This window comes from Engystomops pustulosus, chromosome 2 (genome assembly GCF_040894005.1).
Source record: "Engystomops pustulosus chromosome 2, aEngPut4.maternal, whole genome shotgun sequence".
Classification (NCBI taxonomy): Eukaryota; Metazoa; Chordata; class Amphibia; order Anura; family Leptodactylidae; genus Engystomops; species Engystomops pustulosus.
In genome coordinates, this window is record NC_092412.1 from 152,735,454 (window position 1) to 152,807,542 (window position 72,089).

The window sequence follows — 72,089 nt, forward strand, 5'->3', positions numbered from 1 at the left end:
TGGAAAGGGAAGGGGTGAGGAGTGCGTATACCCCCTCTATCCTCCACCAGGCTGTGTACTCTCCCAGGTGAGAAAATTAAGCAGTAGGACACCAGTTATCAGACACTTATTACATAATCGGTAGTAAGCATACTATAGACTGGTCTCCTTAGTTATCAGCTTCCCATCTTCGTCTTTATTGCTGCATTTATCTGTATAGAACTTCCAATTCATCTCAGTTATTCTTTCTATAGCTTTAGATAAGACTATAAAGCCTTGCGGTATTTGGACCTTCAGACATAGGAAATAAGGGTAGTGGCTTAGTGTCTGAGAACACACTTTATCCATTGGCTGCAGCTTAAGCCCACAACATTTTACCTTTGCACTACAAAGGTTTAAATCCAAGTAGTAGCAATAGCACCATCACTGCTCTTGGCAAACTACAATATAAACTTGGAGTAAGACTATTTACGAGATGTTTTTTGACCAAGGTGCATCTATCAGAATTGCATTCCAGAATAAATGGATGATAGGATCAAAAAGGTAGCACTCACAGGTTGTGAAATCTAAAAGCCTAAAAGATCTGCCCAGTTGCTGCTGACCACATGGGGGAAGTACACAGCAGGAATTAGAGACGAGAGATTCCTAATTCTGTTATTCTGCTCTCCCCTCCCTCTTGCCATTTCTTATTTGATCTGACGATTCATGCTGTGTACTGTGTACTGGAAGATGTGCACAGTTATTTAGATATGTTGTACAATGTGCAGTATAATATGTATATAATGGTGCACATGCTCCATTCTGTAGTGTATCAGGTCGGATGCTCAGGCTCCCCAACACTGCAGGTCCCATAACAGCTGCTATGGCTGCTACCGCTGTAGTTACGCCCCTGCTCACTTTGCAATACATGGCCGAGTCTCATTGTTTGGTTACATATATACAGGTGAGAAAAATACAACAGTGTGATTAAATAGATAAGCAAACTCTTATTTAACGAATCTGCAAGTAGATGTAACCAGACCAATGGAACTACGGAAAGACACTAAGGTCGTTTCTATTATTTACATCTAGTGTGTCTGCAGAATCCACCTTGCATCCCCTCTATGCAGCTATTTATCATGATCACCACACGTTGGGTTTATATTAACCCTTTCTATGCCTGCAAAAAACAAAACATTAGGATCGCCAGCATGAAACTACAAAGGTTTAAAGCTACTTGAGTGTATGCTCAATGTTGAACATATTGGGGCACATTTACTGACAGGGTCACTTGAGTTCACTAATTGTCCGTCTATAATGCTGTGTGTGGCAATTCACGAAGATTGTGCACCAGAAATCATGAATGTGTTGCTTCTCTGCACTGTTCCGACAGAGTTCACCATCTTTTTTTGTTGTGCACCTTAACATAGAGCGTACAACACAATTTGAAAGTTAAATACGGCGCTTGGTCTGAATCAGTCGGACCGCCGATGGCACGCCCCCTAATTTGTGTCGCATGAAAGCAAATCTAGTGTAGCATGCATGCACATCCTCCTGCTCACTATCCCAGTAGTCACACAGCTACATACAGCCGCTTCTCCCCAGTAACACAGCTTCAAACAGCCGCCTCATGCCCAGTAACACAGCTACATACAGCAGCCTCGCCCCCAGTAACACAGCTACATACTGCTGCCTCGCCCCCAGTAACACAGCTACATACATACATGCCCAGTAACACAGCTTCATACAGCTGCCTCGCCTCCAGTAACACAGCCACATACAGCAGCCTCATCCCCAGTAACACAACTACACACTGCTGCCTCATCCCCAGTAACACAGCTACACATAGCCGCCTCATCCCCAGTAACACAGCTACACACAGCGGCCTCATCCCCAGTAACACAGTTACATACTGCTGCCTCGCCCCCAGTAACACAGCTACATACAGTCGCCTCATGTCCAGTAACACAGCTACATATAGCTGCCTTATCCCCAGTAACACAGCTACATACAGCCACCTTACACCCAGTAACAAAGCTACATACAGCCACCTCATCCCCAGTAACACAGTTACATACAGCCGCCTCATGCCCAGTAAAACAGCTACATACAGCCACCTTGACTCCAGTAACACAGTTAAATACAGTTACATACAGCCACCTCGCCCCCAGTAACACAGCTACATTCAGCTACCTCATCCCCAGTAACACATCTACATTTAGCTCCGTCGCCCCCAGTAACACAGCTACATACAGCCGACTAGTTCCCAGTAACACAGCTACATACAGCCGCCTCGCCCCCAGTAACACATCTACATACAGCCGCCTCTTCCCCAGTAACACATCTACATATAGCCACCTCATCCCCAGTAACACATTTACATATAGCCACCTCATCCCCAGTAACACAGCTACATACAGCCGCCTCGCCCCCAGTAACACAGCTACATTCAGCCACCTCGCCTTCAGTAACACAGCTACATACAGCCGCCTCATCCCCAGTAACACATCTACATACAGCCACCTCATCTCCAGTAACAAAGCTACATACAGCCGCCTCGCTCCCAGTAACACAGCTACATACAGCCGTCTCGCCCCGGTAACACAGCTACATACAGCCGCTTCATCTCCAGTAAAACAGCTACATACAGCCACCTCATCCCCAGTAACACAGCTACATACAGCCGCCTCGCCCCCAGTAACACATCTACATACAGCCACCTCATCCCCAGTAACACAGCTACATACAGCCACCTCGCCCCAGTAACACAGCTACATACAGCCACCTCGCCCCCAGTATCACAGCTACATACAGCCGCCTCATCCCCAGTAACACAGAGCCCAATGCAGACACTTCTTAAATACCTGTAAAATAGCCGTTTTAGCCCGAAAAGGTGGACACACTAAAGTGCAGCATGCGACCATTAGTAAATGTGCTCCATTCTGTGTCATAGCTTTTTATGGTCCTGCAATATAATATATAACCCCTATATAATTGTCAATGGACTGATTATATTGAAATGGGCTGTTTGGCTGTTTATCTTACATATTGGGAGGTTCCAATTATTTAATGTATCAGCTATTATTATGGAGCAGAACAATAGAAACCACTAAGAAGCTGTGGATAAAGGCTAAAACACGCAACCCTTTACAGTTTATAGATAAAAAATCATCACCTATAGAAAGAAGGAGGTGAAGGGATGGGAATGTAGTGGAAATGAAAAACAGTTGAGTATAATCAAATTTTGTAGATTCTGCCATATAGAGCCGTACATGTTTAAAGAAACACTGCAAACTTTATAACATTTGTTAAACTGTAACCTGCATTATATAGTAGATAAGCCCTTAAAAATAGTTGTTCCTTAAAGGGACCCTGTCACCAGGAGACCCAGACCCCCCCCCCCCCAGTCCCCACAGAGCATACACTGCCAAAGACTTTTTGTAAAAAAAAATAGGTGTTACAGAAAAAAGATATGCCATGTGATCTGTGACTAGACACTTGTCCCCTGGGAGTGGCTATAGAGGAACAGTTTCCCCACACCCTTGGAAAACCGTTCTTCTGTGTGTCCTTTTCTAATATGAAAACACTCTTCACCAGTCCCCGCTCCTCTATAGCCACTCCCAGGTGACAAGTGCTTACTCACAGAGCACATGCCATTGAAAGTAGTATATAACATATCTTTTTTTCTGTATAATCTATTTTTCATACAAAAACTTTGGCATTGTATTTAATATGCTCTGTGGGATCTGGGGGTATTGTGGTGCTAAAAATGGGTCTCCTGGTGACAGGTTCCCTTTAAAGACAACCCCTCTGCATATATCCTATTACAGGATATAAATGTTATAAATAAAAAGGGGTATCTGATTGTGACTCCTCTTAATAATACATAATCATTCAGGAGGTATTTCTGGCTGTGTTTCCTATGATAAAATTCATGTCTCTCTATCGCTGCAACAATATGGCATTAAACAGTATGCATTTATAGTAAATGTATTAAACATGAAAAATATATAATGTTAAAATATACTATTTTATATTTTGTGAATTTTTTGTACAAATAATTCTAATTTTCCATTAAAGTAAATACACTCACCGGCCACTTTATTAGGTACACCTGTCCAACTGCTCGTTAACACTTAAGTTCTAATCAGCCAATCACATGGCCGCAACTCAGTGCATTTAGGCATGTAGACATGGTCAAGACAATCTCCTGCAGTTCAAACCGAGCATCAGTATGGGGAAGAAAGGTGATTTGAGTGCCTTTGAACGTGGCATGGTTGTTGGTGCCAGAAGGGCTGGTCTGAGTATTTCAGAAACTGCTGATCTACTGGGATTTTCACGCACAACCATCTCTAGGGTTTACAGAGAATGGTCCGAAAAAGAAAAAACATCCAGTGAGCGGCAGTTCTGTGGGCGGAAATGCCTTGTTGATGCCAGAGGTCAGAGGAGAATGGGCAGACTGGTTCGAGATGATAGAAAGGCAACAGTGACTCAAATCGCCACCCGTTACAACAAAGGTAGGCAGAAGAGCATCTTTGAACGCACAGTACGTCGAACTTTGAGGCAGATGGGCTACAGCAGCAGAAGACCACACCGGGTGCAACTCCTTTCAGCTAAGAACAGGAAACTGAGGCTACAATTTGCACAAGCTCATCGAAATTGGACAGTAGAAGATTGGAAAAACTTTGCCTGGTCTGATGAGTCTCGATTTCTGCTGCAACATTCGGATGGTCGGGTCAGAATTTGGCGTCAACAACATGAAAGCATGGATCCATCCTGCCTTGTATCAACGGTTCAGGCTGGTGGTGGTGGTGTCATGGTGTAGGGAATATTTTCTTGGCACTCTTTGGGCCCCTTGGTACCAATTGAGCATCGTTGCAACGCCACAGCCTACCTGAGTATTGTTGCTGACCATGTCCATCCCTTTATGACCACAATGTACCCAACATCTAATGGCTACTTTCAGCAGGATAATGCGCCATGTCATAAAGCTGGAATCATCTCAGACTGGTTTCTTGAACATGACAATGAGTTCACTGTACTCAAATGGCCTCCACAGTCACCAGATCTCAATCCAATAGAGCATCTTTGGGATGTGGTGGAACGGGAGATTCGCATCATGGATGTGCAGCCGACAAATCTGCGGCAACTGTGTGATGCCATCATGTCAATATGGACCAAAATCTCTGAGGAATGCTTCCAGCATCTTGTTGAATCTATGCCACAAAGAATTGAGGCAGTTCTGAAGGCAAAAGGGGGTCCAACCTGTTACTAGCATGGTGTACCTAATAAAGTGGCCGGTGAGTGTATAAATTAATTCTATTGGAATTTTTTAACACTTTCTCACAATTGACCAATTGAGGGAGCTCAACTGAAAAAAACAATGCAGGTTTTCATCTGTAACAGAATTGCTCTAAAGCACCATGGCCTGCCCTACCATGACTTGGGGGCAGCTGGATTTCCCTGGTACATGAGGGACTGGCTTTACGGCTGCCAAGCACTATAATTGTCATGGTTGCTTGGCCCAGGTGGAACAGGCTTCGTCCACAATGGGCAGGTCCAGCGAGTGGATGCAAGTAGATGGGGAGGCTGCAATAAGATAGAAGGTTTCCCGGTGTATGTGTAAGGCACTCCCTGTGTATGTGTGATCCCAGTGTATATGGTAGAGGGGAGGCCTGTTCTGTTATCAGCAACCAGGCATCACATATGGAGACAAGATGTAGAAGCTCAAACTTACAGTCTTTTTATTCTAAAAACAAAACAACGGGCTAAGGAAGTGTCCTATCTGCCAATGTCCGAGTTAGCAGGTTACAGGCTGGTATAAAAGCTCACAGCCCAGATTCAGGAACTTGGGGCTGGAGAATGTAGAAATTGCTTTCGCAGCAATCTTATGGCAGATCCTGTAAAGGTGCAGGGCTGCAGCAGGCCTGATGGAGGGAGGTTGTCCTCAGGTAGGAGATAGCAGCGGAAGGCTGCTGTCTGCAGACCTTGGGGCAGATTTATCAAGCAGTCTGAAAGTCAGAATATTTCCAATTGCCCATGGCAACCAATCACAGCTCCCCTTTAAAATATTCATGAGCACTGGTGAAATTAAAGCTGAGCTGTGATTGGTTGCCATGGGCAACTGGAAATATTCTGACTTTCAGACTGCTTGATAAATCTGCCCCCTTGTGTCCTCTCACATGGAGCAGAATATGGAGCTTACAGACAGAGGGAGTTTAAATAAACTTTTCTTTAGGTGGCGCTCCATGCATTCAACCAATAGGGATCCTCAAGGCAGAACAGGATTGACATTAATAAAACTTAACGTATTATTGCTTAACAATGAAACCTTACATTCCCAGGCAGATAATATCATAGCTACATTATCAGTTAGAGGCAGTAGATGGTGCCAAATACAAAAGGGACTTTATCTGAAAACACCTAGGTTTGTACAATGAAATTGGCCAGATTGCATGAATTGACAGGCAGGGAGAGCAGTGGAGGATCTCCTTGTAGCAAGACATCATTCATTATAATAAAAGCAATCCTCCTTATCCCTACAGAATATAGCAGTGGAACATGTCTAGCAGCGTTACTGGTGACATAGGTGACAATCTGCAGAACTTTATGATCTCCCTATGGTTGGTGTTCTTATGTATGTAATCCATATTTGGTAATTTTATATGGAATCAGGGATACATCATTTAGTACCAGTAAAATTTACTGTGGAACTGATTGTTGTATTATACTCATCGGTTGAGAGGGCCTAACTCTTCTTCACAAGCCATTACGTTCTCATGCCAGAATCACAGCCTCTGCCCCCAGTAGCCCATGGTCACAACCTCTGCCCCCAGTAGCCCATGGTCACAACCTCTGCCCCCAGTAGCCCATGGTCACAACCTCTGCCCCCAGTAGCCCATGGTCACAGCCTCTGCCCCCAGTAGCCCATGGTCACAGCCTCTGCCTCCAGTTGTCCATGGTGACAGCTCCTGCTCCAGTAGCATCCTCCATCATCACTATATGCACTCATGCAGGTGTCTCATTTTTGTTATTTTCTGGTGCCTTATGGTTCCCACTTAGATGGCACCAGCCTCCCCTTAGCGACAAGCAGCACTCCAACTCACATGCGCAGTTCATAGTGTAAGAGATATCAGTGCAGGAGATAGGGTCCTGTCCCTAGGCTCCTATGCACTCTGGGGCCGTACAGGTACGGTGTCTGTGTCATAAAAAGTCAAAGTACGAACATGGCAGCCCCCATGTATATATATATTTATTAATATTAAAATAAACAGTAGGATAAATTTATAATAAATAATTTTAATGATATGTATTATTGAAGTAATTTATTATAATAAAAAGAAAAACATTGGTGACAGTGTCCCTTTAACTTCTTTTTCCCCCATATTAGCTGTGAATTTAGTGTTGCCAACCAGATGTATACTTGCTTTTGTTCCGTTACCAAGTTACAACTTCCTTTGTTAGACTTCCTTATCTAAATAAAGGTTTTATAAGACAATACATAAATACTTACATAAATGCACGCAGAAGTAAATAAATATTGTAGATGTGTTTACATCTGCAATAAATTCAGCTGTAATAAAAATTCCCTACATGCTATTATACTACACATTGCCATTGCATGCTTAGACTGCTAAGCCACATGCCATAGACCACTAATACAAATGTATATTGAATGTCAAGCCATAAAGAGTTAAATATATACAGGGATCATAAAGCATGTAATACTTAAATACAAGGTCTCTTGTCTCATGGCCATAATAGTATTCCTGAGTATAAGAAAGCAACTTGTCCCATTACTTTATGATACACCCGCAATAATAGAATAACAGTTATATATGCATCAAAGGTGGTATGAAAAGAGCCAATAAACCTAATTTTCATAATTAGCAGAGGAATATCATACCGTTGTGTCATTATGTATTCCTACACAGTACAGCATAGAAAAATTCATGCCCAAGTAATATATAAGCCTCCTGTTGGGCATCCAGCCTTCACCCCCTCCCCTGTTCACCACTTCTGTAAGTAAATGCATATACTACAATAAAGGAAGAAGAGAACTTTATTGAAGACCGGTGAGTGCCGTCCATTTTTCTTGTTTGTGGTGTGACAAGTAATATATAAGGTTTAAATAAACCCCCCTATTTTTATAAGGCTTTATGCACACGACTTATGCACGAGGTGTGCATTATATGTGTCCTACACCCCGCTCAGGCCGGGCATACATTCGGCTGGAGAAGGGGAGGGTGGAGTGCTGCTCACTTTTCCACTCTATAGGGAGGAGTGCAACCTGGCTGTATGTATGGAAAAAGAGAGAGCAAGCTCTAGTTTTTTCCTGTCTACAATATGGTGGGCAATACATCCATGCATATGGATGAATGTATGGACCATTAAAATGCATTTGGCTTTATGCTACCCATACCATACCACTTCAGTCTGAAATTTTCTTTTCGTGCGCAAGGTGTCTAAGAATAAATAAAGTCATAAACACATTAGGGATCCTTATGTCCAAAATGACACATTTATTAAAATATAAAAATATTAAACCAGTGGTGATGACATTGTAATGGGATGAAAACATCTAGGGGCACATTTACTTACCTGTTCCGTCGCGATCCTTGAGGGGCTTTGTCCGACGAGGATTCGGAGCTGCTGCGATTCACTAAGATCGTGCGTCCAATTTCCTGCATGTGTCGCTTCCCTGCTCAAGTCCACTGGAGTTCACCTTCTTCCTGGTACATGTAATTGTATGTCTTGCAACACAATTTTGAATGTTAAATCCCACGCTTAGTCCGAATCAGTCAGGTTGTCTGACTACTACGCCCCCCGATTTGTGTCGCATGATTGGCCGAAATCCGATCGCGTGCACCAAAAACCCCGGTTAAATGCTGAGGTGGCAAGAGTGGGGGGCAGTGTAACAGTTTCAGATGGGCTAGGGTAGCCCTCAGGCTCATTCGCATACTTTTAAAAGTTGATTCAAGAGTTAGGAGGCCATGGATAACACATAGAAGAAGATTACAATAGTCACTTTGCCTCCATCTATGAGTGCCCCTGGTTTATCATGTTTGACCCTGATGGTAGATTTCCTTTAAGGGGTTACTAGGAACCAATATATATCTTTGTGGCCACAAAGTGATGAAGCAATCCAGAGATAATGACCAGAAGTACCCTGTTTGCCCTCTCCCTGTGATTGGCAGTTTCAATCTATTTGGATGGGTAAATCTAGAATATCAGACCACACCTCCAGAGCACTTGCAGGATAAGGCGAATCTATATGAAAGGATGACACAACACATTTATGACCTGATGCGGCACATACTGCCACCTGCTTTACTGCATATTCTACTTCGGGACTGATCTTGGCAATTACTATAACATTATATTAAGATCCAGTTTGCTTCATAATGGGACTTTTGCAGTATCTTCATTGTATTTTCCATTTCCCTATAGTGTAGCAATCTTCTTGCTGTTCGGCCACTAAAGGGTTACACCTAGGCACAGACATCTCCAGCAGAGGCAGGCACTGGCGGTGACTTGTCCCTCACCTGGTGCCCAGGGAGCTGGGGGCGGGGACAGCCCGGATTATTAAAGCGCAGGGCAGACACCTGGGTGACAGCAGAGATGCTGGGAGCCGGCTGTGCAGCTGTGTGCCTCCTACTGGCAGGTGAGTCTCCCGGGCACAATGTAGTGTGAAAGCTGGACACCCACAGGTAGGTGCCTGGGTGCAGCATGACAGGGGAGGTGACTTTCCTTCTCACACATACTGTATAGCTGACTATAGATCATGTGTGAGCTCACAGGGTGACAGGTAAGGGATTGAGCTGCTGTTACTGAAATCATTTTTGGCAATTCTGTTATTTGGGCACCACCAAAATACCTATTTAAAGTAAAAATATACAGCACCTATTTGTACTATCCATCTATGATGGAAGTATACTATTTTCAGTATCCATCTATTTGTAATACATGTATGTTTATGGGAAAAGTATACAGTATAGTACAAGTATATTATCCACAGTATAGACAGGTGTATCTTATCAGCTGTATCTACTGTCATCTACTTGTAGAAAATAAATACAGTTTATCTATTTGTAGCAGATAGTTATAGTATTTACTATACTTTCTTATGGCTACCTACACCATAAGTAATCCTAGGCAGCAGAATCATGGGGGTGAAATCCACCTCTGAACTAAGAAGTTTGCTATCGTTCCTCTCCCTTGTATGGAAATCTTGGATGTGTCATCTTTCTGGAATGCACACTGTACCCTAGTCTGGCAACTCAGCATCCCTGGCAGGGTCTAGTCTGTGTAAATACACCTGAGCAGAGTGGATGAAATACTTTAGAACAATGACCGGCTGCTGATGTAAAGTCTAATGTAATAGAGTACAATACATCACCGGGGTTTCCCTTAAACCAAACATATAGAGCTCTGCCAACTTTGATGTAGTTGGGGTTTTTATAACTTCATAAAATAGCCATAGATTATGGCCAGATGAAATATAACTGTACATATAATATCCCATGTGTCCGATTCTGAGATATCTTGTTGTTGAAGTCAGTCATGATATGCATTATATGTATGTATATTATAGAGGTGTCTGTAAGTAACTGTAACTGTGACTTATTTTGACTTCAATAGTAAGAATTCCTTCATGGGTTTATTATGCAATTAGAAATTGTCTATTGCAAAGACCAATGCTTTAATTTATCCATGCTAAACACATGCCCTTTCTGATGTAGCGGGTGACAGACTGTAATATGGCAAGACTGGCAAATGAGAACAATGTTAATTGTAGTTACATAAATTTTATGTAGGGTGTAATACATTTACTGAGCAAGATTTCTTCTGATGTATATAATTGCTGAAATATTTAAACCTGATGCCTATGACCCCCCCTATTGCCCTGTACTTGCCACACAGATAGAAGTTTCCTACCTTATTTTTTTTAAGATTTCCATCCAGTGTAGTAAACTATTCTATATTTTTCTAGTCATTGCCACCCTTTGGATACCAGAGCCCTCTTCAGCTGTCCCGCTGAAGAGTCATGTGCGGGCCAAAAGATGTTCCTGCAACAACTGGATGGACAAGGAGTGCATATATTTTTGTCATTTAGATATTATTTGGGTGAACACAGGAAGGTGAGTATAAGACAATCTTGTGAACTGCTTCACTTATGAGCTGTACAGCATAGACTTTGAGCTGGATAAGATGTGTTTTATACACTGCAGTCTCTTAAACACTCTTTCAAATGCATTCTATGTCCTTATCCTATACACTGGAGATCAATATTAGACAATATTAACAATGTATAATGTATGATCACTTTTTAGAACTAAAGTAATCCCCATTGATCAAAATTTGATGTTTTTTTTGGAAGAGGTACAACATGCTACTGTTGTTTTACTAAATTACCAAAGTATATCAACACAAACCCTCTCACACTGCCCTGGTTTTATTTTGGTCCACTCTTCTTCCAGTCTCTTTGACAGTCATGTGAAAGTTGTGAGTTTCTTGGTCATAACTTTTTATATTGGGTTTAGATCGTGCTTTACCCATTTTGCTGTGTGACAGTGGGCATTGTCCGCTTTCACTGACTTCTTTGCACACTTTGGGTTCAGTCTTTCCCCAGTTTGTTGATAAACAATGGCCCACATTCATCAAACTGGCAGTGCCAGTTTTCTAGGGCACTTTGAGCATAAATACATATGCAAACTGCTTGTATATGTATGTAGTGTTTGTGCCAGTTTTGTGTAGCTGCTGCACTGTGTCCACCGTGAGACAAAACTCTGCACCTAAAGGTGCGTTCCCGTGAGTGCAGCGGGCCCATTAAACTGAGTGCATTAGAAAAAAAACTGGTGTGCTCAGTTTAACCGCATGTGCAGGGTGCGCCAGGTTATTGAGGACCGTGCGTCAGATTATTGGCGACCTGGCTTCACATTAGTGAGGCAAACTGTGCGTAGGGCAGTTTGCATCATTAATGATAAATCTGGGCCATACTGTTTTCCATCAGATCCCAACAAATGAAACCTGCTATTCATCACTAAAATGAACCCTGGATCACTTCTCCTCTGTCCACACAACATTTTCCTCAGCAAAGGAGAGTTTAGCCTTTTCATTCTTTCTGCTAATGAGCGGTTTGGTCACTGTAGAGTGGACTTTCAGTCTAAATGCTCTTAAATGTATGATAAGACCAATCCTTACCCTGTTCAATTCCAGTTGTATCGTTGAAACGATGGAAATTCTCTGCATTATGCTGTCCTCTAGTGTGTTAGTCTTTAGAAGGTGAACAGCAATCTTGGAGGACTTGAATGAGTTTATGATGTTGTAGAGATGCAATATTCTAGAAATAAGACTTCTCTTGCTATGGTTGATAGCGTCACCTTTTTTTTTTCATCTGGACAACCTGCTGCCGGAGAGTGTCAGTTACTTTGGAACGTCACACCATTTTTGCAGTGTCAGTGAAAACGGAAAAGTTATGTATGAGCTAAATAGGGTTTGTCAGATAATTAAGGAGATTAGCACCAGGTGTCAGATTACCACTCTAATTTTGATCAGTGTTCTTTTACAATGATCTCATTTGTATTTTTATTCTGTGCTTTAGAATTAATACAATTTATAAAAAAGTTAAAATATTGCTACTATATTCATGTTGGGATTTATTCACATATGACTACACAATGACCTTGATATTTAGGAAATTGTGTGTTCTCTTTAAATTTGATCTCCAGTGTATATGCCCTGTTCAGTGTCCTGATTTCTAACCTACAATTACGTACATCATCTACTGTAAATCCTAAATCATTTGTTATTTGCTTTACCTATTCTCATAGCCAAATGCTTCCTTATGGCCTAGGGAGCCCAGAAAGGCGCAAGAAGAGAGCATCTGCACGATGCCAGTGTGTGGAGGTAAAGGACAAGTCCTGCAACCGATTTTGCCAGAAAACATCATGGTAAGTAACTTGATGTTTGTGTGATGTGTGATATGTGATACCAAACATCTTTACTGAATAGCTCCACAGATGTAGTTTTTCACTAGCTGTAGTGCAAATGTTAGTGCAAAGAATAGAATTATACCAAAATGTAAATGTAAGAAATGTGCCTTTAATATTTGTCTCTTTGTTAGTGTTAAATGTGTTTTCCTTTCTGGATAATACTCAGCAAATACAGCATATTCATTTAAACTTCAGAATTATCTTTAGTTGTAAGCACAGGTCAACCATTCATATATTTCCTACAGTTTTAGTCATTTAAACTAAGTGTAGAGGATTGAATAAAAGCACCATAGTAAAAAATAAATAGTAACTGAGATTCTGGATCAAAAATTCCTTTACTTGTGTAACTACACAATTATGTAACAGTTTATTTCATACAGCAAAAATAAGGTTTATTTAGTTTTTCATACCAGGCATCATTACAGTATTTCTATACTAAGACAAAACAGTAGAACATGTAGCACAATATAGGCCCTTGACGTTTTCAAAGGAGATTGCTGAACTGTAGATTGCTACTGGTGATATTCAGCTAAAAAGCACTAACTGAATGCTATCCACCAGACTAAGGCTAAATTCACACTGCCGTGAGCCCGCCGCACCGTAGCACGGCGGGCACACGGCAGCGCGGGGAGAGGAGGAGGAGGTGAGCGCTGCTCACCCCCGCCCCTCTCCATAGCGATCTATGGCCGTGGCGCCGTAATACGGGAAAAGATAGGACATGTCCTATCTTTTCCCGGGCTACGGAGCGGTACGGTGCCGCACGTGTGCTGCACCGTACCGCTCCCGTAGGGCGCCGCGAGCCCATAGAAGTGTATGGGGGACGTATATCGGCCGCATATACGTCGGCCGTATATACGTCCCCCATACTGTAGTGTGAATGTAGCCTAAGAGCGCTTTCACATTGGCATTGATGTTCAGCTTCAGTTGCACATCCGTTGGGTTTTTTTCTCCATTGTGTCTTCATTTTTCTTCTGCTTTGTCTCTGTGTTGCTTCAGTTTTGTCTCCAGGTCTGCAAAAAAATCTGAAGGTTTAAGGCGACATTCACACATATGTATGGGGGACATATATACGTATATATGTCCCCCATACACTTCTATGGGCTCACGGCACTGTACGGGAGCAGTACGATGCAGCACACGTGCGACACTGTACCGCTCCATAGCCCATAGAAAGATAGGACATGTCCTACTTCTCTACGTGATATGGCGCTGTGCGCTGTATATGCCTATGGAGAGGGGTGGGGGTGAGCGGCGCTCATCCCCTGCTCCTCTCCGCAGTGCCGGTGTATGCCTGCCGTACTACGGTACAGTGGGCATACATTGTCTGAATGTAGCCTAACACTGCTTTGAAAACATCACAACATCAGCCAGAAAAAACAGATGTTTCATGTTTTTTTTGCGGACCCATAGACTATTGCCTTATATGCACGCATCCATGGAAAAAATAGGAAATGTTCCATAATTTTTTCCGCGGACAACGGATCAGTGAAAATTTGAGCCAATATGAAAATACCCATAGAAATCAATGGCTTTGAGGCACGCACGGATGTGAAAAAAAGCGCCTATTTGAAAGAGCCCTTTGGGTGGTTTCATATTAGCATTTGGACCTAAGGACACCTACAGATTGGTTTTCTCTTGCTGGCTTCAGTGATTTTTGACTGATAGCTTACTTAACCATTCTTATCAATGGGCTTTTTTACACTTCAGTCTTGTGACTCTATTTCCATGTACAACAATCTATGGTTCATTTACTGATGTGGTATTTATTAACAAAAAGCAACATTTTTTAATTTAACCCCTACACACACCAGGACGTACTATTATGTCCTGGTACTGTTGAGACTTTGTACTATGCTTTGGCCGCCACCGCGGAGCGGTGAAGCAATCTGGTGGTAGCACACCGCAGCAAGTCCATCGCTTTGTGTTGGACTCTGATCAAAACCAAGTGGTACTTAGACTCCGCTAAGGTGTCAACTTACGTCATTGTCCGCGGTGGTCTAGTGGGTCCACTACCCCTGGTGCCGGACATATAATACGGCTGACACCCGCCTGTTACTGCCATCTTGGATGGCCGGCAGATGGCAGGCTATGAGATATCATCATCAAAATTGCTGTATACTGCAATACAGAAATATTCCAGTATAATGAATAAGCAATCAGATCCTGTAGGTTCAAAGTACCCTAGAGGGTCTGAGATAATAAAATATAAAAAAATTTAAAAAACTAAATAAAAAAGTAACAGTTTAAATCTGCCCCTTTTCCTAGATTGCATGTAAAAATCATACATGTTAGGTATCGTCACCTCCCAAAATGCCCTTTCTATCAAAACATAAAAAAGATAATTTCTGACCATGAACACTGTAACAGAAAATAGCACCCAAATACCCGAATTGACACTTTTTCTATCCACGAACATTTGAATAAAAAAATGATCAAACAGTCATATAGGTCCCATATTAATAAAAATTTAAATGCCAGTATATACCTCAACAATGGACACCTTACATAGGTCTGTACACCAAAGTGTGAAAAAGTTATTGGCCTCAGAATTTATTTTGCTCAAGTAGCATGAAATATGAATCTAAAAAGTGCCTAATGCAATAATCTCTAGCATATGAATTCTAACTGCCAATGAGTATTTGATCTAAAACCAATTTGTTGGCTATTAAATTACAGATTGTGGCTCAGCGCACAGTCTTCAATAATCTGGTGTACCCTGGATGCACCAAAAATGCTTAAACTGAGTGCACCAGTTTAAAGGGGTTGTCTGAGACTTACAGTGGCTTGCAAAAGTATTTGGTTCCCTCAAACTTTTCTACCATTTGCCACATTTCAGTTTTCATGCATAAAGATAAAACATTTTAATTTTTTGGTGCAGAATCAACAACAAGTGTGACACAATTGTGAAGTGGAACTAAATTTATTGGATATTTTAAACTTTTGTAAAAATTAATAAGCTGAAAAGTGGGGCGTGCAATATTATTCGGGCCCTTTATTTTCAGTGCAGCTCTAGAAGTTTAGTGAGGATCTCTGAATGATCGAATTTTGTCCTAAATGACTGATGATAAATATAATCCACCTGTATGTAATCAAGTCTCTGTATAAAACCACCTGCTCTGTGATAGGCCCAGGGTTCTGTTTTAAGCACAGAGAGCATCACGAAGAACAGGGAACACACCAGGCAGGTCCCGGATACTGTTGTGGAAAAGCCGGATTTGGATACAAAAAGATTTCACAAACTTTAAACATCCTAAGTGGTACTGTGCAAACGGGCATATTGTAATGGAAGGAAGATCAGACCACTGCAAATCTACCAAGACCCGACTGTCCCTCTATACTTTCATTTCAAACAAGAAGTAGACTGATCAGAGATGTGGCCAAGAGGACCATGATCACTCTGGATGAACTGCAGAGATATACAGCTGAGGTGGTAGAGCCTGTTGATAGGACAACAACCAGTCGTACACTGCACAAATCTGGCCTTTATGGAAGAGTTGCAAGAAGAAAGCCATTTCTCAAAGATGTCCATAATAAGTCTTGTTTAAGCCCCCTGGGAGACACACCAAACACGTGGTCATCATCAACACAGCTCATCACCCTGAACACACCATCCCCACTGTTAAACATGTTGCTGGCAGCATCATGGTTTGGGCCTGCTTTTCTTCAGCAGGGACAGGTTTTGATGGGAAGATAGATGCCAAAATAGCCAAATACAGGACCATTCTGGAAGAAAACCTGTTGGAGTCTGCAAAAGACTTGAGACTAGGACGGTGATTTATCTTCCAACAAGAAAAAGAACCCAAACATAAAGCAAAATCTACAATGGAATGGTTCACAAATAAACATATCCAGGTGTTAGAATGGCCAAATCAAAGTCCAGACCTGAATCCAATCAAGAATTTGTGGAAAGAGCTGAAAACTGCTGTTTTTTTTTACAAACGCTCTCCATCCAATGTCACTGAGCTCGAGCTGTTGGGCGAAAATTTCATTCTCTTGATGTCCAAAACTGATAGAGACATACCCCCACTGACTTGCAGCTGTAATTACACAAGGTATTAACTGAAGGGGGCTGAATAATATTGCATGCCCCACTTTTCATTTTATTATTATTTACAAAATGTTTAACATATCCAATAAATTCCGTTCCACTTTACAGTTGTGTCCCACTTGTTGTTGATACTTCACCAAAAAATTACAATTTTATATCTTTATGTTTGAAGCCTGAAATGTGGCAAAAGGTAGAAAAGTTCAGGAGGGCTGATTACTTTTCCGAGGTACAGTATAAAAAATTGCTATGTCGCTGGGGGGGGGGGGGGGGGGGAGTGGATTTGCTGCTTAAAAAATAAACTTTTACTTAATTCAGTGGTCCCTACTGGTATCCCGTGCCATACTCTCTCCAGGCTGTGCCACTATCTGTTTACAGTGGCAAAGAAGCTGCATTCAGACTAGCTTCTGTCTGTCCCCATATTCCAGAGCCTGATACAGCTCTGGGAATGGTGTCGGATGGAAGCTGGTATGAGCAAACAGGAGCATAGCCCGGAGAGACCATGGTGCAAGACAATGTGATAGATGTAAATACAAGTTTATTTTTTTAAGCAACTCCCATGGCCTTATAGCAATTTCTTATAAGTCTTGCTCAACCCCTTTAACAGGTGCATTTATTCCACAATTATGTCAGAACTTCTGACCTAAATGTGGTGGCCATTATGAATCCGCACTGAAACTTTATTTATAGATAAAGTTCCCCAGAAAACTGGTGCAGCCAGTTTAATGAATTTGGGATGGTGTGCCTAAATATAAAAACTGCATGTTCTTAGATTTTTTTTAAAAATAAAAAACCGCATCACAAATAGAAAATGGGTTTTGAAACCCAGCCTGGAACACTCAAAAATAATTTGGCTTGTAAAAAAAAGAATGTAGTGCTTTATAAGTTTTCATGTGCCACACGACCTTGCAGCAGGTGTTTCTTGGCGGTGCCATCCATGCAGCATGTGGTTCTAACCTAATGAATTGGTTTTTGTTATCTCAATTTTTTTTCTTAGAAAGCTCTCATTCATGATATGCCTTTTTATACTGTGCAATTGTTACAACTGACAACCACTGCTGATAGTACGATTAGAATGCCTATGGCAAATGGGAAGTACATCTTCAAATGAGCTACAGTGTACTTTTGTTGAACAGGAAACCAATTTTATAATTTACATAATTAAAATGCCAAAAAGCTAAGTTTTCTGCATTTTTAATCCAGTTTAATAATCATAATCCCTAAATGTATGCCATTGAATTGCATTGGATGCAATAGGAAACTTTCGACTATGGCTAGCAATAATTTTCCCATTAGTTTCTTATCTAATCTTTACAGGGAACTGGAAATATAACTATCCAGACTCACAGAACATGAAGTGGAATTGATATGTCTCAGAAAAGCGGATTACAAATGGCTGACCATCAAATAATTCAGTTTCATTAAGACTAAAGAAAAAAAGAGCAGAATCTAATGGGAAATGTCAAATACTGTATTTCCCTAATGTAAAAACTCCTCCCCCAAAATCATATTTTGTCTTTGCTGAGTATTGTAACCTGAGGAATAGTTAGGCATCTTATGAAAAAACATGTTACTGTACAGAGTGTTCCAGAAACTACATTTCTTTTTCTATTTCTGTTATATTAAAAAATGTACATTTAAAAAAAAAATGTCTACTGTAGATTTATTACATTGTAAAATGTTCTAGGAATATAACACAAAAGATGAAATCCCTAGGTCTTATATCACTAATAAAATTATGTAGTTTCAGAATTAAACATTTTACAACCTTAATTCAACTATATTTTTGGGGTAGTAAGCTGGCAGCAAAAACAATGGCTAAATCAAGGCCCCATTGACTTCTATTGTGCACGGTCACAATGCGGTAAGGCAAGATACATGCACCATGTCTCACTGCACAGTGAAGGTGCTGAACTACAAGTTATATCCGGGCAGGGCATTTTTAATGGACATCGGAGCCCCAAACTAGCACATGGTCCTATGTATGAAGCCTAAGACTTGTGCAGGATATTGTGCAGTAATTATATCTTGAGAAAAGGAACTAAAAGAAAAATGTCACCAAGACAAAGTCCTGATATTAGGCCATCTTACAGAAAATATGGTATTGTGGAAGGCTCCTCATAATAGTTAATTAGGAAAAAAATCAAGAGAAAGCTCTTTAGTTATTTACTTAACTATAGTTAAAAAGAAAAAAAAACTGCAAAAACCTTGACATATTTTTGCTCATTGGTAAGCATCCATGTTTTGAGTCTGAGTGGCGTCAGTGAAAAGGGACCAGAATGCCAGCCGTCTTATATTGCTCCAATAAAAAAATATGCAATAAAGCAATAAAAGAAACTCGCATTTAACCATGTAATTGCAATAGTACAGGCAGGTCAATGTTGAGCTTGCCTGAAAACTACCATGTCCCAGACAAAAGTTATCATGGCAGATGCTTTGTTTTGTAATGTATCCAGTGATAACCATGACTTAATTACTTGTATCTGTTCAGGACCATTGCGGATAGTAAACCAATATCGAGTAAGGAAATAAGTGTAGTAAAGAATTTCCTAAAAATGAAGAAGTCTCAAGTCCCTCCATGGCATGCTCTCCGGTAAGATGATGTAGAAGCATTTTATTACTACCATTTGCTGCTTAAGAATTAAGATTTGCGTATAAAAATATCTGCTTATCTGTGTAAAGGTAATAAATATGTAACCATGCACTACTATCAGACCTCATTGGTAAAGTTCTCAAGTATATAAGGATTAAAGTGTAACTAAACTTTCAATGAATTGTGCATGAATCAAGAGTACAGATGAAATAGATAAAATTAATACACGATTCTCTGTCCATCGTAATTGCGTGTTTTAAGTAACATTCAATAAAGAAGAGCGATTTCAACTTTCTACTTTCTACTTTCTTAATTGGTACTGTTTTGGGTTACACAGATCTTTTTGATCACTCTTTATTAAATTTTTTAGGGAAGCACTAAAATTGTAATCCTGTAATAGAAATGATAATTTATTTTATACCCTTCACAGTGCGGTTATAATAACATATTATCTGTTTAGCCAAGGTCGCTACAAATGTGACAGTACCCAATTTGGTGGGGATTTTTAATATTTTTTTAATGTTTTTTGCTGTCACACAAGGGAAATATCACTTGGAATACCATGATCCATGTTACAATACACTACTGTAGAGAAGTACTACAATGTATTGTAACTGTAAGTATCTCACTGACAATTTGCATCTTAGATTTAGTGTTGGGCTGGGCTTGATCATGGCAGTCGAGAGATTAAACTGCCCTGCATGGGGATCTGTCTGTGCAGGGCAGATACAGCAGGGTCCAAGCTTTGTGTAACAGCTGGTCTACAGCTGCAAATTCTGCTTGCACACTGGCAGTGATAGTGTGATCTTCTGGATGAGTACAGTTGTTCTAATGTGGAAAACCATGCTAATTAAGACGAGCATTGTCCTTGTCCTTGTGCTACAACCGCTTTGGTTTAGAGCTGCAGAACAGTGGGACAAACAAGTGCAATAAGTGCATTGTTACGTACATATCTAGCCTGCATATATTGCCCAATACATTTCTTTTTTGCAAAATGAATAACCTTAAAACCATGATCATCTGTCTATATACTGTAATCTATCCATTTCCTGCATTACCTTGGTCACCCTTATCATTATTTTCTTCAATTATGTTAAATAAAGGAACTGGTGCAAAACTAAGTTTCATTGACACAGCAAATTTTTCTAACATATCTTGTTAATCTGATTTATTTTTAGCTGACCTTGAAAAGCCAGGTAACAATGTGCAAGAACCCATAGTAAAAATCCTCACCTTATTGTCTGTACATTTCTTAAAGGAAACTCAGCATTAACCACCATGGACCTGTTATCTAGGATTGCGTTAGGATCACAATGATATCATGTGGGTTTCAGAATTATGCAGAAATAGATCTTTGAATGCTGTATCCAAATGATCTGTAAGGAGTCACAATTGTGGCTGGCAGCTGTTAGCCCATGAAATACTTGCTCCATTTTACTCAAGCCAGGAGGGGTCAGGCTTCCATGACTGCTCTCCTCCTCATGACTCCTCAGTTCATTTGAAAGCAGCGTTCAAAGTTCCTTTGCTGTGTAATGCTGAATCTCCCTGAATAGAGAGGCACAGCATTGTGATCATGTCACTGTCCTGCCTAACAGGTTGGTGGCGGTTTGTTAATCTAAATTCTGACGAAAATTCCCCATTATTGCAGATTTTTTTTTTGTGTGGTTTGTTCGCATAAAGTTCTGCATTGTGTGCAGGTCCCCTTAACTGTTCTATGTGAACGAAAATCCTGCAAAGGAAAGTTACATAAGAGGCTGCTTGCTTCTGTTTATTCATCTGGCCTCACCTAAATCTTAACTTTTACCTTCTGTTCCTCCCTAGTTTATAGGCACGGGAAGGACACAAATTGCTCCATAAAAATTACATAGATAAGAGGCATAAACAAATGTGAAATTGAATTCCTCTGTAGTGGATTTCAAGGACTTCAGTATTGCTGAGGAAAGCGAAGTAACTTTTGCACTGTGCCTGGATATATAACCACTGCTTGGCAGACAAAGTAGTTCTAAGCAATACTTTCTCGAAAGGTCATCTTCATATCTAAACCAGTAGGGACAATAAAATATTGAATATTATTAGAATATTAAAGGCACCTAAGCCAAACTAATCATTGCTGTTAATCACTTATATAATATTCTTTGTCCTTCCACAGTGATGTTGCTGCCTACAATACACGTGTTATATATACCAGACAACACTTCTCAGTTACTACCTCAAAGCTGCCTTCTGACTCTACAGTTTGGAAAAGAAAAAGATAAGAAAGTGAGAGGAAGAAGATAGAAGAAAGATAGCTTGAAGGAGAAGGGGAGTCTTGCTCGGCTGCTGGCTATAGAGCCGACTCAACCTACTACTCAGGGAGTCTTCATACATGAGACCAACACCGGCTGTTCAGCCATTGGGAAGAGCAGATTGCAAATTTAAAGCAATTTGGAAACTAACTTAGACCATAAAGAATTCTACTGCAGAGTTGAAAGCACCGCATTCAACTGGAAAATAAGGCAGAAACTGTTAGCTCCTAGCTGAATGGGGCCTATGTTTATCATCATTAAAGAACTTGGCAAAAGACATGAGAAAAATGTTACTGGGCATAAATGGGCATTCATTGAAACCAATGATTGACTGGTCCGATGTTTAGAATATATATTCTATATTAATGCTTCTGAAAGGATTTCACTTTCTCTTCTTTTTTATATCCTTTTTATTATTTATACCTAGTATTTGTTTAAGGCAAATTAGATTTAATAAAAAATATGGTTGTCACACATTTTATGCCATTTTAAAATCTAATGTTCAAGAATTCTGTAAAGAAGCAACACAACCCTGGATTCAGCCTTTCATATGAATTGTATGACAAATGTAGAAATTGGATGCCCTACTTTTGTGGGAACAGCTTTAGCCTAGGTATTCCACTCTTAAATAACAGTTCAAAAACATACCAATGGTTAACTGGCTTCTTTTTATATTAGTCATAGGATACATGTGTCTGAAAGAGGGAACATTTCTAAACACTAATGTGAATTGTGCAAAACAGTGTGGACATAAATGTGATAACATTTCCAGAAACTATCATTGCTATGTGGGGTATATAAAGAAAATTGTAAAGTGTAAATGTCCTTTATAGCTTCTCACCTTGATTACCTTGTTATGGTGTTGAAAACCGGAATGTATAAACCTAGATTTAAAGGTTAAAGACCTGAGACTGAGCTAGAGTAAAATAAATTATATAAGGCCAACAGCAGTTAGGGTCAGAGAGCATTTTGCAACTCAACTGCTTTCTAAAAGTCACACCTGTGTCACCTAATGAACTATGGGATTGTTGATAAGATAGGTTGAAGTATATGAAGTGACATCTCTGTCTGTAACTTATGTCAAAGCAATTATTATCTACATGAGCATTTATCAGTTTTACAGTGTACTTATTAGTAAGTTCTTGAAAATGCCACTTTTTTGGCTAAATAAGTAAATATTGTTGTCACTTAATTTAAGTCTATTTAACCCATTTATGAAATACCTAATTGTAGCTTTCAGAACTATTAAACAATTAATTCGTTTCTGTGCTCCAACAATTATCACTTTAAACTCTTTAGTAGCTGTTTGATTCCCCCAGTATGTTTCAATAATAGATGTAGAATCCTAATATGTATGATGGTAATATGCTACATGCATGACAGGGAGAACTATATATATCGTCTGTTTGGGTACATCATGTATGTAGGACCAAACAAATTGTAAGAGGACAAGCAACAGAATAAACAGCATCAGAAAAAGTTTCAACCCTCAATCCCTACAACCCACCCAGGATTTCCAATGACCCACCTGTTTAACTAACCTCTCTAAATTTTCTCCATGCATTTAAGCTCACATCTTACTACTTGTGTGCTTGACCCCATGCAATTGTGTTCACCTCAAACTCTCTCTCTCACAAACTACAATCTGGTTTTCACCCCAATCACTCCACTGAGACTTAACAAGTCTCTAATGACCTACATTCTGCCAACATTCAGGCAAAACACAACAACTATGCTCTCCTCCTTCTTTATCTGTCCTCTGACACTGTTTGCCATTCTCTCCTGATGCAGATGCTATGCTTCCCCTAGGTATCACTGATCTGACCCTTTCTTGGATCTCCTCATACCTCTCCAACTGGACTTTCAGTGTCAATCACTCTACTACCACTTCTTTTTTTTTTGAAATTTTGTTTTTATTTAATTTTCCAATACAAAGAAGTTAAAAACAACACCATAGACCATTATTAGACAACAACGCAACATACGGTTACATTAGAAGAAAAAACAATAAAAGACTTAACCCTTCTAACCTAATTACAAAGAGAGATCTCCGCTCTGCTACCACTGATGCTGCCTCTTCTATATTCAGTCTCCTGTCTCCAGTCCCACTTTTCAAGTGTGCTGATATCTACTACTAGTCTCCTTCTATAATGAAGGATCTGAATGTTTCGGATTTCCTAAAATCCAACCAAGCCTGCCATGTTTCATTAAACCTATCCCTTGTCCCTTTTACTAATGATGTCAACTCCTCCATACATCTAATATCGTCCTCTTTTTGAAGCCACAGAGACACCGGTGGCTGTCTAGGTTGTTTCCACATAGCTGGGATACAAAGGCGCGTTGCCAACAATAGATATCTCAGCAAAGACTTCCTGTATTCATTGCTTGGTAAATCACTGCACTGAAGAAGGGCAAAGGTAGGTTCAAAGGGGAAATTAATAAGAAGTTCTTGTTGGATCATTTCGCGAATAGCTTCCCAAAATGGTACTATTAGGGGGCAAGACCAAAATATATGTAAGTATGAGCCCTCTGCTTGCATACACCTTCAGCACACCGGGCTAACTTCTGGGAACATTCTGTTAATTTTAGTAGGTACATGGTACCATCTGGAAATTAATTTATAGTTACTTTCTTGGAATCTCGAGTTGAGTAGAGAAATATATGAAAGTTCAAAACTACGTTCCCATTGTTCCTCTGTAATATTGATTTGGAGGTCTTGTTTCCACCTCAAAGTAAAGGGCGGCAATTCGAGATTATTGTATCTTAGGAGCAAACCGTATATCCTAGAGAGGGGATGTCGCACTCGATCGGCCCCCACACACATTTTTTCGAATTCCGTAAGGTTACTTTCTAACTCCCCTGGTCTTTGTAGTGAGTCTAAGAATACCTGTAGAAAAAAAACTTTTCCATGGAGATAATACTGGCACCCCCCATTTTTCTGATATTTCTAACGGTTAAATCCAACCTGATTCTGTTCTAAAATGTGAGACTTTATTTATCCCTACCCTATTCCATTCCTTAAATACTGGATCATCCATCCCCAAAGGGAATCTTAAATTTCCCAGTATAGGGTACATTGAGGACAGTGTGGGAATGAGCTTGCCTTTAATCTGAGGGGCGTGACATACGCGCAGTGTTGCACCAATAGTTGGATGGGTAGATAACGGTTTTGTATCCTTGCTTTCCAACCAGGGGACATTAGAGAGAGGGACCTTAATAGCCTCCTGTTCTATTGAAATCCATTTTTTGTTTTTATAGTTTTTACACCAATCTACAATCCTCACCATGTGTGTAGCTTTGTAATACATTCTGAGGTCCGGGACTGCCAGTCCACCCCTATTTCTTGGTTTATATAATATTTTTAGCTTTATGCAAGGTTTTTTGCCTCCCCATATAAATTTTTGTTCTATAGATGTTATTAACTTAAATAATTTCTCCGGTATACGGATGGGTAGCGCTTGGAATAGGTATAAGATCCTTGGCAATACGTTCATTTTAAAAATCGCAATACGTCCCAGCCATGTGAACCTTCCCTTAATCCACCTTTCGCAGTCTGTTTTAATTAAATTTGCAAGTGTAATATAATTTGTTCTATACCGGTCTTTTAGGTCCCTAGTCAGTTTTACTCCCAAGTATGTCATTCCCTCCCCTGGCCACCTAAAGGGGAAGATCTCTTCCAACATTTTAATCTCTTCCAAGCACATGGACACCGCAGTTGCCTCGGACTTAGAGTAGTTAGTTTTAAAGTTTGACAGAGAGTAATATTTCTTAAATTGTCTCAAGAGATTAGGTATGGAAACTCTAGACTTAGAGACAAAAAACAATAGGTCATCTGCAAATGCAGCCACCTTCACTTCTTCATTTTGTATTGCAATACCTGAGATGTTCTGATCTGCCCTAATATGTCTCAAAAAGGGTTCTAGAGTTAAAACAAAAATTAAGGGTGAAAGTGGGCATCCCTGCCTTACCCCGTTCTTTATGGGCAGGTCTTTGGAAAGAATCCCATTTACCCTGACTTTTGCTGTGGGGTGGGTATAAAAGGCCAGAATCCACTGCATCATGTTGTGTTTTAGGCCAATTCCACGCAGTGTCTCAGCCATATATGACCAATTCACCCTGTCGAAGGCTTTCTCTGCATCAGTTGACAGCAGGGCAACTGCCTTTTTTTGTACCCGGGCTAAATGCATCAGATTGACTGCTTTTGTTGTGTTATCTCTGGCTTCCCTGCCGGGAAGAAAGCCTGTTTGATCTAAATGTATGAGTTTACTTACTATTGGTGTCAATCTTTCTGCCAATATCTTGGCCAGAGTTTTAGAATCCACATTGAGAAGGGAAATTGGCTTATAGCTGAGACACTGCATGGGGTCCTTACCCGCCTTCGGTAGAACCGTAATATATGCCCTAGGTGAGTCATGTGGTGGGACCCCATTTTCCGTCAGGGAGTTGAAGGCCTCTACCAAGTGGGGCCCCAATTCCCCCTGGAACAATTTATAGTATTTTGTAGAGAACCCATCGGGTCCTGGTGCCTTGCCCGAGGGTGAGTTCTTAATTGCTTTCCTTACCTCTTCTTCCGAAAAAGGTCTTTCTAAATCTTCTAAGTCTAAGTCTGATATCTTTGCCATCCCCGATTCTCTTATGTATTTTTGGATCCGAGATTTAAAGTCTGAGCTTAAGGTGTTATGATTCGTTCTGTCCACTGAATATAAGGAGGCATAATACTCTCTAAAGGTTTCTGCCACTTCATCCGGCTTAGAGACCTTATTTCCCTGTGCATTTATGACAGCGGGTACGTATGTAGACACCCGTTGATCCCGTAGCGCTCTTGCTAATCCCCGGCCACATTTATTACCTTGTTTGTAATAAAATCGTCGACCTTTTAGTAAAGTGTTTTTGGCTTTATACATCAAAAGCGAGCGTAAGCCTTCTCTCGCTTGACTCAGTTGTATTTTAAGATCATTGTCTAGGTTCCTTTTATGTTGTGTCTCTAGATTTTTTATTTGTTCCAAGAGGTCATTCAGGCGCCCATCTCTCTCCTTTTTCCTTCTTGCCCCATTAGAATTCGCCTCGTTACTATTTTATGGGCTTCTCATCTCATATATGGGTTAGTTATATTTTCACGATTCGTCGAGAAGTGTTCTAATAGAGCCTCCTTAATCTCTGCTACGATTTGTACGTCCTCTAGGAGTGACTCATTTAGTCTCCATTGCCATTGTTTCACATTGGGGGTGCCAAGGTTCAAGGTCATGTCTATTAGCGCGTGGTCTGAAAAGATATATTATCAATGGTTGCCTGTTGGAGCAAGGCTAGGTCATGGTGTTTTATAAAGAACATGTCCAGTCTTGAGTAAATATTATGTGGAGTTGAGTAAAAGGTATAATCTTTCTCATTTGGGTGCAATAAGCGCCAAGAGTCAATATACCTATGTCTATGTAAAGTGCGCCTTATCTGTCTTAGGGCAGCGCCAGAGTGTTGGGATACCCCAACTGGGATCGAGTGCGACATTAAAGTCCCCTCCCAGGACCACAATTCCCTTTTCAAAGTCAGCCAGACGTTCCAAGAAATTAGTCAGGGCTCTGCCCTGTCCACTGTTTGGCAAATACACAGAGGAAAAAGTGTATATCTGGGAAGCAATGCGACCTTTTACAAATATCATCCGCCCTTTTTCATCAGTGATCATATCCATAAAGACCCAGGGGGTAGTATTAGATATTAGTATACTAGTCCCTTTTGCTTTCGGGTCGGTGGTGTAGCTATGGTATGCGTGTGGGTATGCGAACGTTGACAGGCGATATAGTTTGCGGAGAGACAGGTGCGTTTCTTGTAAGAAGATCACCTGTAGCTTTTTCCTTCTCAACAAATTCCACAGGATAGATCTTTTACCTGTGCTATGCAAGCTCTTCACATTCAATGATCCTATTGAGATAGATGCATGTGGATCTAGGGGGGCCATTTCAATGTTTTGTGCCTAGTTAGTCGGTGTAGTTGCCCCCTGGGTCAGCAGGGTGGGCGGAAAAGGAAAGGAGAGAGAGGGAAGGAGAGAAGGGGGGAAAAGGGGAAGAAAAAAAAAAAAAAAAAAGGGGAAAAGAAGATGAAGGAAGAAAAAACACCACTCTACACAAAACACGCACAGAAAAGACAAGAGTGGCCCACCCACTCAGTTTTAACGGGTTTTGTAGGGAGCTTCTCGTCCTACTTAATACTGGGGTGTTAGAAAAACAAAATATAGGGCCAGCTCCACATATTCTCAGGGCATTGAAAAGGAAAAAATCCATAGGGGAAGAGGAGGGATTCCAATCCCCTCCTCCCTTTCTATCTTCTATCACCAGACTTTCCTTAGAGGACTCTGTCCCTTGTCCCTATAACCATGCCGATATTACCAAAAAAGTAGGGAAGTAGGTGGGGGACTTGTTCCTGAGATTAGTTCTAAGAAAGGATAAAATTCAGGGGTAGATAATTATGGGGAGAGAAAGAGGAAAAAAAAAAAAAAAAAAAACCAGAGAGGCCTACCTAAGCCAATCCTATTTTACCTTATTAATCGGTATTAGTCAGTATCTTTCTATCTTTAAGCATAGTTCCTATCCATCTGGGACCTTCATATCCAAATCTATGCAGGTATATAATCGCAAGCGGGCAAACCAAGGGATCTGTTGGGGCGAGGAGAAGGGGAAGGGAGTTGGAGTTCCACCCTTTACCTTATTATAAACTTTCATCCCTTAGTCCTTCTAGCTTCTTACCCCATCTCCTTTCTTTGTGATTCAGTTGTGAGTATCTAGTGTTGAAGTATGATTCATTTTACACACTACTATTCATCTCTCCAAATTTCCATCCTCTTTATATTTGTGTTTTCCCCTTTATCCCTTTTATTGCAAACACAGGAGGGTGATCATACCTATCTACTACTGCCCCCTCCCACTCCAAACCCCACTCCCAACCTCTTAATTACAAAAAAAAAACAAAAAACATACACCTTAAAGTGTAGCAATTAAACATCCTTGTGACATTTTTTAGAGGCTGATCAGCCATAACATCAGTGTATAAGAAATTGACCCAAAAAAACTTCCCAAGTTGAAGAATAACCAGGATTAACCTGTTGCACATTTGTGTTTCAACATTGTTATTACCCCATTGCCCAGTCCTCCCTCCCCCCCAGTCCCTCCACAGAAATTCTTTTCCCTTTTCTACCCCCTTCCCCCCCCCTTCCTCCCTTTCCAGGGTCCCATACCTGTTACGCCATTCATTACCTTTAAGCCAATGATACAATAATAACTCCACATAGGACTATTATACATAGGAAGATTATTTTGACTATTGTCTGTATCTGTTATGTAGCTGTTGTTTTAACCTCCTTTCACAAATACATAAGAAAATTATTTTAAGTAATATCTGTATATATTGTGCAATTATCATTAGCTACTCAGATTATAACATTATTCAATTAATAATCCTGACCCCTCTTTCATTATACTCTCCCCCCCCATTTATTCTATACCCCCAAACCGGAGTCTGAAGACCAGGCATCCCCCAATCGTAGACCGTAAGTTTTGCTTGAGTTTTTTAGGCTTCTTGTGGCAATGACGCTGAGAGGTCTGGGAAGTCGTCAGGGCCAAACGGTACCCCTAGGGCTGCCTGTATTTGCTCTGTATCTGCCCTCCTACTCCTCTCTCTATGACTTCCTGGGGGTCGCCTATGCTGTCTTTGACCAAAGTCCACCCTCTGTTCCATAGGTTGAAGCTAATTTTCTACGTGGATTGGGGGTACATTAAGGAAAGCAAACAATCCCATCAAGTCTCTGGGGTGGTGTACCACATATGTTTCGTTAGTAAGTTTAACCAACAGGTGGAAGGGGTGCCCCCATTTATATGATCCACCAGCCTCTTTAATTTTCACCAACACTGGTTGTAGGGTCCGTTGAATATATAGTGTCCTTGCTGATACATCAGGAAGGATTTTTATCTGGCTTCCTTCAAATGTAATGGATCCCCGCGACCAGGCGGCTTGCACAATTCTTTCTCTATCTTTAAAATAATGTAACCTACATAGTACGTCTCTTGGAAATTCTCTTGAGACCCTTCCAGGTCTATGTACCCGGTGTACCCTATCCATTTCATAGATAGTCTCTGCTGGATTGCCAGTAATCAAATTAAAGATAGTCCTAGTTTTTCCTATGAGGTCTTCCCGTGGTCCATCTTCAGGGATCCCTTTAATCCGAAAATTGCTCCTACGGCCTCTATTCTCATGGTCATCTATTTCAAGAGAAAGGGCCAGTATATGTTGCTGGGACTGTGCTAAACTTCTTTCCAAGTCCTCCACTCTACTGGCTATGGAGTTAACGATTTGCTCGGTTTCTGCTGTCTGTGTGTCTAACTGTTCCACCTCTTGCTTAACAGAGTCCAAAGCTTGGTTTTGGGACTGTTCCAGCCTTATGACCATTGAGTCTAAGTATTCCTTGTTAGGGAGGGTTTTTATCATCTCCATTAATATTTGGAGTTCGCTGGATTGGTTAGCCAGGGTATCACAATAGGGCTCTTTCCCCTGTTCTCTAATACTTGCTGAGGATTCTATAGCTGCAGATGCCCCATATTCAGCCTGAGGGCTTAGTGTCCTCTTTCCCTTTGTATATGGTGTGCTCCCATTATCTGGGACGGGTTGCACTCTATTCTCAGGTGTGGTTACCCGTGTGGTCTCCCCACTAACCTGAGGGTACAGCCTGGGAAGGTTCCTCCCTTCTTCTCCCATCTGGGTTGTCTGTGGCGTGTGTGGTCCGTTTATTCCGAGTCCCATCGAGCTAATCCGCGGCTGGAACTGTTCCCCTCCCAGGCACTCTGCTCCAGGTATCTCCTGTGCCACGCGTGTGCGAGCCTCCGCAACAGGCATCTGGGCTCTCCCCTTGCTAACAGCGTCTCTGGAGCCTGGTGTAGATCCACCTTCTGCTCCTGCATTGGGAGCTGAGTCTGCGGTGTCGAGAGAAAGCCGCTCCGTGCGGCCAGCAGGTGGCGGGGTCACACATGCAGACGCCGCGTTCCCTGCGCGGCTTGATGGGGATAGTAGTCTCCCTATATCCAGGGAGCGACGCGGACCGGCCGGACCCGCTGCCCTAGATGACCCACGGCTCCCTCGTCTATTCGGCATGGTGTCAGGGTAGGATAATGGAGTCTCCTGTTTCAAGCCCTAAGGAGCGGAGCACAGGTGAGTGTGTGTCTCGCGGCCCTATACCTTGGCCACCCCCCCCCCCCGTACTACCACTTCTACAACTCACCCCCCCCCCCCACAAGACTGTCCTTGGATCCCTACTCTTCTCTATTTACACCTATGGCCTAGGACAGCACATTGAGTCCCATGGCTTTCAATATAACTCCTCTGCGAGGGACACACTGATCTACATCTCTGGCTCAGGCACCTCTCTGTTGGCCAGAATTCAAGAGTGTCTATCAGCCATATGTCTTCTTCCCTTCCCATTTTCTAACTTAACATGGATAAAATGGAACTCATAATCTTTCCTACACCTAATGCATCTCTTCCACCAGACCTATCAGTTGCAATTCATGGCACCACACTCTCCCTAGTCCCAAAAGTCTCCTGTCATTGAGTAATCTTCGACTCTGTTTTATCCTTTAAGCCTCACATCCAGGCCCTTACTACAACCTGCTGCCTCTGCCTCAAGAACATTTCTTGCATCCAACTCTACCTCAACCCATAGTCTTTAAAATAGATAGACCGTGCCCTCATCATCTCCCTCTTGGAATATTGCAAAATTCTTCTCTGTGGTCTTCCAGGCAACTCTCTAATGTCCCTCCAATCCACCCTTAATGTTGCTGCCCACCTTTTCCATCTCTCTCCACACTTCTCCTTTGCCTCTTCATTGGATACAGTGCCTTTTTTCCACTTGTTTCAGATCTCTCTAGTTTTTGTATTTTGTACTTATGTGTATGTTATTATCTAAATTAAATTTAATGTATGTAAGCCCCTGTAATAAAAGGTCAGAGGATCTAAGGTCAAAGAAGACTTATAGCAAGCACTGGAAAGTGGGCAGACAATCCTCTTATCAGAGTTCTAGTTCAAAGAGTGATCTTCTGGATGTCAGGAGGCTGGGTCAAGATTAACAGGGGAGGAATGTGAGTGAAGATGGCATCTGCCCATCACAACCATCATAACCATCTGTAACCCAGAACAAAGTAAGCAGAAGGCAGACTGTTGTGGTGGAATTCAATTTAGACAGTCAGGAGTAAACTAAGGCAGCATTCAGACAAGTGCAGGACAGAATGCAAATGGAGTATACAATTACAGCCAACAGCACATCTTCGGTTGTACTTTACAGGCAGAGGATGGCGCTGAAGCATGCATGGACACAGATGATAACACATGTGCAGTTTGCCTATGTATTGTGCAGTGGGCACTAGATTCCTGATTTGTGGCACCCCTTCTTTATCTGAATCTGGCATTCCGTGTACTTCCCTAACAGAGTGCACAAACTTTTTTTTTTTTGGTGCACCTTTAACAAGGGGTGTGCAAAACATTTTATGTAAGACTTTGTGCACCGGAATGCCGATTACAATTATGAAATTTGTGTTGCATGAAGAATAATGCAGCCACTACACAGAAGGGTCGATTGCACCACATATGTGCAAGCAGTTTGTACATAAAAGAACGTGCAAAGTCCTACAGAAAACCGACACAAGGTCCTTAGTAAATGTGCCCCAGAAAGTTACAACAAAAACATTCCCTGTGATGTAAAGCTATATTATGAGTTGTCCATGGTGCTGAACACAGACCTGAAAGTGCTGAATCCAATATAAAATCTATGGTTAATTTTTGTGTTAACAATAACAACAGCATTAGACCCATAGTAGGCAGTAGTAGTGCGAGCTCATAGCTACCCAGCAAAAATATTCATCCAGGCCTCAATCACTGCTTACTGTGAGCAAAACTATTGATGACACTCAGCTGGTCATTTGCAGACAATTTGTTACTGAACTTCAACTTGGAGTTGGGAGAGGGACATTTGGCCCCTTACCTAACATTCACTGGTTCAAGTTGCTTACATTTGGGCACTAAACCATTCCAACAAACCATCAGTTCTACATTGCAGAATACCTAATCCAGCCTGTTGTTTTAAGTGTCTATTATGTTAGATTAAAAAAAAGAGGAGAGACAGCAATCAGAGTCCTGCACGATGGTTCATAAAGTGTGGTGCTCGCAGCCAGAGGTTCTGGTACACGAACCTGAGAACCTCTCAGGTTCATGTCCTATTATGTTAGATTGCCACTCAAAATTTTAAATTTCTTTCAATAGAATATCTAGTTCTGTGCATCTTCCATTCATTCCCCCCCTTCAGACAAGCAGCATAACTATGTAAAGGAATTGAACCAGCTCATGTGGCATGTCATCACTTTAATCCATCTTATCTAGTTATATATTTCGATATTGATAGGCAAGAAAACCTGTTTAACCATACTTCAGATTTATGACTTCCTAATGTATTTTGCCTCCCACTGAGTTGTTACAAAAAGAAATGTTGCCTTACTTAGAGGAATATCCTTTTTTCCTTTCTTAATTAAAAATATCTGTAGTTTGTATTGCTATATGCAATGCAGTGTGCTTGTGAATCAAACCTCCTAATGGATATAATGAGGAATCATTGAGATTGATCACCTCAGTGAGCCCTCAAGTGTCAATAAATGGTTAATGCAGCTGCTGAATATCTGCCTGAAAAGGAATGTTAATAATGTTATTGGTTGTGAACAATAGAATGCATTGTTAATCAACTTTTGAAGAAAGATGCTGATTGGATAACCTGTGCTAGACACTTCTATCCAGGGATAGGTTATATAAACCTTTGGGGTGGAAAGTTCTGGGATTTTTTGCTCCTAAGGTCTCTCCGGGGAGAGTCCAGTGAGTGCTGAAGCACAGCACTCTTCAGTACATGGCCTGCAGCTATCAGGTCATGAGCCCAAACCAGAGCCTGCCTTGAAGCACTGTGTAAACCTGTGGGTTTCAGGACTCCTCAGCCCTCCCCTCCCGGCCATCATATGGCCTGCTGCAGTAGCCAGCATTATTTATTTTCTTTTTTTTAAATTAGGTAATTTTTATTATTTCGATAGCAGAGCTATTCCATCCTTTTTGGACTGCTCCACATTCAAGAATTTATCCCTGGCACCTGTAAGTATGGAAAATCTGCAAACCTCTGAGGAGGGAGGGCTCTAGCTGGCTGGCATCTCCTGTAATGTTGTGGTAGGAACCCGTATGATGTAGAAGGAACCAACACTGGATCACTGGATTGCAGGCTCAGAGACAACTTTATTCCATGCTTCTCCTTGCTCTGTATGTAACAACTGCCCTAGACCAGACTGCTCCACCTCCTGAGTACCTTACTGTTACTGGGCAGAACATGCAAAACACATTGACAGTAAACATATTAGTAGAACACATATAAATACATAACACCTCCCTCCTCAGCAGCCCCTCCTGCCCTCGCGGTCCGTTCTCCCTGTCCTGCACAATGCAGTCGCTCAGTCCTCCCTCATTAAGACGAGGAGTTGGGCGCAGGCTCTTTCCTGGAACCCAGCCCCAACTCCTCCACCAGTGGAGCACACTTACTCCTCTAACTCCTCCACTAATTCCTCCCAAGTGCAGTGCAGGTTCCTGTGCTGACATAATTGTACCCCCTCCCAAGCAACCTGGCCGTCTTGAGAGAGTGCATGACAGAGTGCATGATCGTCATACAATCGTTTGTAAACTCCTCTGGACAGGTAACTAAATGTGCCCCACTGTGTCTATTTTTGCAGATGATACCAAGTCGTGTAGTGTAATACAGTCTATGGTGGAGGTTCATAGGCTGCAGGGTGACTTGGACAATGTCAGGAGTGAAGGGTCTGGGAAAAGAGTGTGTGGCCCTCTGGACCACCGCGGGAGATGGTACTAGCCGACACCTGGGACCGAAGTCTAGGGGGCACCTGGTCTTCACTAGAACCCACCGTAAAATGGGATGGCTTTGCTGCGGTTGGGTGCTACCAGGTCGTTCCACAGGTGCGACTAGCCTGCGGTGGCAGCCAAGGTAGTAGGGCAGAACACAGTCCGTGCCCGGGATGACTGCGGGAGTACAGCGCTGGAAGGAACCCTGGAACTCACACCAAGAACACATGTGTCTTTTTTCAACCGTATAAACTATGATACTATGTTATGTTGAATTAGGCATGGAAGGCAGTTTGCATCCCCTCCAGTTGAAAACCACTGTGTTTCTCCCCTGGGTTTAGTCCCTAAGAAAGAATCAGGGTCCATCCATCCTGCTTCCATCTTTTAGGCTGCAGACATGTGCTTGCCCATGGATTGTTCTATATCCTGACTCTTGAATCAAGTTCGAATTGTGTTATACACTATTTGGATGATTTCCATTTTGTCGGTCCAAGAGATTCTCCAGAATGCATGAGGGTACTAAACCTTTTTTGTTACTTTGCTGAGTATTTTGGTGTGCCGTTATCTTCTGAGAAAACTGAGGATCCGTCCCATTGCATGGCCTTTATAGGCATATTAATTAATTCTAACGATATGACCCTCAGTCTCCTAGCCGATGAATTGGCTGTTTGAGGAATGATATTGATTTCTGCTTCTTATCAGAAAAGGTGACGCTGCAGTGTTTAAAGCCAGTGCTGGGCCAGTTAGCCTTCGCTTGTAGGATCTTTTTGTTTTTAAGGAGGTTGTCTTTGGCCACAGCAAGAATGTCAAAACCCTTCCATCATATGTGTCTGACATCAGTGCTTAAAGACAATCTTAGGGTAGGGGCAGACAAGCAAAATTGCACCCTCCCCTAATGCGGAATAAGGGGAATTAGGGCCAATCCTAACAAGAGAAATGAAATGCCCCCCCAATAAAAATAATTAAGAAATCTAAGGGGCCAACTGCTATGGAAACATCTAAAATTCTTTCAGCTGTACATATAGCTTAAAATAGAAAAATATGTCCCTCCAGTGAAAATACCTGCAATGTTTATACCAAAAATATAAACCTGTAGCAAACACTTAAATATATTCCAGCAATGAATATAATAAACACATAGATACCTATATCTACGTTGCACATATAAGTATTTACTTATATGAATGAATAAACAGCAAATAATAATATCCTGCACTTATAAATGTAGACATAAAATGAATTTACTACAGACATCAATATATACCAGCATTAAATATACTGCACATCTGGGCTGCACATGTGGCCTCTGGAGAACCTCTCCACAATACGCTGGCCCTTCAAATCCTTGAGTGCTCGGGGGAGCGGGGATGCGCACGGACCAGGCCGGATGGGAGCAGGAGCATGGAGAGGTGAGTTTGTTGCTGGGGCTGGGGGGGAAGCACCACAGAGAGGGACACCTTGTGCCCGTGATCCAAGACATGGCAGCAGTGTGTCTGGGTCATAGAGGCATACACCGACCAGTGATATGTGTATCTTAAAGATACACACATGGCTGATTACAACTGATGCAGACCTGCAATTACATACTGACACTGCAGGGTCAGTGGACTATGGGCCCATTTTTGGACAGCTGGCCAACACAGTGGGTGCAGTTAGGACTGACAAAAAACTTGACCCTGCTTGAGCTGTTCCCAATTGTTGTTTCTTTGAGTTATCGGGATATTAAGGGGACAAGAAATGTATCCCCTTAGTTGCAGGTTCTTCGCAGGTTTTTTCATTGTTTGGTCCTCTGATGATTGCAGTTTAATATACTTTTTAGGGCATGTTACTGGTAACATTAACATGGTAGCTGATGTTTTATCTTGTCCAACTCCAGCGCTTCAGGGATTTCCACCCTATGGCGGACCCAGAGTCTCCTTTTGAGTCTTTGATTCTTCAAAGTAGTTTTGTACTGGCTTTCTTCTGCGCTCTGTAAATCAATGAACTGGTCCGGCCTTTCAGGCACCAGTCAGTCCTAGCAAGGAGGATGTTATATTAGTGGGTGATATGATCAAAGTTTACATCTGCAAATCTGCATATTTACAGCTCAGAGGTTTGGTTAATGTACAGGAAAATTTCTGTGCAAATCGTTTCCTGAGCCCTTTCATTTCTCAGCATCCGAAGGCCCCAGTGTTCTTGTGCCACAAGGACGGGGCAATGCTCACCAGATTCCAATTCACCTCACTGTTCAATAGGGCACTGGCCATATTGAAGGTCCCCCCATCTAATTTTGGGACACACTCATTCTGGATTGGCGCAGCGACAACCTCTGATGCCGTGGACCTTTCGGATGACATCATGTGCATAGCCAGATGGAAATCTATTTGTTTTTAAACATTATGTTCATCCTAATCTTTTGAAGTACTATTTTGTTTTTTCTTTTAGGTACCCCTAGACCTAAGGTGTGGTTGATAGGCCATTCATATGTATACTGGACTTCCTGCTGGACTGCAGTTCATCCTGGCGGTCTGAATCTGGGATTTGCCAACCTAGGCCGTTCTTGGAGGGGAAGGGATGTAAGAGGTCTGAAGTGGCTCCAGGTTCTTCTCAAAGTTGTAGCAGTTAACAAGATCTCTCCCACTGTCCTTGTTTTGCATGCAGGAGGCAGTGTTCTGTGCTTGACCTGCGTGGCAGAGCTGATATCTGTGATGAAATCGGACGTTGACCACTTTTCTGCCTTTTTCTCCAATTTGCTGGTGGTATGGTTGGAGCTCGTACCCAGGGTCATCTGGAATAGTGCTTGCCATCCGGACTCTTGCTAAACATGCAAGTGTCCAGATATGTAAGATCGAAATGGGATGTGGTCATAAAACACAGACAGCTAGAGGGGAACAACATAGGCCTTATGTTAAATGATGGCGTCCATTTAAATGACATTGGCCTGAAAATGTTTCTCTCTGGTCAACAGAACGCCATTGAGAGGGTCTTATTCAATGGGGGTCAGAGCTCAGTGTTAGGTTACAATGATCACCTCCTAGTGGCCTATGGCGGAATCTTGATCCTCTCATGCTTTGGCAGAGCCTGGCATGTGAGGTGAATATACTAAATAGTGTCCGGGTTTCCCATCTGTTATGTAAATGTATATAAATAAAGCCTGTGGGTTTTAGCACTGGCCCTGATCTGGACCTTAAGGCGTGAGGACAGCCATTCCTCAGCCCTCCCCTCAATCATATAATGGGCCTGCTGCACACTTAGCTGGCCATTGGGGGGCAGTGAGTGGGGAGCTGGCCCAGCCTTTTTGGTCTGCTCTGAATTCAAGAATTACCCACACGCCCTCCCTATTTTTGGTGTTTGATGTTTGGATGTCCTTCTGTTGAGTTGTTGGTAGTCATAGCTTGGCCTATGGCGAAATCCTGACCCTCTCATGCTGTGGTTGAGTCACCTGACAGAACAACTAGGACATGCCCCTGCAGAGACGGGGCCTGGCATGAAAGGTGAATATACTAAAGCAGGTCAGGGTTCACCATCTTTTATGTAAATGTTTAATTAAAGCTGTGGCCAACCCCCACCATTTTTTCAACCAAAAAATGTTGCTGTTTTTTTTGCACCAGGTGAGGAATTAAAGTGAGGGTTAAGCAGCCATTAATACAGCCAGTCTTAACCCCTTAAGGACGCAGGGTATTTTCGCTAATTTCTCGCTCTCCATCTTCAAAAATCCATAACTTTTTCATTTTTCCGTGTATAGAGCTGTGTGAGGGCTTATTTTGTGCGTAACAAATTTTACTTTCCCTTGATGTTATTTATTATTCCATGCCATGTAGTGGGAAGCCGCAAAAAAATTCCAAATGTGGAAAAATTGAAAAAAACAGCATGTGCGTCACGTTCTTGTGGGCTCCGTTTTTACGACTTTCACTCTGCGCTCCAAATAACACCTCTACTTTATTCTTTGGTTCCGTACGATCGCGGTGATACCAAATTTATACAGGTTTTATTACGTTTTAATACATTTTCAAAAATTAAACGAATGTGTACAAAAAAGCAAAAAAATTTTTTGCCATAATCTGACGTGAATAACTTTTTCATACTTTGGCGCATGGAGCTGTGTGAGGTGTCATTTTTTGCGAAATGAGCCGACGTTCTCATTGCTACCATTTTGAGGACTGTGCGACATTTTGATCATTTTTTATTACATTTTTTATGTCATCTAAAAAGGTGTAAAAGTCGCGTTTTGGACATTTGGGCGCCATTTGCCGTTCCGGAGGTCACCGCCGTCAATAACCGTTTTTATATTTTGATAGATCGGGCATTTTGGGACGCGGCGATACCTAATGTGTCTGTGATTTTTACTATTTATTATATTTTATATCAGTTCTAGGGAAAGGGTACATTAACCCTAGATGGTCTGATCGCTCCTGCCATATATTGCAATACTACTGTATCGCAGTATATGGCATTTCTGCTCACTATACATTACAATGAGCCACAGGCTCATTGTAATGCATGTGCAGAAGCCATGTATCCTCGGGTCAAACGAAGACCCGAGGCTACCATGGCAACCGATCGCCGCCCCCGATGACGTTCGGGGGACCGGCGATCGGAGGTAAGATGGCGGCGCCCATGCGCCGGCAAATTTAAATTGCCACCGGCGACTTTGCCGGCGGCAAAGAAAAGGTTAGCGATGGGTCTTTGCTGTGATATGCAGCAAAGTCCATCTCTATATGAAGAAGGCTCAGCCCGTGAGCCTTCTTCATACAACCTTCACAGCTCCATGGCGGATATATCCGTCACGGAGCGTGAAGGGGTTAATGTTGCAATTTGTATCTGTGGCTCCTCTGCAACTACTCTGAATTCAGCTTATAAATGTATGCTTAAAGAACTAGTGTAAAGTTTTTTTTCCCACGAATCAATAGCTCTTGGGATATAGAACAACTTTGCCTATTATCTTTGTTACCTATGTCCAACAGTTTCTTTGCTATACCCCTCACATTGGGGCAAATTTACTTACCTGGTCCTGTCGCGATCCCCGATTCGGACGGTCCGACGAAGATGAAGTCCGGCGCGATTCATGAAGATCGTGTGCCCGAGTTCCTGCATCCGTCGCTTCCCCGCCGAGGTCCGCCAGAGTTCACCTTCTTCTTCCCGGCGCTTGTAAGTGCGTGTCTTGCAACACAATACTAAATGTTAAATCTTGCGTGTTGTCCGAATCCGTCGGGTTGTCCGATGGCCATGCCATCCGATGGCCACGGCTTGTTGCATGCTAGCCGGCACTATATATTCACCCACCAGTGGCCCCGATGCGCAGCCTTGCTGCCCCTGACATCGGGGGAGCAGCATGGAAATCGGGGGAACAGAGCTGCACATTTGGGCCGCCGGAGGGTGAGTTTATAAGTTTTTTTTTTTTTTTTAGTGCTGGGCTCGCTGTACACTAGTGGGGGCAGGCTGTATACTACACGGGGCAGGCTGGGCTGGCTGTATAAAAGTGAGGGCAGGTTGTATACTACACGGGGCAGGCTGGGCTGGCTGTATACTACTGGGGGCAGGCTGGGCTGGCTGTATACTACTGGAGGCAGGCTGGGCTGGCTGTGATCAATGCATTTCCCACCCTCGGCTTATACCCACCCTCGGTTTTCCCAGTTTTTGGTGGTAAAATTGGGGGTCTCGACTTATACTCGGGTCGGCTTATACTCGAGTATATATACGGTATGTGGTGTGCTGTATTACCTGTGAGGAGTGTCAGGTTCAATATGTAGGGTGTACTACAGGTGCTTTGAAAATAAGAATCCGACGACACTTGTCAGATGTAAAAAACAAGCAGGCAAACAATATATCCATGCCGTCCAAACATTTTCAAACAGCCCACGCAGGTGATTGCACAAACTTTACTGTTACCGCTATAGAAAAAGTATTTAAACCCACAAGAGGTGGTGACCATAGGTGCAAGTTGTTAAATAGAGAGAGCTTTTGGATTTTTTCTTTAGCCACAAGGTTGCTGCATGGATTGAATAAGAGGCAAGATGTGATATCAAATCTAGACTTTATTTACCAAATATCCTCTAACTCTCTCTATCACAACACTTTTGTTGCTATTCCATAGCTTTGTTTATCCCGTTTTTTATATATGCGCTATGTCTGCATTAGATTTTATAATGTGTATCTTTCTTATGTAAATTAAAAAGGTCATGTGATCGCAGGTATCTACGATTTATGCACACCTGCACACATGCCCAATTAGGTCATGATTAAGGAGTTTTCCGAAACGCGTAGACCATAGCTGTGGCTCTGTGTGTGTTTCCCCTTTTTGCTGTGTATCCCACTTTGTACTTCAATAAAAAAAATACTACGTTTTTACCTTCAACCGGAGTGTCTTTTGAGCTGGATTATATGAACTTTATGGATTTCTTGGACTTGGAACAAAGAGAATCCGTGCTTGGACTCCCGGTCACATGCTGCTGTTCCTTCAGGTGAGCTGACTCTACACCTCTCCATGTATATATAGAAAAACAATACTGTTATTACAAACGTGAGACACTGAAGCTTCCTCAGGAGAGATCCTGTCAATAATCGATGTACCTTTAGGGAAGGATTAGGGGTAAATGAGACTGTACTGCCCTGTGCTTTTTAGTGGGTGATATTGGTTATTCTTAGTTCTCACATTATTGCTGGCGATAACTCTAAACTAAATTATCATATGCTAAGCTAAATCTAGATGACAGTGTTAATCCCCACTGTCTGATACACATAGGGGCACATTTACTTACAAGGTCACTCGAGTTCACTAAAAGTAAATCGTTCTTCTATAATCCAACATGCGGCGATTCACTGTGCGCGTCAGAAATCATGAATCTGTCGCTTCCCTGCTATTGGTCTGACAGAGTTCACAATCTTTTTTTGTGGTGCCACTTTAACATAGGGCATGTGACACAGTTTGAAAGTTCAAATTGTGTCGCATGGAAGCCAACGCAGCTGCGCCACAAAAGGGTTGTGTGTGAAACAATCACAGCACATACACTACTTAAATACCTGTGCAAGCCGTTTTAGCTATGAAGAATTGTACCGTGCGACCCTTAGTAAATGTGCCCCATAATGTCAAGCTATCATTGGTAGTATTTTATAGTAAGTGAACTAGTTTTCCCTGTTTCTTGAATTTTACTAAGGCTGCAGTACTGTCCAGGCACATGCCTATTCCCTCACGGTGCTCTAGTTCATTGTGTACAGTTCTCCCTATATTTCTGTTGCTTCTGGTGTTTCACTTTCTGCTGTCTATGTCCTTTTTCCTCCAGTCCCTTACCTCTTGTCTCTCCAATCTTACCCAAACTAGTAGGTAGACATGTCAATGGTCTCTCCAAATGCCAAGGGTCTTAACTCGCCCACGAAGTGTTCTTAGATGCTATGCTCACTACATTAACATAGGGCTCATGTGTTATATATTTGGGAAACTTACTTTCACTCCACTCCACTTTCAATTTTTTAGGCATAAATCTGTCCTGTTTAGAACTCTTGAGGTTAAGGTTGATGCCCTTGCTAGATATATTTTTCTCAAATATGAAGTGCAAGGCAAGACAATGACCATTGCCAACAGATTATCAGATTATGAATATGCCTGTCTTCACCTCTTTTCGCATTCACCTCACACATGGCGTGAGTCCACATGGCGTCTTAATGAGTCGCTGCTACAGGATGCCCCTGTGTGCTGTTGAACTTCAGAATGTTGTATCAACGTTTTTTACAGATCATGGTGCTGATGGCTCTTCTTCTAGATTATTTTCTGAATAGTAACTGCTTTCTGCACCTTTCTCCTGAGGCTAGGGAACACATGGAAGCATGTTTTCCCTGCACAGGAAATTGCGCTTGCTATTCAGTCCATGCCCAATGGTTAAAACCTGGGGCCCAACGGGTATACTGCATGTTTTTTTTAAGTTCTTGTGTCCAGAACTCTCTTCTGTACTCGCTGATACTTTCAATGCCATCTCCCAAACAACAGTGTTCCCTCCTGTCTCCAGGTCCACATCTGCCTAAGGATGGTAAGAATCCCTAACAATGTGCCAGTTATAGGACAATTTCCCTTCTCAATGTAGATGCAAAATTATATGCTAAACTGTTGGCTAACAGGTTAGCTCGCCATCAGGAGTCCCTAGCCCCTCATGATCAGTTAGGCTTTATCCCCTATTGCGAGGGCAGAGACCAACTTGTTATTGCATCATGTACGGAAATTTTCCTCTAGTCTTGCATTCTTTGGACGATGAGTAGGCCTTTAACAGGGTGGACTGGGGTTTCCTAGAGGGAGCAATAAGGAACCATAGCATTGGTAGCAACATGCTGTTACATGACCCGTGGGCCAGGGATAGAATCAATGGGACCCTGTCATTGCCTTTTTCCATCAAAAATGGGACAAGGCAAGGATGTCCCCTATCACCCATGATCTAGGCTATAGGTATGGAACATCTTCTTGCCTCTATTAGATAGGGTCAAGCCATCCACAGGGTTCAGGTCGGCTCCCATCAATACAAATGCTAAGCGTTTGCAGATGATGTGCTCCTATAAATTTCTGATGCCCTCACATCTTTACCAGCTCTCATGTGAATCTGGGCACCTACAGTTATTTACAAAATTAGTTAGTTACAAAATTAATGTTTCAAAGAGTGTAGCGATAGGGATCAACCTGGACCCAGGTTTGACAACTACTCTCCGCTCGCTATTTACAATTTCATGGGAGATAAAATCGGTCAAATACTTAGACATTCTTCTCCCTGCAGACGTGAAGGACACTTTGTCAGTAAACTATGCCCATTTCCTGAAGAAAAACTTGGCTTTATGGAGTAAACTACAGATTTCTTGGCTAGGGCATATCAATAGCATTAAAATGAATTTTCATACTTATTTTAGACTATCCTTGTCAATTTGCCTGCATCCTTTTTTGTGAAATTTGAACCATCATAGGGAAATTTGTGATTTAGAATTTGAATATTAGATTTTGATAAAGAGATCTTGTCCTGTTTGAAGATTTATGCATCTCTCCAACCCTCCTGAAAGGGTGAGTGTCAATGATCTATGATTTGATTGGCTCTACCCATTCCCCAACCATTTCGACCTTTGTCCAAATTTGGGAACGCGAACACGGAGCAAAATGTTTTCATCGGCAACCTGGAATAGATCTTTTGAAGTGTGTTCTAAATTTTCAATATTTTGCAAGGCCCAAGAGACTAACTACAAACTTTTATCCCAAAGGTATAGGGTTCCATTCAAGTTGCACTCTATTTTTCCTACTACATCAGATAGATGGTAGCCAGGGGTACGATGACACACTTCTGGTGGGAATGTCCTCCCATGAAGGCATTCTGGGACAGAATTCTTACCCTTATCAGCAAGTTATTGGGGGTTACTTTGACCAATGAACCAGGGATAATTTTGCTATCCTTGCTCCCTTACCCTTGCCTGCTCAGTCAACTACTGATAGCTGCACACACAGTTATTCTTAGGCTGTGGAAGTGCACTAGGCCAACTACAATCTCTGATTGGTTCGAGAAATTTGCCCATATTCAGAGGATTGAAGAATTGACTGTAGACCTCAACAGTACAGTCTCCCAATACTTTGAGTTTTGGTCCCCATGTCTTGATTGCATTGGTTCACCTGAATAACACACATACTCTAACTTTACACTTACTCATTGCTATAGAACACACTTGTTTTCTTCCCCCTTCCCCCCTTCCCCTTTCCCATGTTTGTCTTCCCTTTCTTTAATTTCTTGTGTCTATTTATGATACATACACTTTTCCCCATCTTTTTAGAATTTGTCTTTATTTGCTTTTTATTTTCTCCCTCAAACAAGGAGTAATTGTACATCATGTATAATCATGTATGTATCTGGTAGCCAGATGCTCAATCATCTGCTTATATAGGGTTGTCACTTATTGTGTAACAATGTACATTGCATCTCAATCTATTCAAGTATGCATATTCCACTCTGCTTTCTCATGATGAATGTGGTTTATCTTTTATTTTTATCAATGAACTCATTTTAATATAACAAAATAAGTTAATATGCTTTAAATATCTTCACAGTATGCCAGTTGTATTTACAAATAAATTGTGTTTTACTAATAGGCTGTGAGCCCTCACAGGCAGGGTCCTTCACCCGATTCTTTCACATTGCTGTAGATTTTGTTGTCACGGGTGGACCCGCGACCCACATCGCGTGTCGCGGGCTCACCCGTGCCTCTCGCTCCCCGCAGGCGCCGCGCCAGCGCGTCTCACCTCTCCCCGCTCCCGAGTCCCGGCCTTAGGGCGCGCGCGGCACTTCTAGGAAATTTAAAGGGCCATCTCTGGCATCTCTGCCACCTGCCCTGACCCTGTGCCTGGACTGTGACCTCGAGCTTGACTGCTGTTTCTGTACCTCAACCTTGGCCGCCACTGCAGACAAGTCACGCCTGAGGAACGACCTGGTGGTACCACGCCGCAGCTTGTCTAACCCGCTTTGCGGCGGGCTCTGGTGAAAACCAGGTACCACTTAGACTCCGGTCCCAGGTAGTGGCTTGAGTCATCGTCTGCAGTGGTCCAGCGGATCCACATCCCGCAAGCCTGACAGTAAGATCCGGCCATGGATCCTGCCGAGGTTCCGTCTCCTAGCAAGCCTGACCTCGCTACTATTGTGATCCATCAATCCCGGCAGATTGCTGCGCAGCGTGATCAGCTGGAGCAGGTCACCGCCATGTTGCAGCAACTATTAGCCAACCAACAACCGCAACAGGTTCCGGAAGCTGCTCTAGCGACTTCTACAGCTCCGACTCCTCTCCCAGCTGTTGAACCCAGGATGCGTTTGTCCATGCCCAGCAAATATGATGGTGATCCTAAGATGTGCAGAAGTTTTTTAACTCAGTGCTTCCTGCATATCGAGCTTATGCCGACCCAGTTTATTTCGGAACGATCGAAGGTGGCATTTTTAATCAGCCTACTCTCTGGGAAAGCCCTGGCCTGGGCTGCACCCCTGTGGGACAGAAGCGACCCGGTTACGGCTTCTCTCTCAGCCTTTGTGTCAGAATTTAGGGCCGTGTTTGAGGAACCAGCTCGGGCCTCCTCCGCGGAGTCTGCCTTATTGAACTTGCGCCAGGGAAATTCCTCCGTGGGAGAGTATGCGGTCCAGTTCCGTACTTTGGAGTCAGAACTTGCCTGGAATGACACCGCCTTGTCTGCCGCTTTCAAGAAGGGTCTCGCCTCTCATGTGAAGGCTGCTCTGGCCGCTCGTGATCTGCCGTCTACTCTGAGTGGTCTCATCAACTTGGCCACCCGGATAGACGTGCGATTTAGAGAGCGTGCTGAGGAATCACGCTTCGAGCAACCTCAAGTCCGTCCTCGACGCCTTCCCCGCCTGGCCCCGGTCTTCCAAATACCACTCCAGCCTCAGGTCATACCACCCGCAGAGGAGCCTATGGAGGTGGACAGAGCTAGACTCTCCTCCCAGGAACGCATCAGAAGGCGCCAGGGTAACCTTTGCCTTTATTGTGCTAGTCCGGAGCACTTCATCGGGTCCTGTCCTATCCGTCCTCAGCGTCTGGGAAACGCCAGCACCTAGGGTTCTTGGGAGAAGCGTCCCTAGGTGTCTGCCAAGCTTCTCCAAGTCTGTTGATTCCGATGCTTCTCAGCGTTGGCGCCAGTCCCCAAATCCAAGTCTCTGCGTTCCTGGACTCCGGCTCTGCAGGGAATTTCGTGGATGCCGCTCTGCTCTCCCGGCATCACATCCCAGTGGTTCGTTGGTCATCTCATCCGTAAGTGGCCAGATCCTCTCTGACCCAGTCCTGTACCGCACCAAGCCTCTGTCCTTGCAAGTCAGAGTGTTACACAAGGAGAAACTGTCCTTTTACGTGCTACCTCGATCCACATCCTCTATCCTGTTGGGTCTTCCGTGGCTGCAGCTCCATGCTCCTGTTCTCAATTGGATGACAGGGGAGATCCTTCATTGGGGTCCTGAGTGCCGGTCCCGCTGTATGGGGGCTTCCCTGCCTGTACCTGTATTGGCCTCCTCTCTGTCTACGAAGCCTTTGGAGGGTTTACCCACGTGCTACCAGGACTTCTCTGATGTCTTCTCTAAAAAGCAGGCTGTGACTTTGCCACCGCACCGACCCTACGATTGCCCTATTGAGTTATTGCCGGGTACTTCTCCTCCCAGAGGCCGAGTGTATCCACTCTCCGTTCCTGAGACCACAGCTATGTCAGAGTATATCCATACGGAAGTCCTCCTCTCCTGCGGGTGCAGGATTCTTCTTTGTTACTAAGAAGGATGGCTCCTTGCGTCCTTGTATTGATTATCGTGGACTTAATAAGATCACGGTTAAAAACCGCTACCCTCTTCCACTGATCACAGAACTGTTTGATCGCCTGCGCAGTTCCAAGATTTTCTCTAAGTTGGATCTTCGCGGGGCCTACAACCTAATTCGTATCCGCAAGGGAGACGAATGGAGGAAAGCATTTAACTCCCGAGATGGTCACTTCGAATACCTTGTGATGCCTTTTGGATTATGCAATGCTCCAGCTGTCTTCCAGGAGTTTGTCAATGACATCTTCAGGGACCTTCTGTATACGTGTGTAGTGGCCTAACTAGATGACATCTTGGTGTTCTCTCCAGATCTCAAGACTCATCAATCTCACGTACAGCAAGTCCTAGGCCGCCTTCGAGCCAATTGTCTCTACGCTATGCTCGAGAAATGTCTCTTCCATCAACGGAGTCTACCTTTTCTTGGTTACATCATCTCCGACAGGGGTCTCCAGATGGATCCTACCAAGCTGTCTGCCGTTCTTCAGTGGCCACGTCCAGAGGGTCTTCGCGCCATTCAGAGATTCCTGGGCTTCGCAAACTACTACCGTCAGTTCATTCCTCATTTCTCTACTCTTGTTGCTCCCATCGTGGCACTCACCAGGAAGGGCGCTAATCCACGCCTTTGGCCTCCAGCAGCTGAAGAGGCCTTTGCAAAGTTAAAATCCGCCTTTGCTAAAGCTCCGATCCTTTCTAGACCTGATACTGAGAAGCCTTTTATCTTGGAGGTGGACGCATCTTCTGTCGGTGCAGGGGCTGTGCTTACCCAGAAGGGACCCAGGGGCCGAACTCTTACGTGCGGTTTCTTTTCTAAAACTTTTTCTCCTGCAGAGAAGAACTACTCTACTGGTGACAAGGAACTTTTGGCAATCAAACTTGCCCTGGAAGAATGGCGTTATCTTTTGGAGGGTGCTCGCTATCAAGTCTGTGTTTACACGGATCATAAGAACCTTTCGTACCTCCAGACAGCCCAACGTCTTAATCCCAGGCAAGCCCGTTGGTCACTATTCTTCTCCCGCTTCAATTTGATGACCAGCAGAGAAGAATATCAAGGCTGATGCCCTTTCCCGTGCCTCAGATGTTGTTGGAGAAGAGCCGGTTTCTCAGTATATTATCTCTCCGGAACAGTTGGTTGCAGCCGCTCCTGTGGATCTTCGGCAGCTTCCCCCTGGCAAGACGTATGTCTGACCTGCTCTGCAGAAGAGGATTTTGTTTTGGGGACATTCTTCCCGCCTGGCTGGGCACCCTGGGGTGCAACGCTCCGTGGCCCTCATCTCCCGCTACTACTGGTGGCCTGACTTGGTCAGATGTTTGGGACTTTGTGGGATCCTGCTCCTCCTGTGCTCGAAATAAGCCTTCTCGTCTAAAACCGGCTGGTCTCTTGCTTCCGTTGCCGATACCCAGTCGCCCGTGGTCACACGTGGCTATGGACTTTGTCACGGATCTTCCATCTTCTTCGGGCAATACTGTCATCTGGGTGGTGACAGACTGGTTTTCGAAGATGTCTCATTTCGTTCCTCTTCCAGGTCTACCGTCTGCTCCACGTCTTGCCAGTCTTTTCTTCCAACATATATTCCGGCTACATGGGCTTCCTCTGCACATTGTCTCTGATCTTGGAGTTCAATTTGTCTCCTGCTTCTGGCGCTCACTCTGCAGCCAACTGCAGGTGAAGTTGGACTTTTCTTCAGCCTACCACCCTCAGTCCAATGGTCAAGTGAAGAGAGTCAACCAGAGTCTGGGCTGCTACCTGCGTCATTTTGTCTCTCCATTCTCCATTCAGCTCCATTCTTTGTTGTGTATGGAAGAATTCCACACCCACCACTCCCTCTCTCAGCTCCCTCGGATGTTCCTGCGGTGGAAGAATTGGTGCAGGACCTCAGCTCTGTATGGAGACAGACTCGTCTATCTCTACTTCGGGCGCCTGCTCGCACTAAAATCCAGGCCGACAAGAAACGCAGACCTCCTCCCGTCTTCTCTCCTGGGGACAAGGTCTGGTTATCTTCCAGGTACATCCGGCTGAAGATACCTGGGTACAAGCTCGGTCCTCGTTTCTTGGGTCCTTTCGAGGTCCTGACCCGTATCAATCCTGTATCCTACAAGTTGCGCCTTCCTCCAACCATGCGCATCCCGAACTCCTTCCATGTCTCCCTGCTCAAGCCTGTCATCCTGAACCGCTTCTCCCGGCAAGTACCTCCTCCTACCCCTGTGGCTGACTCCACCGACAACTGTGAGGTAAAAGACATCCTTGATATGAAGACAGTAAGGGGGAAGCGGTTCTTCTTAGTCGACTGGAAGGGGTTCGGTCCAGAAGAGATGTCTTGGGAGCCGGAGGACAATATTCTGGACTGTGATCTTCTGCAGAGATTTCTTCAACCCAAGAAGAGGGGGAGGCCGAAGGGGGGTACTTTCACGTGTGGACCCGCGACCCACATCGCGGGTCGCCGGCTCGCCCGTGCCTCTCGCTCCCCGCAGGCGCCGCGCCAGCGCCTCTCACCTCCCCCCGCTCCCGAGTCCCGGCCTCGCTCCGTATGCGCGCGGTCCCGCGCATTAGGGCGCACGCGCGGCACTTCTAGGAAATTTAAAGGGGCAGCGCGTCATTGATTGGCGCTGGTCATTTCCCATGAGGCTATTTATATCTGCCTCTCCTAACTATCCCTGCCGGATCTTTGTGCCTCACAGCCTTAGAGAAAGCTCTGTTGCGATTTGCCTGCGTTCCAGTGTCTCCTGCGTTCCTGTGTTTCCTGCGTTCCTGTGTCTCCTGCGTGCCTGTGTCTCCTGCGTGCCTGACTCCCTCCGTGTTCCTGTGTTGCCTGACTACGTCCGTGTTCCCGTGTACCAGTGTCCCTCCGTATTGCTGTTGTGAGTTCTGTGTTCCCGTACCCTTCTGCTTGGACCTCCTGTTGCTGACCCCGGTTTGGATTCTGACGTTGCATCTCTGTCGCCTGCCCTGACCCTGTGCCTGGACTGTGACCTCGAGCTTGACTGCTGTTTCTGTACCTCAACCTTGGCCGCCACTGCAGACAAGTCACGCCTGAGGAACGACCTGGTGGTACCACGCCGCAGCTTGTCTAACCCGCTTTGTGGCGGGCTCTGGTGAAAACCGGGTACCACTTAGACTCCGGTCCCAGGTAGTGGTTTGAGTCATCGTCTGCAGTGGTCCAGCGGATCCACATCCCGCAAGCCTGACATTTGTATTCTGTACTCGCATTTGTTCTTGTCTTAATGTAATGTATGTGAAACCATTATTGAATGCACAGCACCATGGAATTAAAGGTGCTCTATAGATAAATAAATAATGATAATAATCTTTTGCACCATTCTGTTTCTGTTGTTTTACATGAAATAAGAAAGCATTCTGTGACCCTATCACGGTAGATTTGTTGCCTGTAGTGATTAGCATTACAGCATTCAAACCCACAGTGATTTTTAAGTTCTACTTGTTGTATCTTGTCTATAAATAATAAATTAAGGTTAAATGTGAATTTGTTATCTTATTAATTAAGTATTGTCTACAACTTGAAAATGCAGGTAACATATTTTTACAGAAGGAAAAGGTCCTTCTTTCTTTCCCTGGTGGCATTTGCCATACAACTTTATCATACTTCACAGGAGGTAGCTTAAGAAATAACAACCCCCTGCGGTGTGGAATAACAATTCCTTCAGTATGAGCAACCAACAAAATTTTTAATGATCCAAGGTGAAAAGGTAAAAGTTGCAAGGTCTGGTGATCTACAGGTATTTCACAAATCAGCTCTCATATCATCTTATTGGTTTCCTGCCAGGTTAGATATTTTTCTGGTTACTAGTTTTTGACATCTCTCCACTACTCTTTTTATTGAGTTTTTTTTGCTAAGTTTGAGTATAGCTTTTTTAAATGTTACATGTATTGCATTTGCTAGTAAAGTACAGCCAGGTATAATTGAAGTTGAAAATAATAACAAAACACAGTAATATTGTGTCAGAGTAAAGTTCATTCCTGTGCTTACTAGCACTATAGTCATAGCTCGCAACCATCCCAGATTAAGCGGGATAGTCCCATTTTTTTGGTCACTGTCCCATTGTCCATGGCAGTAGAGAGAATGTCCCCTGCTGTCCCACAATGTCCTAGCTCCTGGTCTCCACCCAGACACACTAGAGGTGCAGAAGAGACCAGAAGGCGGGACACTCTCTGTCTGAAAAAAATATCTTTACTCTCCTTTCCATCTTCCCCTGCAGTCCTGGTTCCTCCTCTCCCTGTGCCTCTGAGATGAAGAAGAAAAGGGACATGGCCATGCGAGGGGGTGAGCTACTGCCGAATGGCCCTACCCCTCCTTCTCATCATCTCGGAGCCCCAGAGAGACAAGGAAGCAGATGGCGGAAGGGCACAGGAGAAGGATGCTGGAAGACAGGTGGCTACAGGAGGAGGCTGGAGGACAGGAGGTGGCTGGAGGACAAGAGATGGCTGGAGGACAGGAGGATACAGAAGGAGGTTGGAGAAAGGAAGCAAATGGAGGAGGCTGGAGGACAGGAGGCCACAGAAAGAGGCTGTAGGACAGGAGGTGGTTGGAGGAAAGGAGGGCACAGGAGGAGGCTGGAAGATAGGGGGCTACAGGAGGAGGCTGGAGGAGAGGGGGCCACAGGAGTAGGCTGAAGGAGAGAGGGCCACAGGAGGAGGATGGAGAACAGGAGGCTAAAGGCGGCCACAGGAGAAAGCTGGAGGACAGGAGGCCAGAGGAGGAGGTTGGAGGATAGGAGGATACAGGAGGAGGCTCGAAGTTAGGAGGCCACAGGAGGAGGTTGTAGAACAGTAGGCCACAGAAGAAGGCTACAGGAGAAGGCTGGTAAACAGGAGGCTACAGGAGGACATGAAGCTATAGGAGGAGGATGGAGGACAGGAGGCTACTGGATGAGGCTAGAGGACACAATTCTGCAGGAAGCGGCTGGAGGACAGGAGGCTACAAAAGATGGCTGGAGTCCAAGAGGCCACAGGAGGAGGCTAAAGGACAGGAGGAGGCTGAATGACTGGAGGACAGGGTCCTCAGGAAAAGGCTGGAGCACAGGGGGACGCATGAGGAGGCTGGAGGACAGGAGGCCACAGAAGGAGGCTGGAGATCAGAAGGGCACAGGAGGAGGATGGAGAACAGGAAGCTACAGGTGGCCACAGGAGAAAGCTGGAGGACGGGAGGCCACAGGAGAAGGTTGGAGGATAGGAGGCTACAGGAGGAGGCTCAAAGTTAGGAGGCCACAGGAGGAGGTTGTAGAACAGTAGGCCACACAAGGAAGCTGCAGGAGGAGGCTGGAGGATGAGAGGCAACAGGAGGAGGCCACAGGAGGAGACTGTAGGATAGGAGGCTACAGGAGGAGTCTGGAGGACAGAAGGCCACAGGAGGATGCTGGAGGACAGGAGGCCACATGGTGGGGCTATGCTGTGTATCTGACCTCTGCTATGATATTTGACCTCGCTGTCATCTTGGATTTGACCTGTTTGACATGGTTCTGTTTGATTTCTCTGTTTGTTATTTGTTGTTCGTCACTCTGTGTCTGGTCATAATTCCTGAGCACTCAGTCAGTAGATTGTCGGTCAGAAGTCCCTAACAAATTGGGTTTGCAATGCTTGTTAGCTAGGTGACAAGGGTTGTGGGTGAGTTTAGGACCTCCACCCCTTCTCTATTGTGACAGCCAGACTACAGCAGTGATTGTGCTGGCCACTATTTACACGCAATCACTCTTACATATTTTTTTTATATAAAAAATGAAAAACAGAACAACATAAAACAAGCCCTAATTCAAGGCAATCATTAAAACAACAATAATATACACTCAAGACACTGTATCAAGATCTGTTTATTTTATAACAAGAGATCCCTTTTTCTATCCAGTACATTAAAACGCTCTGCTTTGTTTACTTTTCATAGCTTAGTACCAGAAGAGTTAATTTAACTCTAACACCAATGATAGTTCCTGCAGCAATTTAACGATTTAACTATCTTTTGACTTAAAAATATCTAATTTAACCATTCATAGGGAGGATAAAGATAGAATCATCCCTATACATAAATCTAAATGATGAAATGCTGTTTAGAACTCTTGATCATAATCCAACATCTTAATTTAAGCTTAAAATGTAATCTCTTCTTCTAGAAGGCGTTGCCCTTAACATTTTTATCAGAAGGAATATGAATACCTCTCGTCAGAGCACCCACTAATTTCCCAAAATTCACTCATTGCATTTCTTTCCACCTATGCTACCTATTATAGCTAGCATAGGTTCTACCAATGAGAGACTTGGGTAGTGAATGTATTCACTATTACAGCTGCTGGTAGGTAGGTGTTAAGGGTTTCTGAGAGATACATGTTCTTTCCTATATCCAACATATTAAATGGGATCCACGATGTATATCCATATTAGAGATATTAAATCACTAAATACTACTATTCCTCACACAGCACTGCAGTCTTCTGTCATTTGGATCAGTACTCACCATATACAATGGGAATAAAAATCTTTATTTTAGCAGCTTTGGAATATCTGCTTAGATTTTTCATGTTTAATGAAAAATTCTTATTGCAACAAAGGGGAGCGGCATTGTACGGAAATTTCCCCCCTTGCTCGCTAGGCTCTTTGTTGCTTGGTAGGAGTGTTATCTGTTTTGTGAGGACAATCCATTTTTTTCAGGATTTGACCTAGTTTGGTCGCTGCATGGATCATTTTTTGATTGCTTTGATTTGTTGATATTTTTGAACATCTTTACTCTATCTGTGTTTGTTTACTCGCAATAATATTGAGCTTGTTTGTAGCAGATTTTGTGCACGGAGGTAGTAGTAGATTTCATATGGTGATTTTAGGTCTGTATATGCTAAGTCTCTTTCAGTGGCGTAACTAGGAATGAGTGGGCCCCATAGCAAATTTTTGGCTGGGGCCCCCTGCAACCATAGGTCCTTAGTGTTACATGGGTTTCCACTATCTTTTTCTATAATGGAGGGGAATAACAGACACTGGCAGTGGATGAAGCTCTGCAGAAGGTCTCCTTATACCCTGTTTACTGTATTAATAGATGTAATAATAATGCTGCAGAACCCCCGACACATGCACCACCCGCTGCAGAACCCCCGACACATGCACCACCCGCTGCAGAACCCCCGACACATGCACCACCCGCTGCAGAACCCCTCGACACATGCAACACCCGCTGCATTACCCCCGACACATGCAACACCCGCTGCAGGACCCCCCAATACATGAGCCAACTGCCGACGGAACCCCTCAACACACAGGCCAGCTGCTGCAGAACCTCCCTATTTACACTTAAGCTGTTGCAGAACATTATAATACACAAATCAGACAGAATAATGTCACCTAAAGGGGCTGTTACTGCTTAGTCTGAACGTGCGCCACATTTATCACTGACTGCATCACATTTATTACTGACTGCATCACATTTATTACTGACCGCAACACATTTATTACTGACCGCATCACATTTATTACTGACTGCATCACATTTATTACTGACTGCTCCACATTTAATAGTGACTGCTCCACATTTATTACTGACCGCTCCACATTTATTACTGACTGCATCACATTTATCACTGACTGCTCCACATTTATTACTGACTACGTCACATTTATCACTGACCGCACCACATTTATCACTGACTGCATCACATTTATCACTGACTGCTCCACATTTATTACTGACTACGTCACATTTATCACTGACCGCACCACATTTATCACTGACCGCAACACATTTATTACTGACTACGTCACATTTATCACTGACCGCACCACATTTATCACTGACCGCAACACATTTATTACTGACCGCATCACATTTATTACTGACTGCATCACATTTATTACTGACTGCATCACATTTATTACTGACTGCATCACATTTATTACTGACCGCATCACATTTATTACTGACTGCATCACATTTATTACTGACTGCATCACATTTATTACTGACTGCATCACATTTATTACTGACCGCAACACATTTATTACTGACCGCAACACATTTATTACTGACTGCTCCACATTTATCACTGACTGCATCACATTTATCACTGACTGCATCACATTTATTACTGACCGCAACACATTTATTACTGACCGCAACACATTTATTACTGACCGCAACACATTTATTACTGACTGCTCCACATTTATCACTGACTGCATCACATTTATCACTGACTGCATCACATTTATCACTGACTGCATCACATTTATTACTGACCGCAACACATTTATTACTGACCGCATCACATTTATTACTGACCGCAACACATTTATTACTGACCGCAACACATTTATTACTGACCGCAACACATTTATTACTGACTGCATCACATTTATTACTGACTGCATCACATTTATTACTGACTGCATCACATTTATTACTGATTGTATCACATTTATTACTGATTGTATCACAACAGCTGCTGCAGAACATCATATTAATATAGAAATGCAGTGGTGGGGGAAGATATAAGGGGATGATGCAGAGGGGTCTGTAAGGGACACTCAGGAGCTTCTTAGCTGCTCCTGCACACAGGACACTAAGGGGTTAAGGCAGAGTGTGAGGAGACACTGGGGGGAGGGAGCACTTAGCTTTAGCTGATTCCGGCTGCTATGGAGGAGGCTGCTGCTTCTCTTCAGGTGCCGACAACTCTCTCAAGTTGAGTCTCCCGCGCTGCTGACATCCCGAGCAGGGATTGGCTGCCGACAGTCTCCTCCCCTCCCTCTCTCCCTCCTGATATCAAGATCCTCCGTGCAGACTGCATGGAGCAGGAGGATGGTACCCGCCCCTATATCCAGCCCTGTATCTCTGCGGTATCGCTGTGCTGCCCATTACAGGGGCGTAACTACAGCCAGTGGCCGAGTACGGGCCCCTGATCCTGCCGGGCCCCGTAGCAATTGCTACGTCTGCTACGGCTGTAGTTACGCCCCTGGTCTCATTGGCCACTTGGGGAATCCTGGAATTCTGGATAATTTTTAGTGATAGTGCTCACCCCTAAAGATGAGCGAGTTGATGACGTTTGGGTTTGACTGGTTGGTCTCTGTGTTAAAAGAAGCAATAGGAAACCACAAACCCTTCCTCTCACTGCGGTTAAAGACCATCTGGGTGTTCAGACCCAGATAGTCATTCTCTCTGTGTTAAAAGAAGCCATGGTAAACCACAAATACTTCCTCTAACAGAGATCAAAGGCTCTCAGGGTGTTCAGATCCAGTTATTCTAATGCATAATGGAACATTTTTTGAATTAGAAGTTCTTTTTTCCAGGATTGATAAATTGTAAGTTGACGTTCCAGGAATGCGGAACTGAAAAAATGAAAAGCGATGATCCAGAAATGTGGAACTTATTCTGACACTGACAAAACTAGGTTGTGTGGGATCCATACTTTGCTCTTCTTAATAAATGTTAGGATGTCCACATTGCTTGTAGAGAGGTGATCCTCTTTTTGGTGATGACACCACCGGCATTGCTGAACACGTGCTCTGACAGCACACTAGCCACAGGGCAGAACAGCACTTGCACAGCATAGAGGGCAAGATCATGCCACTTTCGGTGAACTACAGCGGAAATTTAAGTAAAAGTGCCCCATAGTGTTTCACCACACTTTGAATATAAACCTGCAAAAAATCCACAGGGTATAAGGTTTTTTGGTATCAATAAGGTTAAAGGGGTATTCCGCGAATATAAACGTCTGATACAAAACCCCATAATGCTATAAATAAATGAATATAACAAAACTCAATGTCATTAGACACAAAATTGAGCTTAAATAGTTTGATTTTATGATTCACAAAATGTTATGGCCTCTCTAAAGTAGGCAGAGATATCAACAAGATGGCCGCCCCTGGAAACTACAGGTCCCTTGATCCTATAAGTCTCAGTAAATCGTCCTACCTCTTATGTTCTGCCCCCACTGATGATGTAACAGACTGTCCTGCTCTGTTACCATAGTAATGATGTGTAACTGCCATCGCCAACGGACTGATCAAACGACCAGTAGCATTTTAATTCTTCACTACAGTGTATGTCTACTGCATTTTTTGCTAAGGGGAGCAAAATTTAAAAAATAAATATATATGAATGTATATGAATTATGCTGAATCATGGAATACCCCTTTAACCCCTTAACGCTGAAGCCACTTTTCACCTTCCTGACACGGCCCATTTTTTCAAATCTGCCCTGTGTCACTATAAGTGGTTATAACTTTGGAACGCTTTAACATATCCAGTTGATTTTGAAATTGTTTTTTCGTGACACATTGTACTTCATGTTGGTTGAGAAATTTAATCAATATGTTTAGTATTTATTAATGAAATAAATGGAAATTTGGCAAAAATTTTGAAATTCAAAATTTTCTACTTTTTGGAAAGTTGGTCATATCACTAAAATAACTTGATAACTAACATTTTCCATATGTCTGCTTTAACTTGGCATCATTTTTCAAACATCTTTTCCTTTATTTAGGATGTTAGGAGGCGTATAACTTTAGGTCACTGTACCCTGCTGTAACCGCAAAGTGCCAATATTGCAGTCTAAGCAGTAACTTATTGCTACCTGCTCTTCAACATCTATCAATTGTATCGGCCCCTTGAGGTCACTAATACAGTTGAAAGAAGGAGGACACATTTAGACTATCATTGTAGCTTCTCACTAGGGTCTCTCTGTACAGTAAGAATATAGGGTCCAGTGGGATGATCTACAAAGATACTGCAGTTCTATCAACACTTTCTCACTTTTCCCGCAGTTCCAAGCAGCCAATGAAGTGTCATTTTAAAATAGCGCTAAGAGCAGCATCTCTTAAATTGCCTGGGTCTGTAGGAAGATTTGGTGAATTTGGTCCTGTTTGGTGAGCTCTGTCTTGGGGTCAATGGCCGGAGTGCCCACAGAAAGGGCTCTGAGTGCCACCTCTGGCACCAGTGCCATAGGTTCGCCACCACTGGTATATAGTGTCCATCCTAACTCCTCTTTTGTAACAGACTCTTTATTGAGTCCTACCATTAGAAGCAGCAGAATTCACCGGGAAAATTCACCTGGCAAAACACAGGAACATCTAAACCAGAGGTACTGGAGCCCCGTCCTTCTTGTCCCAATATTAGTTTCCTAATATCTTCCTCTTGAAAACGGAGAAATGATACGGCAGGACCTGCACATTGGAACAGCTCGTAAGAGTTGTACACCATAATCTGTACAATGTACACGGCCAGCACTTTTGTACCAAATCGTGGTTTTTCGTACGGAAATTATCGCCAAGTGTTGCTCTTATTCACCCTAGCGATGCCCATTGTGACGAATATTGCTGCTTTTGGCTGGACCAAATCGACCAGCCAATAGCGGCAAACATGGACAGAGGGGGGCAACAAAACCCCTCTGGACCGCAAGGCAAAATTGGTGGCTGTCAGGAACAGCCGCCACCCTGCCCCGATCACCGTGTCTACAGACATGGTGATGGGTATTACTGACGTCATAAGTAAATTCGCTGCTATTGGCTGGTCTGAATTGATGAGCCAGTAGCAGCGATCTTGTGGGGGGGACGTAACCCTTCTGTTCCATGGGGCAGGATGGATGGACGTCAGGAACAGCCGCCATCTTGCCCCGATCACTGTATGAACCGTGTTAGCAAGTCACTACCCGCCGCACCGTTCTACAACAACGCGCGTTGGGAATAGGCTATACAATCTTTATTTATTTTTAAGCAATTTAGACACATAAGGGCTTATTTTTTGCGAGATGAGATGCACTGTAAAAAAAACTTAATTTTAGTGGGTTTTTAGCTTATTGAAGCAATTTTATTAACTTTTTACGTGTGGAGGAAAATAAAATCATCAATTCTTGTTTTGGATTTTTAGCATTTTTTTGGGGGGTGTTCACTGTAGCATAACAATAATATATTATCTTTATTCTACGGATCACTACGATTACGGTGATACCTCATTTATATAGTTTATTTTATATTTGTCCAATTTTATTGAAGGAAAACTAGAATAGAAAAAATTGCATTTGTTTTAGTATTTCCATTTTTATAGCAGCATAACTATAGTATTTTTTGGTTGACGGAGCTGGTTGTAAGCTTATTTTTTGCGAGACAAGTTGTTCTTTTCACTGGTATCATTTTGGTGCTTGTAACTTTTTCGGATCACTTTTTAGAACATTTTTTGTAAAGCAATTTGATAAAAAGTTTTAATTTTTGGCAAGTTTTTGGGGGTTTTTTTTACCACGTCCACCGAGGGGGTCCAATTATGTTTAGGATTTATTGTACAGATTGTTACGGATGCAGCGATACCAAATAAGTGGGGTTTTTTGTGATTTAATGTTTTTTATACTTTATTACTTGTGTACAGGGAAATGTGGTGTTTGGGGGGACTTTCACTTTCTTTTATTATTTATTTTTATTTAAAAAAAACCTTTATTTATTTTTTTTACTTTTTTTACAGTTAATGATATCTAAGCTTGAACAAGTGATCTTCTGGGGCAGTCCCGGGGCTGCGATCGGAGGAGCGGACCCCCCCGGTAGGCGCCGCGGGGGGGTCCGATTCACTTTTACTAGGCTTTAAATGCCTCTAACACGCCGCGGTCAGCGCGATCGCGGCGTGTTAGGGGTTAACACCCGCGATCGGAGAAATCTCCGATCGCAGGTGTTAGAGGCAGGTGTCGGCTATAATATATAGCTGACACCCGCAGCTTCTGGCCCCGGCTCCGTTCAGGAGCTGGGGCCAGAAGCTTGACGTAATAATACTGCATTTTGCGGGAACGCACCTCCCGCCATGCAGTACTATTACGTCAAATGTCGGGAAGGGGTTAAGGAAAACTGGAGATGGGAGGATTGAGAGGAAACAACCAAAGAGAAACCTTTTTATGATCAGAATCATGATTATGAACCAGCTTTTTGTGAAGTAGAGTTGCTTACTTCTAGAGATGAGCGAGCACTAAAATGCTCGGGTGCTCGTTATTCGAGACAAACTTTTCCCGATGCTCGAGTGCTCGTTGCGAATAACGAACACCATTGACGTCAATGGGAGACTCGAGCATTTTTCAAGGGGACCAAGGGTCTGCACAGGGAAGCGTGGCCAAACACCTGAAAACCTCAGAAAATGATGGAAACACCACGGAAATGGACAGGAAACAGCAGGTGCAGCATGCATGGATGCCTCTGAGGCTGCATAATCGCACCATTATGCCAAAATTATGGGCAACAGCATGGCCCATAATTGACCCTGACACTATAGAAGACGGCATGCAGAGGCAGCGGCAGCAGCGGCAGGCTAGAGAGTGGCATGGCGACATACCCCAAATGGACTCAGGCTTCAAACCAATTAAAAAAATTCCTTTAGGTGAGGATAACGTGTTTTTTCGGAAATGGTTCCATGATTAAGAGCGACAGTATGGGGCATCCATATTGCGCTGCTATTATTGCAACTTCAGGTCTCCAGCATGGCGGCGACAGATGGGCCGAGTTCCATTATGTATCTGGTGAAACACCCGAAAGTTCTGCCTGACACAGCTCGTTTGATAAGGGGATGATGTATGGAGGCAGTAAAGTAGTAGTAGATTAAAGGTGCTGCAGTTAAAACTATGTTAGTTGGATCTTGGGATGGAGCTGGCGGTCCGCTGCCAGGCGAGCTTTCGCCTGTCCAAGCCCCTGCCTCTCGGCTCCTCCCCACCCAAAATGGGCCTGGGGGCCAGAAGCGTTTACTTTGAAAAAATTATAATTTTCAAAGCAAGGGGGGCTACAAACAGCACTTCTAAGAACCTTTTGTATAAGATCAAGTGTAGTACTGTTCTTATAGGTAATTGGCTTGGTTATGGCGGTTATTCAGGTTGAGCTTCTTTCACCTGGTGGAGAATGGAAATCCTGAGAAATCCAGGCTTTATTCATCTTGATAAGCATCAGCCTGTCAGTGCTGTCAGTCGACAGGCGTGTACCCTTATTGGTGATGATGCCACCAGCTGCACTGAAAACCCACTCAGACAACACGCTAGCGCTAGCAGGCAAGAACCTCCAAGGCGTACTGCGCCAGTTCGTGCCACATGTCCAGCTTTGAAACCTAGTAGTTGTAGGGAGCTGTGTGATCATTTAGGACGATGGTATGGTCAGCTACATACTCCCTCACCATCTTTCTGTAAAGATCAGCCCTACTCTGCCGAGACTGGGGACAGGTGACAGTGTCTTGCTGGGGTGACATTAAACTGGCAAAGGCCTTGTAAAGCGTACCCCTGCCAGTGCTGGAAAAGCTGCCTGCTCGCCTACTCTCCCTCGCTACTTGTCCCGCAGAAGTATGCCCTCTGCCGCTAGCGCTGTCAGAAGGGAAATACTGTTTCAGCTTGTGCACCAGGGCCTGCTGGTATTCATGCATTCTCACACTCCTTTCCTTCTCCAGGGATGAGAGTAGAAAGATTTTGCTTGTACTGTGGGTCCAGGAGAGTGAATACCCAGTAATCAGTGCTGGAATAAATTCTTTGAACGCGAGGGTCACGGGATAGGCAGCATAGCATGAAATCTGCCATATGCGCCAGAGTCCCAACTCGCAAGAATTCACTCCCCTCACTGGCCTGACTCTCCATTTCCTCCTCCTCCAACTCCTCCAACTCCTTCTTCTTCTGCCCATACACGCTGAACAGTGAAGGACTGAGCAATGCTCCCCTCTTCTGTCTTGCCAACATTCTCCTCCTCTTCCTCCTCCGTCACCTCGTCCGATATGCGGGATGGTGAGGTTGATGATGGCGGCATCGCCACTGACCATCTGTGTTGACTCCTCAAAGTTACTCAGCACCTGACAGATATCAGACATCCACGTCCACTCCTCATTGTAGACTTGAGGAAGCTGACTGACCTGACTACCAGTTCTGGGGGAAGTTGACATCTGGCAGTCTACAATCGCTCTGCGCTGCTGGTAAACTCTGGTTTACATGGTTAATGTTGAATTCCATCTCGTGGGCACGTCACACAACAGTCGGTGAGTGGGCAGTTGGAGGCGGCGCTGCGCTGCCCTGAGAGTGGCAGCATCTGTGCTGGACTTCCTGAAATGCGCACAGATGCGGCGCACCTTTGTGAGCAAATCAGACAGATTGGGGTATGTCTTGAAGAACCGCTGAACTATGAGATTTAACACATGGGCCAGGCATGGCACATGTGTCAGTCTGCCGAGTTGCAGAGCCGCCACCAGGTTACGGCCATTGCCACACACAACCATGCCTGGCTTCAGGTTCAGCGGTGCCAGCCACAGATCAGTCTGCGCCGTGATGCCCTGTAATAGCTCTTGGGCGGTGTGCCTTTTATCTCCTAGGCTCAGCAGTTTGAGCACCGCCTGCTGTCGCTTAGCGACGGCACTGTTGCTGTGCCTAGAGCTACCGACTGATGGCGCCAAGCCCACGGATGGTAATTCGGAGGAGGAGGTGGAGGAGGGGTGGGAGGAGGAGGAGGCATAGTAGGCCTGAGAGACCTGGACCGAGGTAGGCCCCGCAATCCTCGGCGTTGGCAGTATATGACCAGCCCCAGGGTCCGACTCAATCCCAGCCTCCACCAAGTTAACCTAATGTGCCGTCAGCAATATACAGTGGCCCTGAACGGCAGCACTCGTCCACGTGTCCGTGGTCAGGTGGACCTTGTCAGAAACGGCGTTGGTCAGGCCACGGATGATGTTGTCTGACACGTACTGGTGCAGGGCTGGGACGGCACATCAGGAAAAGTAGTGGCAGCTAAGGACCAAATACCTATGGGCGGCTGCCGCCATGAGGTTGCGAAATGCCTTGGTCTCTACCAGCCTATAGGGCAGGATCTCCAGGCTGAGTAATTTGGAGATGTGGACGTTGAGGGCTTGGGCGTGTGGGTGGGTTGCACTGTATTTCCTCTTGTGCTCCAGCGTCTGGGGTATAGACAGCTGAACGCTGCGCATGGAGACATTGGTGGATGCTGTGGAGGATCGTGGAGGCGAAGGTGTGGTTTTCGCACTGGAGGTGTTTGGGCCGGGGTTCTGGGCAGGGGGCTGACTAGCAGAGGCAGCAGATGACACAGGGGAAGGAGCAGTGGTGTGCCCGGCCGGAGGTGAACAGCCTTGGTTCCATTGAACCATATGCCTGCGCATACTGGTGGTGGTTAAGCTGGTAGTGCTGGAACCCCTGCTGATCCTGGTGTGGTACAGATTGCACAACACAGTCCGTCGGTCATCCGGTGTTTCAGACTTCCGAAAATCTAGCCCTCCCCACTGGAGCTTGACTACGTGAAACATTTGGCGCTGATGCACCAGCTCTGGCCCTGCCTCTCCTTCTGGCCCCACCACTGCCTCTTCCAACCTGTTCTCGTCGAGGACTCGCCTCCGTCTCAGAAGCACTGTGTTCACCCGGCCTATCAACCCAGCTTGGGTCTGTCACCTCAACATCCTCCGATCCCTCAGTCTGCTCCCCCCTCGGACTTCCTGCCCTGACAACAACTTCACCACTGTCTGACAACCGTGTCTCCTCATCGTCGGACACCTCTTTACACACTTCTTTCACTACGTCAACAATGTCATCATCACCCACAGACTGCGACCGGTGGAAAACCTGGGCATCGGGAAAGAGCTAAGCAGCAACCGGACAAGTGGTTTGTGACACTGGGAAGGGTCCAGAAAACAGTTCCTTGGAGTATGCCAGTTCAAATGCCAAATTTTCCTGGGAGGGGGCAGACTGGGGGGAAGGAGGCTGATATGGAGGAGCTGGAGTAGTGCTGTTTTCGGTGACATGGGTGGACTGCGTGGAAGACTGACTGGTGGACAAATGGCTAGAAGCATTGTCCGCAATCCACGACATCATCTCTTCGCACTGTTCTGGCCTCAACAGTGCTCTACCACGGGTCCAAGTAACTTGAGACATGAACCTAGGGAGTGTAGCTCTGCGGCGTTCCCCTGCTCCCTCATCAGCAGGTGGTGTCTCACCCCGCCCAGGACCAGGGCCTCTGACCCCTGCAGTAGTTGGGCACCCACACCCTCGTCCTCTAGGCTACCCCTAGCCCTCAGGTTCAACATTTTCAAAATTAAAGTGTAAACTGTAAATTTTTTTTGTGTTTTTTTGTGTTTTTTTATTTTTGGTGTTTTTTTGTGTTTTTTTTTTTTAATAAAACGATCAGAAGAAATCACACAGCAACCACAGAAGATGATGATGATTGCTATGGCTAGTTTCTAACCTAAACTGACAGCACACAACAGGATTTTGTGCTGTGCCTGTGATGACTTTCAGTTTTGAAAAAAAATAAAAAATCAGCAGACTGTGCCTAATTCAATCAAACCCCTAATAAATTGTCCCACTTAGGTGTTTGAGATGGATATATGTGTTACTAAGAGCTAAATAGAACGTTCGCAAGTCTCCCTGCAAATTCGTCACAATATGGTACTAGCTGCACTATTAGTGCCAGCAAGGCCAACCACAAGCAAATTAAAAAATATATATATATAACGCTATTGTAGTCCTAAGAAGGCCGGTTCTTGTATGGCTAGTTTCTAATCTACACTGACAGCACACAACTGGATTTTGTGCTGTGCCTATGACTTTAAGTTTTGAAAAAAAAAAAAAAAAAAGACTGTGCCGAATTCAATCAAACCCCTGATAAATTGTCCCACTTAGGTCTTTGAGATGGATATGTGTGTCACTAAGAGCTAAATAGAAGTTCGCAAGTCTCCCTGCAAATTTGTCACAATATGGTAATAGCTGCACTACTAGTGCCAGCAAGGCCAGCCACAAGCAAAGAAAAAAAAAAATTCTTGCCCTAACAAGGGCTGTTGGGTTCTTGTAGACTCACTCCTGCCTAACAGTAAGCTAATATAACACCCTAACGCTATCCCTGCAGCAGCAGCTCTCTCCCTAACGGCATCCAGACAGAGAATGATGGGAGCAGCGTGGGCAGGGGCTAGTCTATTCCAGGGTCACCTGATCAGGCCAGCCCAACCACTGCTATCGATGTGTAAGTGTACCACGTGATGCTGGGTGGAGTGCAGAGTCTCCTGGCTTGTGATTGGCTCTCTTTCTGGCCGCCAAAAATGAAAACGGCGGGAGATGCCATTTTCTCGAGTGGACAAGTGTGTTCGCTCATCTCTACTTACTTCCCTTTTCTCACCCTATTGTGTGATGGAGTTAACATATTCCTTAATAGGGAGTGGAAAATGTTGGAAGAAACAAACCTGTTTTAATTAATGGATTAGTCCCGCCTTCTTAAGTTGTATATGGATCGTGCAGTCCGTTATATATAATATTTTTTTTACTTAGTTTTGTAATGGGGCGCCTCCTGTGTTTGGCACTACCTCCTGCTTGTTGGTTGGTTGAGGGACAAGCACAGTGGTTCACATTTACTAAGGGTCCAAATCGCGTTTTTCCGTCGGGTCTTCCAAAATTTTCTGTTTTGCCCCGAAATGCCCCGGGTTTTTGGTGCCCGTGATCAGATTGTGTCACATGGGCGCCGGGTTTCACGTGACGGAAATCAGGGGGCGTGACCATCGGAAAACCCGACGAATTCGGAAAAATCACGCTATTTAACCCCTTCCCGACATTTGACGTACTATTACTGCATGGCGGGAGGTGCGTTCCCGCAAAATGCGGTAATAGTACATCATGCTTCTGGCGCCGGCTCCAGAACGGAGCCCGCGCCAGAAGCTGCGGGTGTCGGCTATATATTATAACCGACACCCGCCTCTAACACCCGCGATCGGAGATTTCTCCGATCGCGGGTGTTAACCCCTGACACGCCGCGGTCGCGCTGACTGCGGCGTGCTAGGGGCATTTGAGAAGAATCGGACCCCCCCGCGGCGCTTACCGGGGGGGGGGGGGGTCCGCTGCTCCGATCGCAGCCCCGGGACTGCCGGTGCCCGGGGCTGCGCGATCCTCTTCTGTGAGCCGGGTCCGTGCCTTCTGGCAGGACCCGGCTGTAACACACTGAGCATGCGCAGCATGCTCAGTGTGTTACATTACACAGTGTAATACATCTGTATTACACTGTGTAATGTGAAGAAGAGCTTGAACAAGTGATCAGTGGATCACTTGTTCAAGCTAACCTGTAAAAGTTAATAAAAAATGTTAAAAACACTACATAAAATCATTTTTTTAATAAAAAGAATTAATTAAATAAAGTTAAAGTCCCCTAAACACAAATATTCCCTATACACATGCAATAAAGTGAAAAAAACACAAAATCGCAAAAAAACCCCTCTATTTGGTATTTGGTATCTATTTGGTAACTATTTGGTATCGCCGCGTCCGTAACAATCCGTAAAATAACTCAGAAACATTATTGGACCCGCTCGGTGAACGCCGTAAAAACAAAACCCGTAAAACACGCCAAAAATGTACATTTTTCATAAAATCTCTACACAAAAATGTTCTAAAAAGTCATGTGCGCCAAAATGGCACCACTGAAAAGAACAACTCAACTCGTAAAAAATAAGCCCAAAACTAGCTCTGTGAACCAAAAAATATTAAAGTTAGGTCTCCGAAAAGATGGCGATGCAAAAACAAATGAGATTTCCTCTATATTAGTTTTTATCCAGTAAAATTGTAAAAATAAATGAAAAACTGTATAAATGAGGTATCACCGTAATCGTAGTGACCTATAGAATGAAGATAATATAGTATTTTTAGTGTACGGTGTACGACCCCCAAAAAATACGAAAAAAAAGTAAACCAAAATTGACAATTTTCTTTTCACCCATACATTCAAGAGTTAATAAAATCTCATCAATAAGCTAATGACCCACGAAAATGAATTATTTGTAAAGTGCATCTCATGTCGCAAAAAATAAGCCCTTATATGTCTAAATTGCCAAAAAAATAAAGATTGTATAGGCAATAAAAAGTGACAATGCATAATCTGCTCTGAATGGCGCAGCTTCCCTTCGATGCCCTGGCGTGTGCCCATACAGCAGGTTACCACCACATATGGGGTATTGTTATACGCGGGAGGGATTGGGTATCAAATTTTGTGGAGCGTTTTGGTATTTTATCCACTGAGAATTTGTAAATTTTTTGAAAAACACATTCATTTAGCCAAAAAAGTTTACTTTCAAAATTGTATCCGATTTTGTTTTAACCCCTGTAAAACAATTAAAGGGTTAATAAACTTCATAAAAGTTGTTTTACGTACGTTGAGGGGTGTCGTTTCTATAATGGGGTAATTTATGGGGTTTTACTTTTATTTAGGCCTCTCAAAGTGATTTAAAACCTGAGCAGGTCCCTCAATAGCAGGATTTAGCGTTTTTTAATAAAAATGTGAAAAATCGCACTTAACGTTCAAAGGCCCATAACATCCTACAAAAATAAGAGTATGCATAAAAACCCATATCCACATAAATTAGACATTTAGTGAATGTTAGTTATTACATTTTTTTGCGATTATGACTATGTATGGAAAAAGTAGAACATTTTGAAGTTCGAAAACAATGTTTTAAAAGTTATCTATTTGCACTGTCCATTCTAACATCGATTATACAGTAGAATGTGAGGCTGTAAGCTAGAATGTGAGGCTGCTGATGGACGCTTTCCTTTCCCTATTGAGCATACTGCACCTGTGTCGGATTCGGATGTGGTGAGATATAGCCAAGATTTAGATTTTCAAATAGGAGTTGAGCAACTTTTGTTTTTAGATTAGCCTCCCATGGACAATGCCTTTCCTCAGAGCTCCTATACAGTTCACATACAGTTTTAAATGGAGGCAGCACCAAGCCCAGTGCCACAACTTGAAGTGGATCCTTAACCCACCCCCAGATCTCGACTTGAGGACCTGAGGACCAAAAGATTCTGTAAATAGGCCAACAGAACTCTTTTGTCAAGGAGCTTTCACAACATGCTACTGATCTCCTACATTCCCAGACCCCGCCAACTAATTACTGTCACGGGTGGACCGTTTCCCGCAGGCGCCAGCGCGTCTCACCTCTCCCCACTCCCGAGTCCCGGCCTCGCTCCGTGTGCGCACGGCCCCGTGCCTTAGGGCGCGTGCGCGGCAGCTTTAGAAAATTTAAAGGGCCAGCGCCTCATTGATTGGCGCTGGTCATTTCCCATGAGGCTATTTATATCTGCCTCTCCCATCTAACCCTGCCGGATCTTTGTGCCTCACAGCCTTAGAGAAGGCTCTGTTGCAAATTGCCTGCTTTCCAGTGTCTCCTGTGTTCCAGTGTCTCCTGCGTTCCTGACTCCCTCTGTGTTCCCGTGTAACCTGAATCCCTCCGTGTTTCCGTGTACCAGTGTTCCTCCGTGTTGCTGTCCTGTGTGCTGTGTTCCCGCACCCCTCTGCTTGAACCTCCTGTTGCTGACCCCGGATTGGACTCTGACGTTGCATCTCTGCCGCCTGCCCTGACCTTGTGCTTGGACTGTGACCTCAAGTTTGACTGCTGTTTCTGTACCGCAACCTTGGCCGCCACTGCAGACAAGTCGAGGAACGACCTGGTGGTACCACGCTCCAGCTTGTCTAACCCGCCTTGCGGCGGGCTCTGGTGAAAACCGGGTACCACTTAGACTCCGGTCCCAGGTAGTGGCTTGAGTCATCGTCTGCAGTGGTCCAGATGATCCATATCCCGTAGCCTGACAGTAAGATCCGGCCATGGATCCCGCTGAGGTTCCACCTCCCAGTAAGCCTGATCTCGCTACCATCGTGATCCACCAATCTCGACAGATTGCTGCACAACGAGATCAGTTGGAACAAGTTACCGCCATGCTGCAGCAATTACTTGCTAACCAGCAACAGCAACAGATTCCTGAGGCTATCCCTGCAGCTTCTATTGCTCCGGCTTGTCTTCCCGCTGCTGCACCAAGACTACGGCTGTCCATGCCCAGCAAGTACGATGGCGACTCCAAGATGTGCAGAAGCTTTATTACTCAGTGCTCCCTGCACATAGAACTTATGCCGTCCCAGTTCATCACAGAGCGATCTCATCACCTTGGCACCCGGATAGACGTACGTTTTAGGGAGCGTGCTGAGGAGTCATGCCTCGAGCAACCTCGCGTTCGTCCTCGACGCCTGCCTCACCTGGCCCCAGCCTTCCAAAGGCCACTCCAGCCTCTGGTCGTACCTTCTGCAGAGGAGCTTATGGAGGTGGATAGAGCTAGACTCTCTTCTCAGGAACGCCTCAGAAGACACCAGGGCAACCTTTGCCTTTATTGTGCTAGTTCGGAGCACTTCATCGGGTCCTGTCCTATCCGTCCTCAGCGTCCGGGAAACGCTAGCACCTAGGGTTCTTGGGAGAAGCGTCCCTAGGTGTCTGCCAAGCTTCTCCACGTCTGATGATTCCGGTGCACTGGCGCGAGGCCCCAGATCCAATTCTCCGCTTTCTTGGACTCCGGTTCTGCAGGGAATTTCGTGGATGCAGGCATCACATCCCAGTGGTTCGCCTCAAGAAGCCGTTGGTCATCTCCTCTGTAAGTGGCCAAATCCTCTATGACCCAGTCCTGTACCGCACCAAGCCTCTGTTCTTGTAGGTCGGAGTGTTGCACAAGGAGAGACTGTCCTTTTACGTGCTACCTCGGTCCACATCCCCTATCCTGTTGCGTCTTCCGTGGCTGCAGCTCCATGCACCTGTTCTCAATTGGATGACAGGGGAGATCCTTCATTGGGGTCCAGAGTGCCGGTCCCGCTGTATGGGGGCCTCTCTGCCTGTACCTGTATTGGCCTCCTCTGTGTCTACGAAGCCTTTGGAGGCTTTACCCATGTGCTACCAGGACTTCTCTGACGTCTTCTCTAAAAAGCAGGCTGAGACTTTGCCACCGCATCGACCCTACGATTGCCCTATTGAGTTATTGTCGGGTACTTCTGCTCCCAGAGGCCTGGTGTATCCACTCTCCATTCCTGAGACCACTGCCATGTCGGAGTATATCCAGGAGAACTTGCAAAGAGGTTTCATATGTAAGTCCTCCTCTCCTGCGGGTGCAGGATTCTTGTTTGTTACCAAGAAGGACGGCTCCTTGCGTCCTTGTATTGATTATCGTGGACTTAATAAGATCACGGTTAAAAACCGCTACCCTCTGCCACTGATCACAGAACTGTTTGACCGCCTGCGCGGTTTCAAGATTTTCTCTAAGTTGGATCTTCGTGGGGCCTACAATCTTATTCGTATCCGCAAGGGAGACGAATGGAAGACAGCATTTAACACCCGAGATGTTCATTTCGAGTACCTTGTGATGCCATTTGGATTATGCAATGCTCCAGCTGTCTTCCAAGAGTTTGTCAATGACATCTTCAGAGACCTTCTGTATATGTGTGTAGTGGTCTACCTAGATGGCATCTTGGTGTTCTCTCCAGATCTCACGTACAGCAAGTCCTTGGCCGCCTTCGAGCCAATTGTCTCTACGCCAAGCTCGAGAAATGTCTCTTCCATCAACGGAGTCTACCTTTTCTTGGCTACATCATCTCCGACAGGGGTCTCCAGATGGATCCTACCAAATTGTCTGCCGTTCTGCAGTTGCCACGCCCAGAGGGTCTTTGGGCCATTCAGAGGTTCCTGGGCTTCGGAAACTACTACCGACAGTTCATTCCACATTTTTCTACTCTTGTTGCTCCCATCGTGGCACTCACCATGAAGGGCGCTAATCCACGCCTTTGGCCTCCAGAAGCTGAAGAGGCCTTTGCAAAGTTAAAGTCCGCTTTTTCCAAAGCTACGGTCCTCTCTAGACCCGATACAGAGAAGCCTTTTATCCTGGAGGTGGACGCATCTTCTGTCAATGCAGGGTCTGTGCTTACCCAGAAGGGACCCAGGGGCTGAACGCTTACGTGCGGCTTCTTTTCTAAAACTTTTTCTCCTGCGGAGAACTACTCTATTGGTGACAAGGAACTTTTGGCTATCAAACTTGCCCTGGAGGAATGGCAATATCTTTTGGAGGGTGCTCACTATCCAATCTGTGTTTACACAGATCATAAGAACCTTTCGTACCTCCAGACAGCCCAATGTCTTAATCCCAGGCAAGCCTGTTGGTCACTATTCTTCTCCCGCTTCAACTTGATGATCCACTTCCGACCAGCAGAGAAGAATATCAAGGCTGATGCCCTTTCCCGTGCCTCAGATGTTGTTGGAGGACAGCCGGTTCCTCAGTATATCATCTCTCCAGAACAGTTGGTTGCAGCCGCTCCTGTGGATCTTCGGCAGCTTCCCCCTGGCAAGACGTTTGTCCGACCTGCTCTGCGGAAGAGGATTTTGTTTTGGGGACATTCTTCCCGCCTGGCTGGGCACCCTGGGGTGCAACGCTACGTGGCCCTCATTTCCTGCTACTACTGGTGGCCTGACTTGGTCAAAGATGTTCGGGATTTTGTGGGATCCTGCAAATCCTGTGCTCAAAATAAGCCTTCTCGTCTAAATCCGGCTGGTCTCTTGCTTCCGTTGCCGATACCCAGTCGCCCGAGGTCACACGTGGCTATGGACTTTGTCACGGATCTTCCATCTTCCTCGGGCAATACCATCATCTGGGTGGTGACAGACCCGTTTTCGAAGATGTCTCATTTCGTCCCTCTTCCAGGTCTACCATCTGCTCCACGCCTTGCCAGCCTCTTCTTCCAACATATATTCTGGCTACATGGTCTCCCTCTGCACATGGTCTCTGATCGTGGAGTTCAATTGGTCTTCCGCTGCTGGCGCTCACTCTGCAGCCAACTGCAGGTGAAGTTGGACTTTTCTTCAGCTTACCACCCTCAGTCCAATGGTCAAGTGGAGAGGGTCAACCAGACTCTGGGCTGCTACCTTCGTCATTTTGTCTCTGCCCGTCAGGACAACTGGTCCACTTTGTTGCCCTGGGCAGAGTTCTCCTACAACTCTCTGGATTCAGAATCTGCTGGTGCAGCTCCATTCTTTATTGTCTATGGAAGAATTCCACGCCCACCACTCCCTCTCTCAGTTTACTCGGATGTTCCTGCGGTGGAAGAATTGGTGCAGGACCTCATTCTGTCTGGAGACAGACTCGTTTAGCTCTACTTTGGGCGTCTGCTCGCACTAAAATCCAGGCCGACATGAGACGCAGACCTCCTCCCGTCTTCTCTCCTGGGGACAAGGTCTGGTTATCTTCCAGGTATATCCGGCT

At 44.2% G+C, this 72,089-nt stretch overlaps 1 protein-coding gene across 1 annotated transcript; it reads left to right on the top strand.

The window, feature by feature from the left end:
* The first annotated feature begins 9,501 nt into the window (after positions 1-9,501).
* Positions 9,502-22,975, top strand: LOC140116627 (endothelin-2-like). Its single transcript, XM_072133100.1, has 5 exons — positions 9,502-9,622; positions 10,952-11,099; positions 12,792-12,911; positions 19,490-19,591; positions 21,741-22,975. Exons 1-5 carry the CDS (start codon positions 9,580-9,582, stop codon positions 21,844-21,846), a joined length of 519 nt encoding a protein of 172 aa, XP_071989201.1. The 5' UTR covers positions 9,502-9,579; the 3' UTR covers positions 21,847-22,975.
* Positions 22,976-72,089: the final 49,114 nt, after the last annotated feature.

Coding starts and splice junctions, on each gene's coding strand:
- LOC140116627 (XM_072133100.1), top strand. CDS start 9,580: ATGCTGGGAGCCGGCTGTGCAGCTGTGTGCCTCCTACTGGCAG. Junction 12,912..19,489: donor TTTTGCCAGAAAACATCATG/GTAAGTAACTTG, acceptor GTATCTGTTCAG/GACCATTGCGGATAGTAAAC. Junction 19,592..21,740: donor CCTCCATGGCATGCTCTCCG/GTAAGATGATGT, acceptor GTCCTTCCACAG/TGATGTTGCTGCCTACAATA.